Consider the following 72,089-nt stretch of genomic DNA (forward strand, 5'->3'; position numbering starts at 1 on the left):
CTTTCCTGGACTCCTGCTAGCCTAGCTGAGTGACTACTCAGTCAGCAAACATTTATTAAGTACTTGCTGTGTGTTCAGCACCATGCTAAGCATTAAAAATACAAAGAAGGATAATGTTAGTGTCTGTTGTTATAGTGCTCACAGTCTAATGGTAGAGACAACATTAAAAACAACACAGTCTGTACAAAATAAATTGGAGTTAAACAATACAGAGAAAGCACTGGGATTATGTGGGATTACTTATCGAGTATGTCATAAATGGGTTTGGGGCAGTCGGAGTAGCTAACCACTGAGATCCCTCCTAACTCTGAAATCTTGTGTTTCTGAGAAGTGAATTCCACAACTAAACAAGGATAGAGTTATTGAAATAATGATAACGTCATTTGACAAAAAAGTGGGGGTTTGATAAATTAACTTCTAGTAGTGATCTCTGTAAGAATTTGCAGTCTCTCTAAAGAGGATTGGAAAGTACTTGGACTAAACAAGGACATAACAAGTACCACCACCACCACCCCACACATACACACTCTACTCTGCATAGGAAATAATTTACATGCCATCTTTGTTGTTTTCAATTATTGTTCATTATTTCTGTTTTTTTTTTTAAGTGCTTTTTTAGAATGCTAAGTATCCAAAACCTAATGCAATTTCAAAGTCAAATTATAGCATTGGTTGATATAGCACAATGTCATAATATTTTCCATACTTTCCATCCTTTCCCTTATTAATATAACCATCAGCCTATTAGCTTTAACTGCTGCTGAAGATCGAGCAGATGTCTTCAATGAATACTTCCATCCACAATTACCCCTCAGTTTTTCCTGAGAACTTGAACTAATTCTGAGTTTACCAAATGTATATGAAAAGTTTAAATGATTTCTCCCCAAATGCATTACCTTTTTCTTATCTACATTAAATTCCATCTGTCATTATGTTGCCTAGTCTCCTACTTTGATTAGAACCTTCTGGAATTGCTCACAATCTTTTGTTAGCTTTTTTTTTTTTTACTAACCTAAATAATCTCACAGCATTTTATGGAAGAACTTTTTAACAGTTATGACTTTTTACCAGGCTTGCCTTTATATAGATCTGCAATTATTATTGTATATGCATGGTAATTTGTTAAGTGGAATGCTTTAGCAATGAGGAAATATAGTCATTTAAGGGAAGAAATACAAAAAAAAACTAGCAAGAAATAAATGCAAGTCTGGAAAACTTTTTAAGGACATTACACTAAAAAATTGAAGTAAAGAAATCAGCCATTTTATTTTTGCTTTATGGTATTGTGTTAACAATTACATGTTGCAGAATTAATATTATCTATTATAGAATTATGTTACCCAAAGAGGCAGCATGGTGTGATGGGAAAACAAAACAAAACATGGGCATAGAGAGAGCCCTTTGCCTAGAATACTAATTCTGCTTCTTACCAACTCTATGAACTTGGGTAAGTCATGTTACCTTTTTGTACTTTGAGTTCTCCACTTGTACAATCAGGAGTGGACTAGATAGCCAAAAAGCTTCCTCTAAATCCTCTTTCAAAATGCCAACTATTTCATATGTATGTATGTGATGACTAGCATGCACATTATGAAGTACCTGCTATGCAGTACTAAGTACTGTAGTATTAAGTACCTAGCTCCTATATTTTCCACACTATAAAAATAATTAAAAATTGAAGGACAGTGAGAATCATCCTTTGAAATTATTCTGCATAAAGAATATAATCGTGAAGTGATGGACAGGGACAGAATTAAGTTATATGTCACCCTATAAAAATGCTGAATTAAATAAGTAAGCATTTTCCGAACACTTTCTAAAGACCAAGAATGCCCCTGACAGAAGGATTTGGAGAGTCAGTCTTGGTACAGTAATATATATTTTAGCCCCCCTCAAGGAGGATCAAATGACAAATAAATATTCAATATTGTGAAATACTGGATTCAAACTAAGAGCCAGTGAAGATCTTAAAGGTCACTTAATATGTACAGAAATTCTTTACATAGCATCAATAACACCATCCAGGCTCTGTTTTCACACCTCCAGCAAAAGGAAGTTCAGTGTCAAGGGGAAGTTATGGTGCTATTGGACAGTTCTACTAGTTCAAAGTTTCTTCATATTGGGGAATTTTTATATCTACTCGTTGGAATTGACTGTCGTTTGGAGCAATGAAGACTAAATCTAATCCATAGGGGGAGAATCTGCAGCTCTGAGGTCACATGTGGAGCTCTAGGTCCTCAAGTGTGGATTTTTGATTGAATCTAAACTTCACAGAACAGATTCTCTTAATTAAAGGATTTATTTATAAAATTTGGACTCAGTCAAAAGGCCACACCCAAGGACCTAGAAGGCCAACATGTGTTCGAGGCTGCAGATTCCCACCCCTGGGAATCCATCTACCTCATGACACACCTCTGTGTTTTTGAAGACAGCTATCTTGTCTCACATTAAATCTTAGTTTGAAAGCTAAGCCGTATGAGCACTATTTGTGGGAAATAGCAGAATTTAAGATGGAATGTAAGTGTAAATGCTACCGGCTCACATAAATGATGTTTCTATGACTTAGCTTTCAAACTCATCATTATCTTAACCACTCTCCTTTGGACATCTAACAATAATAAATCAGTCATTTCAAGAAGCATTTATTAAATACTTTCTGTGTGCTAGGCACTGTGCTAAATGTTGCAGTCATCAAGAAAGGCAAAAAAAAAACAAAACATGATCCTTACTCTCAAGGAGATCATATTTTAATAGGAACTCAGTATGCATACAACTATGTGGATAGACAATGCCTACATTGTAAATGGAAGGTAAATTTAAAGGGAATGGGTTAGATAAGGGTCACAGCAACCAAGGAAAACCTCATGTAGAAGATAGACTTTGAGTTGAGTTTTGAAGGAAGCCAGGGAAGCTTAGGAGTTGGAGGTAAAGAAGAAAATCATTCTAGCTTTGGCAGACAGCCAATGTAAATGCACTATCAGATGGAGTGTTGTATGTGAGGAACAGCCAATAGGCTGGTGTTGCTGGATTGAAAGTATATGTATGAAGAGTAAGGCATAAGATGACTGAAAAGATGTGGAAGGATAAGCATGTGAAGGCCCTTAAATGTTGAACAGGATTTTATGTTTGATTCTAAAGCTAATAAGGAGTCACTAGAATATGTTGCATATATATGGCGGAGAGAAGGGCACAGAGAGAAGGGCTGAAATGATTAGATCTATACTTTGGAAATATAACTATCAGCTAAAGGGATGACAGAATTGTGTTGGAAGAGACTTAAAGGAAGGAAAAGGATTCTAAGGCAATATTGACTTTAGATCAATTTTGCTCAAGCTTTGTCTCCAGATGTGGACAAAATGCTAGAAGTGGTTGGACTATTACAAAATGCAATGTGATAATTACTTCCCTGGATGTAAGATCTTTAGTTTTGTTAATGTATCTGAAGCTTCCTTTGGCTTCTTTGCTTTAGTTGTTATTGTTCAGTCATTTTTTTTTTCAATTGAGTCCAACTTTTCATGTCCTCCTTTGGCATTCTCTTGGCAAAGATACTGGAGTGGTTTGTCATTTCCTTCTCGAGCTCATTTTACAGAGAGAGAAAATGAAGCACACTGTGACATGCCCAGGGTCAAATAGCTAGTAAGTGTCTGAGGCCAGATTTAAACACAAGCAGATCAGAGTCTAGGCTCTCACTCTGTGTACTGCACTACCCAGCTGTTCTTTCTTTTCTAGCTACATCAAACTGTTTCAGTCTGTGGCCAAATAGAAGTTCCTTTCTTTAATTGAACTACATTCTTGTGTGTGTTGAGTGTCCCTCAATGAATATTTGTTCAATTTCTATTTACAACCTAAACTCAAGATTTAACTTTGGTCCATGTCAACACTGACTACTTTATAAATTGTCCATTCAACAGGATCTCAAAAGTGAGCTTTCTTTTACAGATTCATATCACAAGTCAACTTTCTATTTGATGTTTAAGGTAGGGACTCTATTGTAACATTGGTATACTTTGAAACAAGTTGGTCTATTTTTTGTGTTCTTTTAAATTTACATTTTCTAATTTGAATCCAATTACCTAGAGTAGAAAAGGGATAGGTCATGATCAGGAAGCCCCTGCTGACACATTCAACGGATTATATGTATTTGGGACACTTAGTTTGAATAGAGCACCTCCTACTCATTTGCTTGCCTTCTATTTCCTCCACAATTCTAACAACCTAGCCCCCATAACAAAGTCTTCCCCTGATCTCTGAAATGCAGGACCTCAGGTTGATTTCTATCCTTTATTGTAACTAAAGGACAAGTCTAGTAACGCATTTAGAGCTTGAGGGATGGTGGAATGTATTTCCTTATAGAACTGTTTTCTGACTAGTGTCCCTTTCCCTCACAAATGCATGCATGCAAACACACACACACACACACACTTTTTTATTTCATACTGTGTATATAGCAGTACACAGTACTTACTTATATATTTGTAAATATTTTTGATATGTGCGTTATTGCTAGTAGATAACAGCTAATTACTTTTAAGAACCTGGAGAATAACTAATGCAACCAGACTGTCAAACAAAACTACTCTTTCCTCAAATGTCAGTGTCAAAGTTACTTCAAGTTAGCTTAAAGTGAATAGAGGGAATAAACTGAAGAATTGTGTTGTAAAATATAGACTCCTTTTCCTATGCTCATGAAATATTAGAGAATGAAATCTGAATTCTTGTTCCATCTAGTCTTGATTTTTCTTAGAATTAAAAGAGGCTTGTGAAATAAAACAAGAAATAATAATCAATCCTTACTCTCTCTGCATACATTTAGTGAAAATATTGCCAAGAATAACAAGGTAAGAGAAATTCTCTTATTTTGTCCTATTTGTTTTAGAGGGAATCTAGCATAATAGTTATAACTCTGGTCTTGGAATCAAGATGACCTGGGTTTCAATTGTGCTTCAGGAACTGTCTTTGTGAACATGAGTAAACCACTTAACCTTCCTTATCCTCAGTTTCCTTATCTACAAAATGGAAATATTTAAAGTGCCTACCTTCCAGGGTTGCTATGAATATCAAATGAGATGGTGTGTATACCTCCCACACACACGTATACTCCAAGTACATATGTTAAATATTATTATAGAATCATTGCTTAGATGCTGGAAGGTATGTTAGAGGCTATTGAGTCTAACCCTCTCATTTTACAGATAATGAAACTGAGACTTGGATAAGTTAAGTGATGTGTCTAGGGATGCAGAGCTAATACTGTAAGTATTATATACTATAAGGATAATAAGTATACTATAAGTACTATAAACATGATTTGAATAGAGGTCTTCCTGACTCAAGTTCATTATATCACAGTGCCCCTTAATAGGAAAGAAAAACAAACAAACAAAAAATACCTTATTGTTATCTAATAGTCAGTAAACAGTGAACAAGCATTAACTAGGAACAAACATAAAATTCTTCTGGCTCCTTCCTACCATTTTAGTATTCTTACACCTTACACTTACACTATATACTTACCACTTTATGACCCAGTGATCTGCTTCCTTGCTGTATCTTCCCCAAAAGATTTATGTCCAATTCCTAGCATTTTCACTTATTTCTCCCAGGTCTGGCCTGGAATATTCTCTTTTGTCTGTATATCGCTTTCCCTGATTTCTTCCAAGTCTCACCTAAAAATCTTGTCTTCTGCAAAAAAAAAAAAAATAACCTTTTGCCAGTTTTCCTTGGTCTTAGTGCCTTCTCTATGAAATTATCTCCAGCTTATCCTATATATAATTTGTTTGTATATCAGAAAGTAGTATGTGTCTCTTCCATAGAATTGTGAGCTTTCCAGGGGCAAAGGACTCTTTCTGACTTTCTTTACAATGTCTAACACATGGTAAATGCTCAGTAAATACTTGTTGACTTGTTGAATAAGCATGTGCTAAACACTGGAGATAGAAAGGAATTATGAAAAACAAGGGTGTGTGTGTGTGTGTGTGTGTGTGTGTGTGTGTGTGTGTGTGTGTGGTCATTCATTTATGTGATTTATTGCCTAGTTTAGCTATTCTTTATGATTTTCCTCAATAAAAGAAGCCAAGCTTTGCTTCTGTTTCTAACAGAATAACTATAGAGCAAATATCTATTAAACAATCAGTGGTTACTAACTAGTCTTGTACTTCTTGGTTGACTACAGTGTGAAACTGGATCCAATCTCAGATCTCCTAGAAAAAAAGATTTCAAAGTTTTAGCTGTTGTTGCTGTTTTCTCCTAAGGAAAATATTATATATTCCCCAATGCCCCTTTTAAGACATGCTCAGAGGAGCCTCAGCTCTAACTATAACAACCTGGCACAGACTGAGATGGAACTTGTTTACAGTTTCTGCCTATGTGCTAGCTCATAACATTTTAATTTAATGGGATGTGTAGCTCATGTTTCAATTAAAAGTAAAATTATTACATTCTTTAGTTTGTGTGATTTTTTGATAGAATGGTACATTTATATGGTAATTTTCCTAAGATCAACTTTATTTATCGGCAGGAAGCTATTCCAAGATTGTTGTATATTTTCCTCGCTTCTGAAATGTTATCACATTTAATTGCCTGATCTTATTTGGGTTGCAATCATAGTCATTAATTAGTAGGAAGGTGAGGGACAGCATCATATCTAACTATCTGTTATGGCTGCTTTAATGAGGAAAATACCTGCCATCATTTTAAAGGCATCCTGTGTACTTCACAAATACAGCTTGCTGTAGCATTCTCATTTAGACTGTGAACATCAAAGGAAATTGATGTCAGGTGTGAACAGAAGCTGTTGACTATATCTGTTGAAGAAACTGAGTGGTATGTCTGGATGGGAGAGATGAAGGGCAACTTAAAACATTAACAAAACTACAGGTAATTAGTGTAAACTTTCAAGGGTTCCGTGTGTTTGACGAATAAAATCGTTATTTATAGATGTGCCCTCGTAATACCAACATAGTTTAAAGGGTTCCTATTGTTTTCTTTTCTTAGCCTCTGTGCAGGGAGTGGGTGGATCCAATAATGACAATTCCGTGAGTAGGAGGACAAGTATCATTTAAAACAAAAAGAACCGTGGTTATTTGTGGGTTTTTTTTAATAATTTTAAGCAATATAAAAGATGATGACTCTGAGATCCCTATTTGAGACTCACTACTTTTTTGATTTAAGTGGATAGAGGAAGTTCAGGCAGTTGCTTTAGTCAGAATGTGAATGATATACAGTCATAAATTGGAGGGTTTGGTGAAATAACTGAAAGGCAGGGTAAATTTCAAGTGGTATTCATTTTTCCAAAGAATTAAGGCTAGATATTGTGCCTGAAAAGAGTATAATGTGCCAAAATAATATTTACATTCCAAAGAAGGTATTATAATATATCACATTGGAAAGAAGCTTTCTTTAGGAGTGCCAGAATACAAATGTATGCACGATAGAATGCCACAGCTTCCAAAGGTTAGTATGTGTATGTGGCAGCCCATTCTCCCTGCCTGCCAGTGATGTTGCTAAAACTGCTGTGGCAAACTGGTTTTACCATTCTGGAAAATAGTCTGACAATCGCATATTCAGAATTGGCATGGAAGCCCATCATGCCTTAGCTTCATGTTTCATGGTGCCCTAATTCCTGGAAAATGACAGTCCCTTAACTTCTGAGACTGAATATAGAAGAGAAGCTATATTCTGTTTGGCTTTGGACTTTGATTACTCAGAATCATTTGTTTTTCCTCAAATTTAATTTTCTTCAAATTTCTATGAAAAACTATTTGAATATTATATAAGTAGTAACCATTAAAAAGCTACAGATATGTTGATACAAAATCACATACATGTTGAAGTTATCAACTTTCTTTTTTTTTTCCCCAAGTAACAATGATGTTGTCTCTAATGAATTAGCAAATGTTAAGTACCATTTTTTACAGAGTACATAATGAAAGTGTGGCTAAAATAGCTAAGGGTTGAAAAAAAATATTCTGGAGGGCAAAGCCTTAGACGTAAGACTATAACAAAAAGAAACCTTCAATAAGTTGGAATACTTGTGACAATAAGGTAGAGTCTAGCTTATAAGCTATAAACTACATTTCCATGAGCCTTAACTCAGATTAGAAGATGTGAAGTTTAGTGGTTTATGCTTTTATATTTCTCACAGCACCTGGGAAAGTGCTGGACCAATTACAAAAACAAACAAACAAACAAACAAAAAAAACCTGCCGTTGAGGATGGTGTAGCGGATAGGGGACTGGAATTGGAGTCAGGAAGACCTGGGTTCAAATTCTGCCTCATATGTGTACTGGCTTTATCATCTTAGGCAAATTATTTGACATCTCATGACATCAATTTCTTCATCTGTAAAATTGGGATAATGATAGTACTTTCCAGGGTTATGGGAATAAAAATAAGATAATATTTGTAAAAATACTTTGCATAATTTAAAGTGACATAGATCCTTTATGTGGTGTATAGGATAGAGCACTGTACTCTAATTCAGGAAGAACTGAGTTCAAATCCTGGCACAGATATGTTTCATGAAGGAAAAAATCACTTAACCTCTGCCAGTCTTAGTTTCTTTATCTGTAAAAAGGGTTTAATGATAGCACTTATCTCCCAGAGTTGTCATCAGTCAGAAAGTCCATAAACATTTATTAAATGCTTACTCCATGTCAAGCACTGTGCTAAGTGCTTGGGATTAAAAAAAAAAAGACAAAAGATAATCTCTGTTTTCAGAAATCTCAGTCTAATGCAAGAGTCAACATGACCAAAAGAAAAAAAAAACTATGTACAAACAAGCTCTACACAGGATATATTGGAACTAATCAGTAGAGGTAAGGAATTAGAACTAAGGGAGATTGGGAAAATTTTGCTGAAGCAGGTGAGATTTTAACCAGGATTGGAAGAAAGCCAGGGAATCCAGGAGGCAGAGATGAGAAAGGAGAATATTCCAGGCATAGGGACAGTCAGTAACAAATAGTCTTGTTCAAGGAAAAGCAAGAAATGAAGATTCACTAGATCAAAGGTTATCAGTGACAGATTTCATAAGGTAAAAGAGGGTTGTTGTTAAGGCCAACTAACAACAGATCATCAAATCAAATTATATGACATTCATGTGTCTGATGTCAATACATTGATTCAGCCTGATGGAAAGAAGAAGGCCTGTCCAATTTATCCCAGACTGTGTTGCTTTAGATGCTGCCAAAAAAAATGGAATCATTTAAACTTAATTCAACTATCTCACTACAACTACATTTGAAAAATTTTTGGAAGGAAGGAAGGAAAGAAGGAAAGAAGGAAGGAACAAAGGAAGGAAGGAAGGAAGGAAGAAGTCAACTTCAGTTTTAAATGTTGAATGTATGAAGTCTATTGGATATACAGTTGGAGGTGTCCAATCAGAAGTTAGAGAAGAAAGATTGGAAGTTAGCAGAGATATGAAAGCTAGATAAATAGATTTAAGAATTATCAGCATAGAAAAGATAATAAAAACCATGGGATCGATTAGATCATCAAATGAAGCAGAACAGAGAGTGAAGATTTCAAAGCCCAGAATAGAGCCCTGTAGGACTCCCACATTTAGCAAGCATGGCGTTGATAAAGTTCCAACAAAGGAGACTAAAAAGCACTATCAGATTGATAGGAGAACCAAAAGAAAACAATGTCATGTAAAGTCAAAGAGCAGAGAGTACCAATGGGAAAAAGTCAAAAACTACAGAGAACTCCAGAGATAAAATAAGATAATATTTATAAAACACTTCACAAATCTTAAAGCGCTATATAAATGTTATTAAAATATTAATATTGTTACTATAATGATTGGTTAGTATTGAAGAGAAGATTATTAGATTTGTTGATTAAAAGATTGTTAATAACTCTGGAGAGAATAATTTCCCTTGAATAATGAGGTCAGGAAGCATACTGTAGAGTTAAGAACTTATTGGGAAGAAAAAATGTGGAAGCATCAATTGTAGATGGCCTTCTCATGAAGCTTAGTTGCAAAAAGGAGGAGAAATATGATATGACTGCTAAGGTAGATGGATGGGACAAGTAAGTATTTTTTAAGGATTGTAGGGGCATTGGCATATTTGTAGGCAATAGGGAAGGAGTTGATAAACAAGGAAAGATTGAAAATAGAGAAAAAGAGAAATCTACTAGGGAAAAAGAAGGTAGAATGTGATCACATATATATAAAGCTTTAGCAAGGAAAAGAGCTACCTCATTATGTTATATTAGTATGATGGAGGAGATAGTGGCAGAGTGTATCTAGGTACTGTGAGATGAGAAAGAGAGAAGAGGGAACTCTTGGCAAATGACCTCAGCTTTTTTTTCACTTATGAGGATAAAATGGGATAATATTTGCAAAAATACTTTGAAGACTCCAAAGTACTATATCAATGCTAACTGATAGAAGGAGGAGGAAAAGGAAGAGGTTGGAGGAGGAGCAAAAGGAGAAGGAAAAGGGAAAGAGAAAGGGAAGGGAAGGAGAAGGGAAGGAGAAGAAGGAGAAAAATGGAATTATACTTAATGGCCTCTGAGGTTCTTTCCAGCACTAATTCTATGACCCTAACCTGGCCCTTCCAGTAGAAAACTACAGTGTTGTATTCTCCAATTAAAGCCATAAAACAGAAATAAATGGAGTGGAATCTGAGAAGCAAAATCATATCAGAAATTGCAGATGCCCTCAAGTCAGTCCAAAAACATTTAATAAGCACTCACTATGTAGAAGGCACTGAGCTAAAGACCTGAGATGCAAATAAAAGCCAAAATACAACTATTACCCTCACAGAGGGAAGACAATAGTAACTGGCAGGACTGGAGAAGGCATCATGCAAATCATGCAGAAGGTGGGATTTGGGCCATATCTTGAAGGAAGCCAGGGAAGCTAGGTGTCATATAAGGAAGAACATTCCAAGAATGTGAGACAGTAAAATTCTCTGGGTCAGGAGATGAAATGTGCAAGACAGTGCCATTGAGCCATGTGAAATGTGGAAGGAAGTAAAGTCTAAGATTTGAAAGGTAGAAAGAGAGCAAATTTACAGGACTTTATGTGCTAAACTTGTGTATGTTGGTTTTATATAGATTCTATATTTGATTCTGAGGGTAACATAGGTCCACTACAGTTGGTAGAGTAGCGAGATCACATAGTCTAGCCTGTGCTTTTGGAAAATCACTTTGTTGGCTGAGTGGAAGGTGAATTGAAATAGGAAAAGACTTAAGGCAGAGAGAACAGTCAGTCACCTGTAGTCATAGCCCAGGAATGAGGTGATTACCTGAACCATAGTGGAGGCTTTGTAAGTGAAAAGAAGTGAAGTGAGAAAAACTAGGAGATCATTGTACATAAGAACAACAGTATTGCCATGATGATCAACTATGAAAGACTTAACTACTCTGATCAATATAATAATCCAAGATAATTCCAAAAGACTCAAGATGAAAAAATGTTATCCACCTCTATAGAGAGAACTGATAAGCTCTGTGTGCAAACTGAAGAATAATTTCCTCACTTTCTTGCTTTTTAGAAATATAGTTAATATGGAAATATGTTTTGCATGATTACACATGTATAATTGACATCATATTGTTTTCCTTCTCAGTGAGTGATGGAAGATGTAGGAGGGAGAGAGGGAGAGAATTTAGATTTCAAAATTTTAAAAGAAAAGAATATCAAAACTAAATAATAAATTAAAATATTTTTAAGAAGAGGAACTCTTTTAACTTCCTGTAAGAACTGGGCATGTTAAGAGACTTGAAAATAGAAATAAATTTCATCATTATGGTTGATCAAAATTATTATATCCACTTATGTAAAAATTTGTCAAATTTTTAAATAAAAGAAAAAGAATGTCAACATTTTGTAGGATTGTTTTCATCTAACTTCTTTTAATATAACTATGGTATTTAACCAGGAAGGGTCTTAGGTCCCCCTGCAGCAGAATTTCTCTTTGCTTTGCATAACAGTAAGCACTCCAACATACACAGGGGAGCCTGCTATTATAAGTTCTTAGATCTGCATTCATAAAAGGAAAGTAACTTTCAAGGGGCTAACAATCACTTTAATCAAGCACATGTATCATTCCTTTAACCAAGTATGTATATCATTCAGTTAGTCAGGGAGCTAGCACTTGAATTTCAAAGAAAAGACAGAGAAATCAAAAAATCAACAGACATGGCTTACTCTGCCTGAATTCAACAGACAATTGTACTCCAGTTGTCTGACCATAGTTACCAGAGAGAGAAGCACCACATCTGGGTTGTCAAAGCTGGGCGACTCCTTAGTGGCTTCCAGAGTCCTCATCTGGTACTCAACCCTTCTTACCAAAAGCTAAGCCCCAGACTAAACCCTCAGCTCAGAGCATTTATATCCTTTTTAGAGCCAGGGGCCATCACAACCCTTTGAATCAGTGCCTCAATAGAAAAAACTAAAGGTACTTGGGACCCTCCTACAAAACATCTCCCCTAATCAAGCTTCCCACAGTTGGTAGGCCCATCAATGGGTGGGAAAGATCTTTAATCATATTAAAATAATTCACAATACAAGTACATACACTTTCTAGTTAAAGAAACTCTTGTTTCTGTACTTTACTCCTTATAAAGACCCTTGATTGATAAAAGCAAGATTCAAACAGAGGCACTTGATTATACTAAAACAAAAACAGTATAAGATCCTATTTTGATTGCCATCACACTTTGGTACTGTGACTAGTTTCCTTTCTCCCTTGTGATTGACCATCAGCACTCCTCTTCTCCATGAAACTGCAACCTAGAGCATCATATGGGCAAGAGAGTTGCCAATCAATATTAACTGGTCCTAGATCCAACAAAGGGTTCTCCGTAATTTTTTTCTGACTAGTTTTCCAACTCCCTTATTGTCTCTGAGCTAAGGGATTCTGAAGCTGCCTACCGTGTGTGTGTGTGTGTGTGTGTGTGTGTGTGTGTGTTTGTGTGTGTGCTCATGGCAAGCCTCTTCCCCACTGCCATCCACTTGTCCTTCCAACCTCTTAAGTTTTCTTACACCAAAACAATATCTCTCCCTGATCTTTTATTGTCCTTGCTGCTCCAGAATCTGGTTTGAGGCATTATTGTTGAGTGGCTACCCCTAATCTGCCATCTTTGTTCTGTCCTCTGATGATACCTGTTCTGAGGAGGAAATATTCTTTAATTTTTCCACAGTCTCTGAATATAAATCCTTTGATATATCAAATTGCTATATCAAAGACTGAAAAATCAAATTTTTAAATATATTAAGAATAAATATAATAAAATATAACAAACAATTAAATGTTATAGATAATTAGAGACTTTTCATTAGGTTCACTGGAAGTTATCTAAATGTGATTCCAGGAACCACTTGAGCATATTCAGATATGAATATATTTGAGACCTAGAAGAGACAATAAAAAATGGGATACTCCAATGTGTTTCCTTAAGATAAGTCAATTTCCACTATATTCCCAAGATGCAATGGCTAATTTTTATCTTTAAAGATATACTTCAGGGTTTTTTTTATTACTGTTTGGTAACTTCCCTTAATATTTTACACTAATATTTCATCACCTTTATGGAATACCATGTTCTTTATTGTTAGATCTGTCTTTTTAGAATCTAGTTTTAAAAAACAGTTTACATGAATTTATATGAGATATATTGAGAATTATAAATAAAGATTTAAAAATACAGAAATGATGAAAGAAACTGAATTTTTGGCTAGAAAAAGGAAAGGTTGATGAATGAGTCATTAGCAAAAAGAATTTTTGGATGAATACTTACAAAAATATAAATTCCCCAGATTAACAGAAAAGGAAATAGAATTCTTATATAACCCTATCTTAGAAAAAGAAACTGAACAAGCCATCATTGAGCTCCCTAAGAAAAAAATCCCCACTGTAAGATGAATTCACAAGTGAATTTAAGTAACATTTGAAGAACATTTAATTCCAATACCATAAAACTATTTGGAAAAATAAGCATAGAAAGAGTACAACCAAATTCCTATTACAACACAAAAAAATAGTGTTGATACCTAAAAGAGGAAGAAGAAAAACAGAAGGACAAAAGCTAAATATCAATTTCTTTAATGAATATTGATTCAACATTTTTCATAAAATACTACCAAGGCGATTACAGCTATGTGTCACAAAGATCACACACTATGACCAAATAGGATTTATACGAGGAATGCAAGGCTGGTTCAATATTAAGAAAACTATCAGTATAATTGAACATATCAATAATAATGCCAACAGAAATCATATGATTATTTCAACAGGTATAGTATAAGCTTTTGGCAAAATACAACACCCATTCCTATTAAAAAAAATTAGAGAACTTAGGAGTAAATGGAGGTTCCTTAAAATGATAAGTAGTATGTATGTGAAATCATCAGCAAGTATTACCTTCAATGGGGATAAGCTAGATGTCTTCCCAATAAGATAAGTAGTAAATGTATTAAAATGATAAGTAGTATGTATGTGAAATCATCAGCAAGTATTGCCTTCAATGGGGATAAGCTAGATGTCTTCCCAATAAGATAAGGGGTGAAGCAAAGATGTTCATTTTTACCACTGTTATTCAATATTGTATAGAAATGCAATACTAAAGCAATATGAGAAGAAAAAGAAATTGAAGGAATTAGAATAGGAAACAAAACTATTACTCTATACAGATGATATAATGGTATACTTAGAGAATTAGAGAATTCAGTTAAAAAAACAGTTGAAATAATTAACAACCTTAGCAAAATTATATGATCTAAAATAAACCCCCATAAATCATCAGTATTTCTCTATATTATCAACAAAGTATAGCAACAGTAGATAGAAAGAGAAATCCCTTTTAAAATAACTATAGACAATATGAAATACTTGGGATTCTACCTGCCAAGACCAACTCATGAACTATACTAACAATTATAAATCCTTTCACACAAATAATGTCAGATTTAAGAGTTGGAAAAATATTGATTGTTCATGGGTAGACTGAGCTAGTATAATAAAATGACAGTTCTACCTAAATTAATTTACCTATCCAGTCCCATACTGATCATACTACCAAAAAATTATTTTATATAGCTAGAAGAAATAATAATAAAATTCATCTGGAAGAACAGTCAAGAACACCAAGGAATCAATGGAGGTAAAATGTAAAGGAAGGTAGATTAACCATACCAGATCTCAAACCGTATTACAGAACAATAATGATCAAAAAAATCTGGTACTGGTCAATCAGTAGAATAGATTAAGTATGTAAGACACAATAGTAAATGAATGTAGTAATCTGGAGTTTGGTAAACACAAAAACCTCAGTTTCTGGGATGAGTCCATTGTTTGCCAAAAACTGCTTGGAAAACTGCGAGGACAGAGGAGAAATATGGCAGAAACTAGATATAGACCAACATCTTACATCATACACCAAGATAAGGTCAAAATTGGTGCATTATTTAGACATTAAATGTGATACTATATGCAAATGAGGGAAACTTGGAATAGCTTAACTGCCAGATCTATGAAGGGAAAAATTTATGACCAAATGAGATAGAGAGCATTATGAAAAGTACAATGGATAGGGGAGGAAGGGAGAAAAAGAATTTGGAACTCAAAACTTTAAAAAATGAATTTTTAAAATTATTTTACATATAATTGGGTAAAATAAAATACTGATTCAATCAAAAAATATTTTGACAAGACTGGTGATTTCATTGATATAGACATTCTGGATGAAGACAAGAAAGCAAGGAAATGAAGGAAGAAAGGAAGAAAATGCAAAGCAGATTAGAAACTACTTTGCAAGCTTGCTGTATCAGAGAGTTGCCTAAGGCATCAAGTAGGTAACTCAAGGAAACACAGTATTTGTCAGATGGAGAATTTGAACCCAGGTCTTCTTAATTCTCTATTCATTAGGACATGTTATCTTTAAAAGCCTGAAAAATAGAAATGTAATTTTTTTTTAAATTAAAAGCAGCCATTTATGGTGCCCATACTTTTATTTATCATTCAATGAGCATTTGATCAACACACATGCGCGCGCACACACACACACACACAAACACATAGTTACTTGCTAACTAGGAACTTTTTTCTACTACATTTTTTTGGTCAGCCCACTGGGGAAGATAACACTGGATTGACCAGTGGCCACCATTCTACCTGCTCTTCTCTAGGCCAAATAATTTCTCTTCTTTTCATTTGTTTCCAAATTTTTCATCTTGTTCATAATTTTCCATTTCAATCTTATATTTCCTCTTCTGATAAACTATGATTAACATACGTGAGCATTAATCATTTTAACAAACAAAGATGCTTTATGATGAAATTCTACAGTAACAGTGTCTGGTATGTGTTAGTACAATGTAAAACAGTAGGCAATATAAAGATCTACACTGAAACAAAACAAAAAAAAAGCACTTCAGTGATCCCAGAAACACAGAAATATTTAATTTAAATGAAAATAGAAATTGTGAATTATATTGACTTTGACACAAATTTGATTTATTAAACAGTGATCGTATCCTACAAGATTTTCAATGACACAAAATTCATTTTAAATGTGCAAAATCATAACTAAATGACTGTATTCTAAGGAAAGCATACATACAGATGTGCACACATATATTCACATATGTGTACGTATATATCGCACCGTTTTATCAGTGCTCATTTTCTTTCTGAAGTTAAACAATAGGAGACCTCCTAATGACTTTCCATGTGTTCATCACAGCTACCTGCCTGAATCTGCAGTAATTAAGCAATCTGAAAAACCGACTGACCCAGAGAAAAAGCTATTCCATACTAGTGGTGTCCTTGAAATGTCTTCATCATGGTAAAACCTTTTTCCTTCATCTCAGTGAAAGCTATTGTCAGCACTATCCTGTATCAACCCTTCTCTAAAGCAGTTATCATAAATTGAAAACGGTGATCTTAAATCCCCACCCCCTTTCCCACCTACAAAAGGAAGGTGGGAATACCCCATGGCAAATACCCAGGCGTGCTTACACAAGAAGGGAAAGAAAAATGGAGGGGGGCAGGGAAGGCTATGAAGATGAGACTCTGTAAGAGAGGGGAAAGGCGGAAGAGTGTTTGGTTTTTTTTTTTGTTTTTTTTTTTGTAGGGGTGTCTTTTTTAAGGTCAAAAATGCAATTAGCATTTGAAAAGATGTGATGATGCACTACCTTAGGGACCAAGCTGACCAAATTTGTGTCATTTAATGTCAACAGCCATCAGAGAAGGGATAAAATTAAGAGAGCCTTGTGTGATTGATAACTCAGTGGGTCTCTGACTAACATGCCAGGGTAATGGTCCCCCAGGTTCAGCAATGAGGAACAATGCTGAGATCACTTTTGAGAGGGGACATTTGGAAGATGAACTTATGGGATTTAATTAGTCCCTAAATTTCGTGACATCCCTTTTGAAAAATAAAAATACATGTTTTAATTACTAGCTATAGAAGGTGGCGTGGGAGGGCGGCGCTGCTGATTTCTTTGTCAGCAGCCGGACACCTTTCATGGACAGTCAAGTGTAACTGAATAATAACAAAAACAGATTGCTGAAACCAGAGCTTAGAGAATAAGAGTATTTCACAGAAAGACCTGGATAGAGAAAACATTTTCTCTTTAAATACAGAAAGCTTTGTATGAACTGACATTATCTGACAGATTTTTTTCATATTTTTAATTTTATGGATGCCTTTTGTTTTTATAGTCCCTTCATTCCTAGATTTCTCTCTCCCCTCTCCACCTAGAGAGCCATCCCTTGTGACAAAGATTAAAAGACAAAAAGAAAAAAAGACAGTTCAGTGAAATTAAATAATATCAACTGAGTCTGAGAGTAGACACACTGCCCCATGCCCATACTCCTCAAACTCTGTCAAAAGAGAAGAGGAATGTCTTCTCATTTCTTGTGAAGGAAAAGATTGTAATTACATAGCATTCAGTTTCATGTTTCTCTCATTTTTACAGTTGCTGTTGGTTGTGGTGGTGGTGGTGATGGTGGTCGTCATTCTATCTATGTTATTGGGATCAGTGTATATACTGGATTTCTGGTTCTGCTTACCTGACTTTGTAGCAATTTACATTTTTTCAAAGTTCTGTGAAGCCTTCATATTCCTGATTCTTACAGGAAAGTAATTTCCATCAGATTAAGGTATCCTAATTGATGATAATTATTTCTTGTCCTTAGCTCTGTATTATTGTAAAAAGTGCTTCTATTTAAAATGTTTCTGTCTTTGACCACTTTTAAGTATTTACCTAGTAATGACATCTTCAATCAATTGATATGGATATATAATTATTTTTACAGGGTAATTTGAAATTGCTTTCCATGATATTGGGATCAAATCAGAGCTCCACCAACAGTGTGAATGACATCTGATATAGATCTCCGGAACATAGGGAAGAAAGCCAGATTTATTATCATGAACTAGGGTTATATGACTAAGAAATATTAACTAGTCAAAAAAATTTAATATGTAGTATACATAATTTTATTGATATATTGGCCCATATCATCAAAAAAATTGAAACCAGATTTAGAAACATGTTAAGGTGTAAGATGTTGCTTATCTTTTGATATCCTAGAAATCTCATGGGCAATGATATTTAGCTTTTAGTAAAAAAGAAAGCTTTCAAGGTAAAAGTCAGTTAAGCTGGACTTTAATTCAAAATAAAAATGTGATTATTTATTTTTAAAATTTATGAAGCAACCTTTTTTCCTTTATTTCAGTTTCTAGTCATGTAATATATGAAAAAGCTATGTCTCTCTCAAGAAGCAGTAAGATTTAATTTGTTCATATTTTAGGTGATAACCAGAAGTTGGTCAAAGGAGTAACTAGATTAAATGTTAACACATTCTTTCAAAATTCATATTGTCTATCTCCTCACTTCTAGCATTTTTAAAGGAAGTTTATATTACTCCTTGTAACTGTACTAAGTTAAACACAGATTGTACCCAGTGCTGTGTGATTTGTATGCTGGAAGCAGGAAAAAATAATTTTCTCATTCTACTTCATGTGTGTGTCTATGCACACACACTAACCTATAGGTACATATATATGTATATGTGTGTATGTGTGTATATGTATACACACAGATGTCAATATACCAAATATGTGGTTAAGGTAAGTTATTAATCTTGTATATGGCTGCACCTACTTCAAAAGAAATCCATCTGATCAGTTCTTTTCTTTTTTAGAAGAAAACACGTGGTTCTAGGTATATATAGCTTCAGATCTGATATACCTAGGCCCCTTACTACTGAGGATCAGTGAAATCAAGTCATTCATTCAAGGTTATGCAGCTATTAAGTGGTGACTTCCTAATTCAGGTCTTCTGGATATTGTTGATTCAATCTAGAACTCTTTCTACAACACAACACTGTCTCTCTCAAATAAATTGAATGTCTTCGTATACTCATTTGGCAAAAATTTGGTACTAAGGAGACCAGGATTGAAATTTCATAAGAGATATTTGTTTTCTCCTAAGGAATAGTTTGACCCTAAAATTTAAGCCCATCATTTCTCAGTGACTGGTATTAGTCTTACTGTAATCAATAAGATGCATTGTGCACAAACCAATCTGCACTATTTGAAAACAAATACAAAGTACAATCCTACTGACATTGATCTGGTAGCAGGAACTCAAAAAAGGACAGAAAATCCTTCAATTGTTCATGCATCAATCATAATATTAAATCAACATGACCTTAGATTTCTAAAATGATGCCAAAAAACCAAGCCTCATATTGACTTTATGCAGTAGTGATGATTTGAACCATATATATCTTTGCTCCTGCACCACTTTATACAGTAACATTATTATATTTAAATATGAAGATATCACTACTACTCCACCATCAATAGGATCAGTATTAGTACAGATTTTATTTCAATTCCAAAGTGTCTTATATTTAGGCATGCACTAAGTACTATTGCAGCTTGAAAGGAACTCTTGACAGAAAATTTAAGATGTAGTTCTTGCCTTTTTTGAACTTAAAACAAATTACCCATTTTATACCATATTTTCATGTCTCAACATTTTGTAATAGTCTCTCTAAAGCTTCTGTTATGGTTATTTGTTATAATGTACTACTACAGGCAGTACAGAAACTGATATTGCAGAGAAAGGGAACATATTGCCTAAGGGAACAAAGGAGAATAGTATACTTTTGTTATTGAATCCAAAACCTAGAGATAAAATTCAAATCCAAAATTTTGATCCCTTTCAGATATTCATCATTCTCTCTTATGATAGTCTGTGAAATACAAAGTATAGACATGCTTTCATGTAAAATAGATGAAATTCACTCATGTGCCATATCTGCATCTCAATACTTCATTTTAACTTTTTCAGCATTATTCTATGACAAGGAATATATAGCCAGTCAATAAAGAAACCAAAAGTATGTAAGTCCTCCAAATTATCTCCCTGTGACAAAATACATAAAATTGTATAGACTAAAACAAGGCTAATAGGGAGTTGAAACCGGAGATGAATTGGAAGATGATAAAGGATCAGCTTGCTGACTGTGATGATTTTCAGTTATTAAAATAGGACACAAGGTCTCCCAGGGCACTGAAAGATATTATTGGCATCTCATTCAAGTTAAGTTTTGAAAAATCTTAGCATGCAGGAAAGATTCCTGTAGAACTGGGAATGGGCAAATGTTGATCCAGTTTTCAAAACAGGAAAGGGAGTGGAGTCTACAAACTATCAAGTTGTGAATTTCACTTCAATTTCTAGGAAAAATCTAGAATATACTAGAATGTATTACTGAAGGGATGTTTGTACACATGTAGTCAAAAAAAAAAAAGCATCAATCACAGAGAGCAAGCATTGAAGTCATTTGTTTTTGTTATTTTTGTTTGTTTGTTTTTGATAGGGTTGTTGGACCAGGAGATCAAGAGAATGCTATAGGTAGAGGAAATCTAGAGGTTAGTGAAGTATCTGGCAAAGGCTGCTTTTCTTGTGGAAAGGATGGGGAGTTATAGTTTGGATGATAGTACAAATAAGGGAACTAAAAACAAAGAGCCGTAATGAATGATAACAATTAGCAACTAGTGAGGATATGTCCCAACTTGTGGTAACGGACACAGTATTAAACAGTGTGCCATCTCTATTTTATGTGCCACAATTTGTTTGGTCATTAACCACTGGGCAGGCATGAACTTAATTTTCACTTCTTTGATAATAGAAGAAGTTCTGCTATCAACATTTTGGTGTATATGGGACTTATTTCATCTTTGACTTTTTAAAAAAATATATATGCCTGGAAGTGGGATCTCTTATGAACCATGAACACTTGGATCACTTTCTTAGCATAATTCCAAATTCCTTTCCAGAATAGTAGGCCCAATATCCAACTTCCTCAAAGATGTGCCTGCTTTTCCACAACTTATTCAATATTGACTATTCACATCTCTTGTCATTGTTTTATGTTCTTAATAGTTTATCACTTTTAATTTGACAGTTGTTTTTAATATATTCATACCACTTACTCATTGACTATCGAGTCTTGGCCTTTTGTAAATATGCTGGCTCCCCAAATGTTATACTAGAATTTCATTAGAGATAGGTGTTGAAAAGGTTTTTCTTCCCAATTGATACCTTTTTTTAGTGTAGTTGCATTGATTTTTTAATGCTATTTTCTTTCTGAATACCAGAAAAGAAAAATTTCCTTATTTAGAGCAGAGGATTACATATAAAACTGTGAATATAATTTTCATACTTTTTTAAAAGAAACTTACATTTTTTTCAATGGCTCTCTTTTCTTTCCCATCTGTATTGCAATTCACCTGTCTCCACTTCAATCCTCCAACAAATTAAACATCAAAAGAAATTTTAAAAAATCCTTGTAACAAAAAAAAAATGTAGTAAAACAAAATTAAGAACTTATTTCACTTTATGCACTTTAAATACATGATTTTGCTGCCAGGATTTGGGTAATATACCTCATCATTTATCCTCTGGAGACACAGGCAGTCATACTATTCATCAGCATGCTTTAATCTTCCCAAGTTCTTTGCCTTTACAATGCTGTTTTCCAGGTAAAAAATAATATTCTCCTGGTCGTGCTAATTTCACTCTACATTTGTTCATATGTCATGTGTTTCTTTGGAATTATCTCATCATTTATTTTAGCCTGACTTAATTCCACTAGATTTCTGTACTACAATCTGTTCCACTATTATCCAATGAATGAAAACCCTGTTAAATTTTAACTCTTTTTTTTCTCCTTTTCATAACTCCTTCAGGATCAGGAAATATATGTTGTATGTATCTATTCTCTCTCTGCTATTAGCATCCCTCTTCATACTTGTTCCTATGATGAACTGGATGATTATAGATGTCAAACTATTTAGGTATGTATTGTGTGCCTATTTAACCTTCCATTGTTAGTAAAAGTCAGGTAAAAGTCAGTTTCTTCTGATCCCACTTTCCTTACCCCTCTTCCATTTTTACATACTCTTCTTTTCATAAATACTCCTATGATAAATATCAACTTCCGTACCTCATTGTCTCTCCTGTCTACGTTGGAATTCTCTATTATTTTTCTTTCCCTTTGCCCTCTAGCAACACTCAGAAGAGAAATAATCTGCTCTTGAATTGTCTGTTGGAAGTTTTGATGGAATTAAGTTTCTTTAGGGACAGTTATTTTTCTTAGCCTTATTAGAATGTTCTCACTAAAACACCATACAGTCACTTTTAAAAGGTCAATAGGTTTGATTTTCTAGGTTTCTAGGGACTCATGTTTGTAATGCAAAGTTCCTACTCAGCTGTGATCTTTTCATCAGAAATGGTTGAAAGTCTTCTATTCCATTTAAGATCCCTTCCCTCTTTAGAATTATACTTAGCTTTTCAGGGCTAGTTATTCTTGATTGTGAGCCAAAAATTTTTCTCTTTTGGAATAATATGTCTCATAAACTCTCTTTATTTTAAACAGAAGTTGCTAGATCTGGGATAATCGTATCTGTTGTTCTTTCTTCCTTGAACTACTTTCTCAGTGATTGCAGTATTTTTTTATTTGATGTGGGGGCTTGTATTGATAATGCATTTTTGCTTATTGTTAATGAAATTTTGATTCTTAATGGGAAGATCTTTCCCATTCATTAATAGGCTGATGTGACCTGTTTAAGTTACATGGAAGCCTAAGTCGCATGAGTTAAGTCATATGGAACAGGAAGGGTAAAGCAGGAAGAGGCAGTGCTAGAAGAGAGCTGAGACAAACTTAGAGAACAGTTAGAACTGAAGGATGCAGGCAAGCAGGCAGCTGGCTGTGAGTGAGAGAAGGGCATTGTGTTTAAGAGAACCTGTTTGTGATTTGTTTAAGAGAGTTAGTTTGTGGGAAGCCTAACAGAGGGAAGGCTTGGGACTGGAGTTATCCGATTTATTGCTATTGTGTATAGATTTCTTTGTTATTATGATGGGTTTGGCTTTCTGGTGTTGGGACTTGGCTTTCTGGTGCCTGAATAAATATTTTGGTTCTGTCTTCCATGTGGAGAATCTGTTGTATTTCACAATTCAGAATTGCTCCAATATATTCATAACTGCTGTGGACACTGTGAATATCACATTGGCACTACAGGGCTATGAATTTTGGTCTTGCATTCCTGGGAACTTTGCTTTTGGAAGACAGTGGATTTTTTTTTTCTTTTTCTTTCCTTTTGTGCTTTGGGTCTAATATATCTGAGCAATTTTCATTGATTTTTAGAAATGTATTAGCTGTTTTTTTTTTTAGTTTTGGTTTTTAGGTAGGATGATGATTCTAAAACAAGTTCTTTTTGATTTGTTGTTTTTGATGTGAAATCTTGCATTTTCTTCTTTTTATAACTTTTTTATTTCATTGATATTTTTTACTGTTTCATGGAGGCATTTGGACATAGTAGATGCTTAATAAATATTTATTGATTGATTATCCTAATTTACAGAAAGTCCATTATTAGGTAAGTTTACTACTTTTTCTTCTAAGGTATTTGTTTTCTTTTCAATTATTTTTTTCAGTTTTATTTTTTTTAATTTCTTCTATCTTTTTCTTTTACATATTTATGGTGAGGGATTGCTTATAATTTGCAGTCCCTGTTTGCAGTTGTAATGAAGGTACTAGCTCCTTCTTTGGGGCAATCTTTAGATTTATAATGATTTTATGTTGGTCAGTATTACCTTTGATCTACTCATCTCTCTGTTGTTTGTTCCTAAATTGGGATTCTGTACCAGAATAAAGCTCTTACACCTGCCATTTTTCATATGAGTTTATGAGTCCTGCCCAGTCTTGCTCTGGAAAACCTGGAACCCTATCTCTGTTCACTATTTAGGCTTCTCTGCATCTTAGATGTTCAGAGTGTTAGATCTTCAAGTCTTCTTATGATGGCTCCATATAGAATACCTGGGATGTTTGATTTCCTGAGGATGGGCTAAATCAGTCTGATTACCATAGTTCAGCTCTAGTTACTACCATTCCATAAAGATTCCAACTTCCTCACACATGGAAAGTTCTTTATGATCACTATGGAAATTGCTCTTTCTAATGGAGTTCTTTATTTTTGCTCATAGACACAGTTTTGTAAACTACGTCTGTTTCTAGCTATTCAATGATGATATGGGGAGACCATTGGAGTTTTGTTTTGTTTTGGTTTGGTTTTTTTGTCTACTGTCATACTGACTTTGCTGGTAGGTCCTTTTCCTACTGTTTGTAGAATTCTGGCAGATTTTCCCCCATGTCTATGGTAAAAGAAGTTGCTTGTTTCCATTTTTCATGAAAAATCTTGACCATCATTCCATCTGGTATGAATTTCAGGTTCATGCTACAGTGGGTATATCAAACATCTGAAGTCTGCCACCATTCAAGTGGCCATCTTGACCACATGTAATGTAATTACGTTGTTCTTGTTTCTATAAAAAGCTTTTCATTTTCATATAACCAAAGTAATTTATTGTATGATACTTTTATATTTTGAGATATACTGTAACCCTTTTTTTTTGCTTAAGAATTCTCCCCTAGCCATAACTTTGAAAGGTGATAGTTCTCTAAGATCAGGTTCTCTTTTTTTTTCAGAGCTATAAATTTTACTTTTTAGGTTGAATATCCATATTTAGCTCATCATGGTATATGGTATAAGAAATGCTTCTAAGCCTCATTTCTGCCAACTTCTTTCTAGGTTTCCCGCAAAAGGTCCTGGCAAATAAGGAGTTTTTCCGCACCTAATTTATGTTCTTGGGTTTATTGAACATTTTTTAAATGGAAATTGGGCTGATAACATTTTATATGCTAAATGTACATTTTATAGAATGGACCTATTTAAAGAATAAATAAGATAAATGAGAGGAAAGAAGTAGGGTAGATTTTTTTAGTTCTTAAACTGACTATATTACCAGCTAAATCTGATAAATCAAAATAAAGTGACTGAGATTAAAATTTCATGAAAATAGTCAAAATATTTTTTAGGTGAAAAGGCATGTGATTTTATCACTGTATAGGATGTTCTTCACCATTTTAGATTAATGACTTCTCTATGTCATAATGGGGAACTTTGTAATATAATATTGAACTCTATATCACAATATTGCCTCAGTACAATGAGAGTTTATCTCTTCCTCCTGATTATATAGTTTGTCTTTGCCAGAAGCAGAACTATATCCCAAATCTCCCTGACTCCAAAACTAGTGGTCTTCTCATGATCTCTGCTGCCTCTAGAAATTGTACCATAAGTGGTGATCTAAAGAAAAGTACTAAAACATATAAAATATCTTCTACACTGAAAACCTACAATTGAAATGTCAATAGATATTTCTGAAATGGAATGAACTCTCTTTTTATCAAAATGGGTAAGGAAGTTGGGCTAAATGTTAATGATGCCCAAAATAGCAACATTTTAAAGATTTAAAAAAGCTATTAAATCCTCTGACCTTGGTGACACTCTCTCCTTGCAGTCATCATGTTACAATCACATGATCACCAATGTATAAGGAACATATGCATTCCTTGTAAAAAATTACTTGCTAAGTATATTTAAGACAGCTAACTAAATATTCATAAACTCTCATTCATTAAGCAGTGAAGTGAGGTGCAGAGCATGGCTTTAGTAAGTGAATCCGAAAAGGCAGTATCATTGATCAATATTAGTTTGTCATTCATTTTGGAGACTGTTGTCAATAATATACCTTTAACAACCTCTCTAGATTTTTTCACAGCTTTGTAACACTACCCAGTGCCAGACACGCTGGCCCAAAACCTGCTGTACATGGGCAATGGGCCATCTTTTCTAATTTTTCATAAGTCCCAACTGGGCTCTTGCTAATTGTCATGGCTGGTTTATTGGCTGAATTTCTTCTTATCAAATTGCCAAGGGTGTTATTTATGTTTGAATCTATTAGAACACATTCTCTACAAATATCCTATGAGTAAAATACCTTTTCACTGAGACATCGACCCTCGCTTTTAACAAGAACTCTACAAATCCATACTCTATGGGATGAGTCCCTTAGTCATGGCTACCTTATAGGAACATTTTTTTATGAGCTAATGCATCTCTGGGCAAAAAAAAAAAAAAAAAATGTGTCTTGTCATAGAAGTCTTAGATATCCTTAGAAAAGTATGACTGAAATTCCAAAGCGAATTGGCAGAATAAGAAAGTATAATGCCATTTTTAAAGGCAATGGTATAGATAGTTATAGAAACAGTAAATAGGTTGCCAAGTAAAATCTGTTTGTTGGGAACAGAGAGAGCAAAATTCCCAGCATTTTATCTAACAATATGGTAGAATATTACAATGTGAAAATTGCAATTATACTTTATCGAGAACATCAGCTGCAATAAATAAACGCACATACAGGCTTCATCAAAGCCATTCTAGAAGAGCATGAAGCAATATCAATGTTCCATAACCTTTGAACACTCACTTCTGCATTGTATCCATATGGAGATTTTTACATATTTTGTAAAGATGACTTTGATGAAATATATTTCATCTTCTTCTTCCAACAAATGCATTTATTGGTTGAGAATGTTGCTGCTATTGTAGATCTTGAAACAATTTACAAATGCATACTTCAACCTGCCTGCATGGAATTCAAATATTTGGATACTGAGAAACTAAAATAATAGACAATAATTCCATTAAGATTACTGATAAGAAAAGGGCTTCCCAGAGATAGTTTTAAACCCATTGCCTACATTCCTATGGAGCTCAATTTTACCACTTAAAGCTGCTATTTCTTTTCCAAAGACTAGATATGGTATAAACTAGTAACATCATTGCCTCCTCCTTCCCAGTTTTGTAGATGCCAAACTCACAAATAACTCAAGTATATTAACTCCTTGCTTCTATCAGCAAGCAAAGGAGATAACACTCTTTTAGATCTTTTTCAGGACCTAACAGAGGTGGCAGAAACTATTCTCTGTGTGTTGTATTTTTTTCATTAATTAATTAATTAATTAATTTTTACTTTTCAACATTCACTTCCACAAGATTTTGATTTCAAAATTTTCTCCCCATCTCACCCCTCTGCCCACTAAAAGACATCATGACTTCTGATAACCCCTACCCCTAATCTGCCCTCCCTTCTATCACACTCCTCCATTCTCTTATCCCCTTCCCCTCTATTTTGTTGTAGGGCAAGGTAGGTTTCTATATCCCATTGCCTGTATGTCTTATTTCTCAATTGCATGTAAAAACAATTTTTAACATTAGTTTTTAAAACTTTGAGTTCCAACTTCTCTCCCTTCCTCCCTCCCCACTCATCTCTACTGAGAAGGCAAGCAATTCAATATAGGTTATACATAAGTGGTCATGCAAAACACTTCCATAAAAATCATGTTGTGAAAGACTAACTGTATTTCCCTCCATCCTATCCTGCCACCTATTTATTCTATTCTCTCTTTGACTCTGTCCCTCCACAAACGTATTTACCTCTAGGCGCCTTTCCCTTGTATCATTGCACCCACCCCCTGCTTATCCCCTTCCCTACCCCTACTTTCCTGTAGTGTGAGATAGATTTCATGCCAAATTGAGTGTGCATGTTATTCCCTCCTTAAGCCACATCCAATGAAAATAAGGTTCACTCTTTCCTCTCAACTTCCCCCTCTTCCCCTCCATTGAAAAAGCTTTTTCTTGCTTCTTTCATATGAGAAATATTTTATGGCATTCTATTTCTCCCTTTCTCCATCTCCCAAAATATTCCTCTCTCACTACTTAACTTTAATTTTTTTAGATATCATCCCTTCATATTCAACTTACCTTGTACCCTCTGTCTATATGTATATAATTCTTTCAACTACCCTAATACTGAGAAAAGTCTCAAGAGTTACAAATATTATCTTTCCATGTAGGATTGTAAGCAGTTCAACTTTAGTAAGTCCCTTATGGTTCTCTTTCCTGTTTACCTTTTCATGCTTCTCTTGATTCTTGTGTTTGAAAGTCTAATTTTCTATTCAGCTCTGGTCTTTTCATCAAAAATGTTTGAAAGTCCTCTATTTCATTGAATGACCATTTTTTTCTCCTGAAGTATTATATTCAGTTTTGCTGGGTAAGTGATTCGTGGTTTTAATCCCAGCTCCTTGGACCTCTGGAATATCATATTCCAATGCCTTCATTCCCTTAATGTAGAAGCTGCTAGTTCTTGCATTATCCTGATTGTGTTTTTACAATACTCAAATTGTTTTCTTTCTGGCTACTTGCAATATTTTCTCCTTGACCTGGGAGCTCTGGAATTTGACTACAACATTTCTAGTTCTCTTTTTGGAATCTCTTTCAAGAGGTGATTGGTAGATTCTTTCCATTTCAATTTTCCCCTCTAGTTCTAGAATAACAAGGCAGTTTTACTTGAAAATTTCTTGAAAGATGATATTTATGCTCTTTTTGTGATCATGGCTTTCAGGTAGATCAGGAAGTTTTAAATTTTCTCTCCTGGATCTATTTTCCAGGTCACTTGATTTTCTAATGACATATTTCACATTGTCTGCTATTTTTTCATTCCTTTGGTTTTCTTGTATAATTTCTTGATTTTCCATAAAGTCATTTGCTTTTATCTGCTCCATTCCAATTTTTAAGGAATTATTTTCTTTAGTGATCTTTTGAACCTGCTTTTCCATTTGGCCAATTCTGCTTTTTAAGGTATTTTCCTCCTTGGCTTTTTGTATCTCTTTTGCTATTTAGGTTAGTCTATTTTTTAAGGTGTTATTTTCTTCAGCAACTTTTTTGAGTCGTCTTTAGCAAGTAGTTGAATCAGTTTTCATGATTTTGTTGCATCACTCTCATTTATATTCCCAATTTTCCCTCTACTTCTCTTACGTGATTTTCAAAATTCCTTTTTAGCTCTTCCATGACCCAAGACCAATTCACATTTTTATTGGAGGTTTTGGATATAGAAGCTTTGATTTTGTTGTGTTGTTCTGTTTCTATATTTTGGTCTTCCTTGTCACCAAAGCAAGATTCTTTATTCTGATTCTTTTTCCTGTTTTTTCTCATTTCCCCAGTCAATTACTTGACTTTTGAGCTCTTTGTCCAGGTAGTTCTTTGCTTTCAGTGGGGTTGGGAGGGTATACTGTTAGCCACTCAATCCCCTCACAATCTGTTGCCCTAAAACTCCAGAAAAAGCCACTGTAGCTGCCCCTGCTGCTGCTGCAGCTATCACAGGCTCCTCTGCCCACTCTCCTGGGACTGGGACTGGACCACTGTACTCACAAACGTCCCACAGGATTTTTTTCACTGATCTTGCAATTTGTCTTCTGCATTTTAGGGTCATGAAATCTGGAAAGTGGCACAGATGCCAGTAACTCAGTCCCCCCAGGCCTGCTCAGGTTCTGTCTATGCCTGCATGGTCCACACTGGACTGTGTTCTGCTCCCAGTATGGTGCAATAGATGCTGCCTTTAGAACTTCCAGGCTGTTTTGGACTGGAGATTTGCTTCACTTCATCATTCTGTGAGTTCTGCAGCTCGAGAATTTGTGTAGCATAAGTTTTTATAGGTATTTGGCTGGATTTGAGGGGAAAGCTATAGCAAGTCCCTTCTTTTACTCTGCCCTTTTGGCTCCACCCTCTGCAGAAACTGTTCTTAAAGGCTGGAATGTCATTTGAATTCAGTTCAATTCAATGCAGCACAAATGCATTAAGTATTTATTATACATATAATAATTTCCTAAGTCCTACGTGGGCTGCAAAGAGATAAAATGGAAAAAAAAATTTTCTACCTTTAAGAGATTTTCATTCTACTTGTGTGGGGAGCTCAATCATGTACATAGATAAGTAAATATAATGTAATTTGAGGAGGGAAAAAGAATTAATGTAGGGAGATCTGGGCAACAATATTGAGAAGTCAAGATAAACTTGACTGGAGATGGAACTTAAGGAGAAATTGAAAATAAGCTAAGGATTATAAGATGCATCAGCAGGGAGGATAGGACATACCAAGGCAAGGGATCAGGAAATTGAATTCCAAATTCAGGAAACACAAAGATCAGACATTCAAAATTGAAAGTTAACATGGAAGAATATGTTGGTTGGGATAGAGAAAACTGCGGAAGATATCAAATTTCTTATTAATTCTCAGGGATTTAATAAGTGTTTCTAAGCATGGTGAAAGATGCTATCCTTATTCAAACTATTGTTCCTGAGGAGATTAAAAGAAAGAAGTCAAATGACCTGGTGGCTGGTTGTTGTTATTGTTGATGTTGTTGTTGTTGTTGAGTCATTTCAACTGTGGATACCCATAGCCTAAGCTACATTCCCCCTTTTTTATTGACTTTTTCACTCAAGTATGATGCTCAAGGTTCCCAAAGCATAGTTCTTGAAGCATGGAAGAAACAAAATAAAATGGTAGAAGCATGTTCCATCCAAGTATAAAGACATAAAGAACTTGCTACAGCTACTCATGCCATCATGCTTCATGCTTTGAATGAGGCCATACAGCAGAATAAAAATAAAACTAAGGACGCCTAAGAGTGTGCCTTGTTGCTTCCCTCCTGAGTTGACCACAATGTCTCACTAGAGTATAGACCTTGGAGGTGAGATGTTCTGCTCAATTTGCCTACCTGGTGGCTATAGTTCAGTAGTCTTTGGTCATCCCAAAGCAATAATATTTACACTACCTACCACATGGGAAGTTTATAAGGAAGGCTCTTTAGAACAGTACAGTGCTATACAAATGTGAATGTTTGTTCCCATGATTGATTTGATGCCGCTTAGAACTCAGCAAATCCTACTTTCCTCAAAATAGCTCATCATTTAACTCTCTTTGCCTCTTGCAGTTCAACATTGCTCTTATGCTGAGTTTTTGTTTTGTTTCACACTTTATCTTACAGTTAGGATTGGCATGTTTATTAGCATTTCACCACACATTCAGTATCTTCCATCAAATACTGATTGGTTTCCCTATCATTCTAAATATGTATATATCCATACATACCTGCATACATATGTATGGATTATATATATACATATATATGCATGTATATGTATGTATATCTATATATGTATGTATGTGTGTATATATGTACACACACACACACACACTATATATATATATATATAGGCATTTAATTCCTGTATAGTCAATGGAGTGCTGAACTTGGAATCAAGAAGACATAGGTGCAAATCCTCTTTCACTTACTTGCTTAGTTGTGTCATCTTGGGCAAGTCATTTAATCACCCTAGTCCTCAGTTTCCTCATCTATAATCTACAAAAGGAAGTTAAGCTTTATGACTTCTGAATTCCCTTCCAACTCTAAATCTATGATGCTATGATCAGATTGCATTATTAATATATTTCTGAACTTATCTGTAGCCAGGTAACTAGTTATTTTCCATTTTTTTCTAAAGTTCCCAGACTGTTAAAAAAGACAGAGAATGTATTTAGAAATTTATCATAGAGTGATTAATATGAAAGATGTAGAAATAAAGGGAAATAATCTTAAGTGAAACAAATAGCATATTAAAGGAAGACTGCCTATCCCCAGTCCCTTCAATAGTGTGAAAGAAAAACCTTGAGAGACAGAAGGTAAAATTTAAATAAATAAATAAAATTATTTACAAAGTAGGAACTCATCCTAGATAAAAATAAGTTAAAAATCTCTTTGCATTTAGGTACTCATAATTTGTCCACTGGGTGTATTTACCCAGTCAGGGTTTTTTTCTCTCTTTTTAATCCACTAACGCATTTCCTAGAAGAGGAAAGAGAAAAAAGCCCCTGTAGGTCAAGTTTCACTGAGAGAATGCCAAATGTCTTTGTGTCCAGTTATTTATGGTTTCAGATAATTGTACAGAAAATATCAAATTTGCATAGTGTGATTATTGCTGATTATGTATCTAACAGTCAAAATGTTTCAGTGGTTCCTAGGATGACAGATTGACAAGTACTTAAAACTCATTCATTTTATGAAATTTGCATGTAATTAGGCAATAATGAAGGGGATGTTTGTGGACAGCGGATTATACTACAATATGCTGGAAGCGATTCAAATGCTTGACAAAGTGTTAACATTATCTTCAGTTTCAACCAAGTCTTGAATATTTGGCTCAAAAATTGCTGGAAGAATGAATTGGGTTGGGAAGAGTTGGAAAATATATCAATAGAGTAAAATACATTTTGGGGGGTCTTTTTCCATTTATTTATGCATCATGCTTAAGTATAGTTTAGGGTATTTATCTCATCCAAAATAAGTTGTCTGTGATAGTCTACTAGTTAGGGGAGAGGGAGTAAGGAAAGGAATGTGATTGCCAAAGCATAACTCTTCATCCTGATGAAATCCTACACCCTATGCCTTTTTAATGCTTTTTGGAACCATTGTGGAATTTGCATTTTTGAAGTTCATTTATCTGAGTTTCATGCAGAGCTGTCTGTGAAAAGAATTGATTTGGATTATGCAAAATACTTCCCTTCCAAATCAGGATATCTGATGTAAATAACAGTTTATCTTAGTAACTTAAAGAATATAATGTTTACAAGTAATTTATTAAGAATTCCAAGATGAATAAAAGTATTCTTTTGACTTGGTAAACCATTGTTGACTTTAATCTAGTAACAGTGAAATTTGATCTATTCATTGAAATGCTTAATGTTTGGAGTTCTACTTGTAAAGGCTTTGTAATAACATTTATGTACCATTGGCAACCTGCTAAAAACTAAATTGAGTGCTCATTTTGGAATCAGAAAGATCAGTCTTCCAATCTTGCCCCTGACTAATACTGCCTGTGACCATTGAAAACCATTTATACTTCCAGTGTTCAAGTGACTCCATAAGTATACAAGTTAAAGTAGTAGTAGCAGTAGTAGTAGTAGTGGTAGTAGTAGTAATAGTAGTAGCAGTAGTAGTAGTAGCAGTAGTAGTAGTAGCAGTAGCTGTAGTAGTAGTAGTAGCAGTAATAGTGGTGGTGGTGGTAGTAGTGGTAATAGTGGTAGTATTAGTTGTTTCTTGTTGTTGTGATGGGGCACTAATGGTAGACCCCTAAAAGGTCCTGCAATTTCCTGTGTGGAAATTGGCACCAAGCCCTTCCCAGTTAATCCTTTCAGCTGCCCTTTCATTGTGGTCCTCCTCTGTACCTGTCCCCACCCTAGATTTCTGCTTCAGGATTGCATCTAGACCCCTTCTGGGTTACCTCCAGATCTGTTACCTCCCAGTCATCCCAGACTACTTGACCACTCCTAGATCACATCCAGATCTTCCCACAGTCTTACAGTATAAAATTTCTACTTTGCCTTCTTTGAAGTGCTCAGATTCCTTAAGAGTCTGGTCAATGGCTTAAATTCCTTGAGAGTCTGGCTGCTTGTCAAAACAAGTGTCACAAATGGGTGGCTTCTCGAAATCTCACTCACCCCAACCAGTTTTTTTTAATAAACCTTGTCTCCAACTGAAAGAAGACTTGGGTCAAATTCATTCAAGGCAGGACCCTTGTTGTTTGCCCTTGAATTCCAGGGATTGTAGCACCCTTAGATCTCAACAGTTGTAGGTGTAGTCATTGTTGTTCCTTCCTCATTCTTATGATCAATAACATCACAAGGGTGGTGTCTTGACTTGGGGGTGAAATGTATGTGGATGGGACAGAGCTGCCCAAAGTCCTCAGTCTCATTTTCTCCTCTAGAATAGAAATCCAGAAGCAAGACAGAAGTCAAGACAAATGGTCTTAGCCCAGAATGCAATGAGCAACCTTGGCCTTTCTAAATTAAAGTCTTTTCCAGGTCTCAGTTTGTCTAGAGTCACACCCATTCAATGACTCAGGCTGGGTTAAGACAAAAGGTGGTTCAATTTACCATCAGGAAGATATTAATCCAGGAGGGAAAGGCCCTCAGAGTTTCTGGCTAGAACATAAAACAATTGCTTTTTACACTCATTCTATGCCAGGGGTGGGGAACCTGTGGCCTTGAGGTCACCTGTGGCCCTCTAGGTCCTCAAGTAAAGCCCTTTGAATCCAAACTGCTCAGAAAGGATTTCTTCTGTAAAACTTGGACTCAGTCAAAAGGCCAAGGACCTAGAAGGCCACATGTGGCCTTGAAGAATGAGCCACAGAGGCTTGGATTCAGGGGCTATTATTGGTCACTCAATGAAACCCAGACTTATTTGGGCTTTAAGGTGGAGTCAATTAGCTCCATTTATAACACAATGGGCTTTTTAAAAGCCTGTCTTCCAGAGCTGTATTTCAAGAAAAATGAAAACCACACAGGACATGAAATAAATTGCTTCAATTTCTTGAAAATAAATAAATTAAAAACAAAGGAGAAGAAAAACAAGAAGGAGAGAAAGAGGAAACAAAATAGGAAGGAAGGAAGGAAAGGAAAGGAAAGGAAAGGAAAGGAAAGGAAAGGAAAGGAAAGGAAAGGAAAGGAAAGGAAAGGAAAGGAAAGGAAAGGAAAGGAAAGGAAAGGAAAGGAAGAAGGAAAGGAAAGGAAAGGAAAGGAAAGGAAAGGAAAGGAAAGGAAAGGAAAGGAAAGGAAAAGGAAAGAAAGGAAAAGAAAGGAAAGGAAAGGAAAGGAAAGGAAAGGAAAGGAAAGGAGAAAGGAAAGAAAGGAAAGGAAAGGAAAGGAAAGGAAAAAAGGAGGGAGGAAAGGAGGGAGGGAGGAATGAAGAGAGGGAGGAAGGAAGGAAAGGAGGAAAAAGCTGAGAGAAAGAAAAACAGCAGTCCCCAACTTCTGCATGACTGGGGAGGGAATCATGACAAGGAGCTATATGAAATGGGAATGTACCAGAGACTGTAACCCAGAAGGATCAGGACCAATCCTGATCTGGAAGGGAGGAACATCAAAAATTAACACTATAAAGCTTGCTCTGGCTTCTGTATCAGTGTACTTCTCTCACAGTAGAGAATGTGTCTGCTTCTTGCAAGGACCGTAATAAAAGATTCTCCTTTCATTCTGGATTTTAGTTTTCTTATGAGGCTGGGTGTTAGCCTTACTCTAGATGGGGAGGGGCCCTATTTATAACAAGTTCATATCTTACCCTACATGTTTAATAGCTATCTGATCTGAGGCAAGTCACTGGACTTCTCCATCACTCATTTTTTTTTCTCTTCTGTAAAATGAGGAAGCTAAACTGAGTTGCCTGAGTTGTCCATTCTAGATCTAGATTTATGGTACCAAGTATTCTTTAGGTTTATTTACTGAGGTCTGTAGGTAACAGTTTCCTTTATTGAAGTCCTTCAGAATTAATTTATATGTTGATGTAACTCACATGGTCTTATCAAACTCTTCATTAAAATTCTCTACCTCTTCTTTCTTTGACAGATTTTTTATTTTGTATGAGTCACAATTTACTTTATGAAATTCTTTTTAAAAATCATATATCATATGCACTTTAAAATAAGATGTCCAAGTACCCCAAGAAATAATGTTCTTGCTGCCTCTGAATACATTATAAAGTCAATTGATTTTAGTTAGGAAACTGTACTATATTTTTTTAACAACCTCACAATCTTCATTCATCTAACAAAATATCAGCTTTTATCCTTAATATTCTTATAATGATAATATATAATTTCATTTTTTTTGCCCAGACTATTACTAAAGCTTTCTCCTTTGTCTCACTTATTTAAGTCTCTCTCACTCCAGTCTGTCCTCTACACAGCTGTCAAAGATATTTTCCCAAATCATAGATCTCCTCAACCTGTAAGCCCCATTGTCTCCCTGTTAGTTCTAAGCTCAAGTATAACCTCCTTCATTTCCCATTTAAAGGTCCTTTCTACCTTCCTGTCCTCTTATACATGACTCCATTCTACAGAGTCTATGATCTAGTAACTGGCTTGCTTACAAATCTCTCATCTCATATACTTTGCATTACATATGCCCAGCGCCTAGAATGCTCTCCCTTCTTCATTTCTGCCTCTTAAAATCTCTGCCTTCAAGACCCAGCTCAAATGATACCTTCTGAAGGTGACCTTCCCAGTCTCACACATACTAGTAACCCCCCTTATAGGGTTACCATTTATAAATTCTATCTGTTTGTTATAAATCTCTTTCTCTCTCAGTAGACTTGGAGCTCTTTGAGAAAAGGGACAATTTGTTTTTGCTTTTGGCCTTCTTTTGTAGGTCCCAGAGCTTGGTAGAGTGCTTAGCATATAAGTGCTTAAATAACATGCCAAATGACAGGTCACTGGCAACACATATCCCTCCTTGAGGGTAGGAATTGTCTTTTTTTTAATTGTCAGGGCCTGGCACAGGGTCTTGAATATAGTAAGGACTCGAACAATGTTTGTTGCTTGCTTGATTAATTGATGGAACTGTGGAATTCCACAGTCTCTGAGGGATGAAAGTTGTAAGTTCCTGCAAGCTCTGTGCAGAGATATACAGTGGGAACACATAGCCTGCAGCATATTGCCAACAACAAACTGTACATTAGAAAAAGAATAATGGATATATCATTAAAAGATGATCCAAAAGGAAATGTACTGGCCATCTTGCAAAGGTAACCTCATAATGCTTAGACTCAGGAAAAAAAAAAGGGTAAACTTTTAATGTAAGTTTTATTTGAAGAGTGGACAAGACAATGAGAATTACAAGGACAGGTGACAAGTAAAATAGAATCTTTTGATGGTTTTGTTTTAGTGTAATCAAGAAGTATAATATCTCTAATTGAATGTGATTAAAGAGGATCTTTTCCACCCATTGTCCAGCCTGGGAAGATCTGTAGGATTGTCCAAGCTTTTTGTTAATGAGGCACAGGTTTTCAAGAGATGTGATGTTTTCTAATTGTAAAAAGTGTATAAAGGCTCTGAAGTGCAGTTTTATTTTGGGGCTTACTGACTGGAAGTGTTTGTTTGGGCAGATGAGGACTCTGGGAAGTCACTTTAAGGAGATCCCTGGCTTTGAAAACCCAGATGTCAGTACTTCCTTCTCTGGTAACTGTGTTCTGATAATTGGGGTCCAATTGTCTGTTGAATTCAGGCAGAGGAAGCCATGTCTGTTGATCTTTAATTTCTCTGTACTTTATTTGAAGTTCAGGCTGCTGACTCGAAGTAGGGAATGATACATCTGCTTGATAAAAGTGATTGTTAATTCCTCAAAAGTTACCTTTCCTTTTATGAATGAAGATCTAAGAACCTATGGTAGCAGGTCCCCCTATGTATGTTGGGGTGCTTTCTATTACAACAGTTTATAATCCACATGGGTGAAAAGAACAGCCAATTCAATGAGCCCATATTTCTATTGAAGTAATATAATTAGCAAAATACAGAAAAAGGATAAACACCCTTTTGCTTTGTTTAACCCATGTCAATAACATTCCTATAGCTGTAGAAGACTGATGGGTGGCACAGCAGATAGAGTACTGGGCTAGGATTCAGGAAGACCTGAGTTCACATCCAGCCTCAGACACTGTGTAGGTCTTAGTAAATCACTTAATCTGCCTGCCTCAGTTTCCTCAATTTCAAAATAGGGAGAATAATAGCACTTCCCTCCCAGGGTTGTTATGAGGACCAAATAAGATATAGCATAGTACCCACTACACAGTAAGTATTTAATAAATTGATGTTTTCTCCCTTCCTTCCTCCAACACTTTCTTCAAAGCTTCTTGCTTTCTTCTTTCCTCTAGATGTTGGAGATAATGTGAAATCATTAGTTGATAATGACTGATGAGAATGAATATGGAATTTTACAGAAAAGAATAATTAGAGGTTTTATTTCTGTTTCCTCTTCCCTAGGGAAAGAGTTGAATAGAGATCTGGGAAAAAATTATTAAACAATTGTTGTTCCTGCTGACAACATGAGGAATTGCTTGATCATTTCTAAATAAATATGAATATGGAATTTTCTAAATAAATATAAGAAAAAGAGTTAAAAGCTACTAATAGTCCATATTTGCAATGGCAAAATCCAAAGGATAATATATTTTGAGAATGGAAGATCTATATCAGATAGGCAGCATGTGGATAGAGGGCTGGTCTCAAAGGCAGAAAGTGTGGTTTTCAACTGTTTCTCTGATACATATTGACTATGTAATCCTGGGTATGCCATATAAACTATCTAAGTAACTCTGTGCAAATATATGTTAAAGAGAAAGTACCAACCTGTATTGGTAGGTGGTGTTTCTTCATCCATGAATTCCCCAGGTAAATGAAATCAGAGAACCAGTTCCTATGTATATCCCTATTAAGTAAACAGAGTAGAATTATACACTAAAATAAGGGACAACCAATAAATAAATACATAATATGCATTCTTTATCATGTTCCACCTCCATAAACACTTTCTAGTATATAATACATTGTTTAAGGAGATGATGGCCACTCCAAGTCTGAGGCAGAAGTCTGTACTAGGTTCTTATATTTTTCATGTGTATGTGTTCATACTTCATGGTAAATTTTCCAAGATAAATATCGATGCATGCCCCAGACCAGAGAGCAGAAATTAGCCCAAGTTGTTACAAAGAGTTTCATTTATGCAATAGTAGTAGTAGCAGCACTACTTGGGAAGGGACTTCAGAAGGATTTGCTTGTTATTTACTAGGGATGTGTTTCAGGTTTGGATCCAAACATAAATAGATCCACATTTATTTGTTTATTATTTTAGTGAATTTGGTGCTTCTGAAACTCACCACATTTGACAGCCCTGGAGACTGGAATCCTTTATCCATTCACCAACAGACACTGCTTGTGTAGGAACACTGCAAAACTCCCCAAGCCTTACCATCCTCCTACTGCCCTGCCATCAAACTGTACCCAGAACTGAAGGAGCCATGTTTCAATGCAAAGGGTTGGGATAGTCCCTCCCTGGAGTTATTAACTTCTTGCCCCTGGGGTGAGAGGGAAGGCTTGGGGCCAGCTTGAATAGTCTCCTCAGGGATGCAATGCACCTGCTTATTAGCAACTGGCCTAAGATCATCATGAACATCCTGCAACCTGTCGCCTTCTTGATTTACCACCCAGTGCTGAGCGGTTCAGGGCCCATTAACCAGCTGAGCAGGATTCACAGTGGGGAATCCAGAGAGGAAGTGCTATAGAGGCATTCCAAAGACTAGGGAACCTAGCAGGCTTGGTGAGTAGAGAGGTTTTGGAGTACTTCGCAACGTAATACAGTCAAATGACTTTTGGGAGTCAGTGAAGGCATGCAGCTCCATCTCCCAGATGTGCTACCACATGCTAGGGTAGGTGCAATTTTAGGCTAACTTTGGAGTATTGGAGCTGGGGGAAGGATTGTGGAAATCATCTATCCCAGCCTTTCCTAAGCCGTGCCCTGTAGGACCCTGGAATCCCATGCACGGGAACTGGAATTTCAGGTGAAATGTTGCAATGTTAGCAATATTTTCCCTCTAAAATATTAAATGTGAATTAATGTACTGTAGCCTCTGTACCAATTTTATTATTGCTCTCTTACCAATGAGAGATTCAGACCCAACCTATAAGATAATAATAAGCATTTATATAGAGCTTAAGGCTCACCAAGAACTTTACAAATACTTTCATTTTAACTTCACAAAACCTCTGGCAGATAGTTGCTATTCTTATCCCCATTTTACAGAAGAGGAAACTGATACAGATTAAATGGCTTGTCCAGAGACACAGTTAGACAATCAATGCTGGATCTGAACTGAGGTTCTACTGCCTACCACGTGACACCTCGCTCTCTCTTTGGCATAGGTGTCATAACAAAGGTTTGTAGTCAAGCTCCATATGTAGCAGAAATATTTACTTGGTAGTTATTTTACTGAAATGGATTTATTTTCCTTAACTCTGCTCCATATTTTCCTATCCCCTTTGATCACAGGGGTATTCCATAACCTAGAGTTGTTGGACCAACATCTATGAATGTATGTTCAAGGCCCAGAGATACAGCAAGCTGATTTAGGAAACGTCTGTCTAGATTGTGTTTAATCACTCTTACAAGATCTCCTGAGGAGTTAGAATCAAGTTCTACCCGAAATTTAAGATTTTTGAAATGAGGCACTTCAGATAGAGAGGCAGTGTAGTTTAATGAATAGGTATCCAGCCTTCAGTCAAGACTGTTTGGCTTCTAGTCCTTAAAATAAACTCAATTCCTGATCTCAGGTAAGAAAGTTATTACTCAATCCTTCCCTAAATTTCTGTGTGTATTTGGGTCTGTTGGGGGTTGGTTTATCTGTAGAGAGATAAACATATAGATATATCTACACATCAACATATACATACAAAAAAGGAAGAGAGAGAGACAGAGAAACAGAGAGAAAAGGAGAGGAAGGTGGGGAGGTGGAGGAGAGAAGGAGGAATAGAAAATATTCTATTTTCTAAATATCTGAAAAGATAGAAAGAGGATCTCTTGCATCATTTAACCATAGTCAAGCAAAACAAGTTCTCCAATTGACCACATTCAAAAACGTTACTCTTATTCTGCATTCTTATTCTTATCCATCATCTTTCTGAATGAAGGTGGCAGAACAGTTGCCAATGTCCACCAAAAGAGTGATTTTTTTCCAGACCGGGAATTCCTTACAGTAATAAAATTACAAATCTAGAACTCCTATGTGTTGTCATATATAGGACCCTATACCTAGCTGATCCATGTCATAGATACATGACAACCTAATAGAAGTGTTGAACAAAAGCCTTGGCATTTTGACTTGAGAAGATAGAATATCTTGTAGTTATTCTGGGTACAGATACGCTAAAAAGAATCATAAAATCATGGCACTTTAGAAGTCAGAGGAGATTTAATAGACAGAGGAGAAAGGAAATGAGGATACAAAAAGGAAGAGAAAGAAGAGAAGGAAAAAGGAGGATTTGTGCCCTGCAAAAAGGAGGATTTGTGGGGCACAATTTGAGAGGATTAATATTTAAGTCCCATATTTATGCCATAGTTAGACTCCGTGTTAGGTTTGGGTATTCTGATTGCTATTGTTTTTGTTTGTTTGTTTGTTTTTAATTTGCTGAGTGAATGTTCCCTTCCCCTTCTTTTTGTTTTCTTGTTAATTGATCCCTTTACCAATTACAACACTCAAAGATCTCAAAGCATCAATTTGGGAGAGGCAATAAATAGCACTCTTTCCTCACCAATTCAGATTCTGGAAAGTACAAAGCAAGATCAAAAAGTAGCAACATTATTTATATGCTAAATGGGGGGTAGATTACCAAGTGATTACCAAGAATCAACACCTCTCTGGCCACTACTTTCTTAATAAACCTGTGCCCCAGGTGTTAACACTTACACCAATGACAACAAGAGCCAGCAGAAACTGTAGAGATCCTACAGAACTCAAAGAACCCACCCACAGTTTAATGCACCCAGTGTGTTTTTCTGTAGCTTTGTAATTGATTATGGTTGTGAAACCAAGGACCTGTGCCCCAGAATTCCAAACCATTAAATTTAGCTTCAGATAAGTTAGTTTTATGTGTGGATTATTTTGATTATTTTTTCTTGTCTCGTCAACTATTTAGGAAACATTTCCTCAGATTTAGTGGGAGTGAAGTAAAGGCAGGAATACAGTTGAATGCTCCTAAATTTCCTTTTAAACAAGAAGAAAATAATTCCTCAAATTGAATTTGGGAGCCATGGAGCCAAAAAAAAAAGATAAGGCTGAGGAAGTAGAGCCAAGACGATGGAGAAAAGGCAACGATTCATCTGAGCTCTCCCTCAAACCCTTCCAAAAACCTTTAAATAATGCCATTAAAAATTTTGTAGAGTGACAGAACTCACAAAATGTCAGGGTGAAACAATTTTCCATCCAAATACAACTTAGAAGGTCAGCAAAAAAGGTCTGTTACACCTAGGTAGGAGTATAGCACAGTCCAGTGCATGCTGCACCAGAATAGACCCAGCTCTATCGATCCAGGAGCAAGCCTTGGGAGCCACTGAATCAGAACCAGCAGCTGCTTCCAAGGCTCTCAGCCCAAAAATGTTTAGAGGGGTCAAACAACTGATCAGAAAGAGATTTCTAAGTCTCTTTGCTAACACTAAGGTGGGAATCTGTTGCTTTGCCCATATTCAGATTTGGGTTGCAGTCCTGGGTAGCAGTCCCAGGGTGAGGAAGAATACTGGTGCATCCCAGCTTGCAACTCAGTGGGGCAGGAACATTTGTCAGAGTTCCAGGGCAGAGAGGAGTGCTCATGCTCACTCACAGACCAGAGCACAGGCTTGTAGAAAGTAGCACAAACAGATGATGATTCTTCCTATAGCAAAATGGCCTCTCATAGTGTCAGAAGATTTAATTGTGTTTATTTGCAAAGGGTTAAAGAGATCCTCACAGCTTAAAAACAATCTCTGACCAAAGTATTCTCCCAATAAAAAGAAAGAATCATAAAGAAAACACTGTTTTTAGAACCATATGTTTGTATTTTACAGCTGTTATTTACAATGTTTTTGTATTATATTTTTTAGATGCTCAATACTGCCTTATTGCTTATGGAGAATAAAAAGGTTTTATGTTACTGTAAAGAGGAAAGGAAAATCTTAAGGGCCTTAATAAGGTTGAACTGATTATATTACTACATGGGAAGATGATATTTATACCTCATGTGACCTCTCTCATTATAGTAGAGTAGTTAGAATGACTATATATAGGCAGAGAGCACAGGTGTGAGTTGAATATGAAATGATGAAATCTAAAAAATAAAATTAAGGGGTAAGAGGAATGTACTGTGAGAAAGAGAAAGGGAGAGGTAAAAAGTGGTTAAATTATCTCACTTAAAAGAGAGAAGAAAAAGCTTTTATTGGGGAAGGGAAGATGAAGGATGGAAGGGGGAGTGAGTAAACCTCAGAATTGACTCCAAGAGTGAGTAACATACACATTTATTCAGGTATGAAAAAATATCTTAGCCTACAGTAAAGTCAGAGGTTAAGGGGATGAGAGATGTAGGGGGGAAAGTTGATAGAAGGGAAGATATTTGGGGGTAGTCAAAGGAAAATATTTTAAGGAGGTACAGGGTGAAAAGTGACCAGAAAATAGAATAAACTGGATAGGAGAATAGGATGGAAGAAAATACAGTTGGCAACAGGAACTATAGGAAAAAATCTGGAGGACATTTCTATGATAAAGGTTCGATTTCTCAAACATACAGAAAATGGAGTCAAATTTATAAAAATAAGAACCATTGCCCTCTTGATAATTGATCAAAAGATGTGATCATTTTTCAGATGAGGTAATCGAAGATGTCTATATCCATATAAAAAACCACTCTAACGCATGATTGATTAGAGAAATGCAAATGAAAGCAATTCTGAGTTACCACATCACATCACACCTATCAGGTTCTCTGACATGACAAAACTGGAAAATGTCAAAAGTTGGAGATGTGGGAAAATCAGAAAACTAATGCATTGTTAGTGGAGTTGCGAACTGATTCAACCATTCTATAGAGCTATTTGGAACTATGCCCAAAGGGTTATAAAGCCATGCATGCCTTTTGACATAGTGAGGTCACTACCAGGTCTGCATCACAAAACAGACAAAAAACTGAGAAGGACAAAGACCTATATGTACAAAAATATTTATAGCAGCTCTTTTTGGGACATAAAGAATTAGAAGTTGAGGGAGATTGGGGAATGACTGAACAAGCTGTGGTGTGTCATTATGATGGAACACTATTGTACTTTAAAGAATGATGAGCAGGATGCTCTCAAAAAAACCTGGAAAGACTTGCATGAAATGATGCAAAGTGAAATGTGCTTTATACAAAGTAGCAGCAATATTGTAAGATGACTGGATGTGAATGATTTAGATAATCTCAGCAATACAATGATCTAAGACAACTCTGAAGGATTTATGATGATGAAAAATTTCCCAGAGAAAAAACTGATGGTGTCTGAATATAGACTGAAGCATACTTTTTTTAACTTTCTTAATTTTTCTTGAGGGTTTTTAAATCTATGTTTTCTTTCACAACATGATTACTATTGAAATATGTTTTGCCTGAATACACATGTATAACCCATATCAAATTGCTAGTCTTCTCAAAACGGGGATGAAGAGCAGGGAAGGGAGAAAATTTAGAATCCAAAGTTTTAAAAATGAATGTTAATAATTATTGTTAAGTGTAATTTGGAAAAATAAAAAAAACATGTGTTCTTTAAAATATCAGGGTGAAACAATTTTTCCATGTCAAAACAGTTTAGGATCCAGTGCAGGTCTTGATGTGATGCCAGCAGCAGAACTTGGAGGTAGATGCAACAGCAGTTTTAGGAGATTCACCTCACTGATGGTAGGGAGGTTGGAAAACTGATCAGAAAGACAATAGAGGGGACCCTGTGCTGGCACTGATTTTCAAGACTGTGTTGCCTTATCTTGACACAATTCATGTTAAAAGTTCAAGCATGAAGAGGAGCAGCCCTGGAGGAACAGGAGTCCTGGTCATAGCTCCAGCAGTTAGAAGAGTGTTTGTGGTCACTCATAAAGGAGTAGGGGACAGAAAGGCAGAAAGGAGCACTAGAATTTTTGCCTGCAGGAGAACAGGGGACCTAGGCTCAGTTCCAGGGTCAAGAGGAGGTGCAGCACTTGTGCATGCAGGAGAACTAGGTCCTTTCCTGAGTAAAGACCAAGAGAGCAGGGCCACATCTCTCTTTAGAGTGTACCAACTTGGAAATCCTAAAATATGCAGACCCTCACCAAACCTAGCTCTGAAAACAGCAACATAAAAAACCTGAAGTTGAAACAGTGCTTCTTCCACCCCCAGGACATAAAGTTAAGATAAAGTTAAAATTCAAAACATAAGAAAATTTTGTAAAATGAATGTTAAAAAATTTTACATGCAGCTGAGAAAAAATAAAATAAGAGAACACAAACAAAGGAAAGAAAGGATTTGATCCTAAAGATGAGAAACAGGTCTCTTTCTTCTTATACTTGAGTCTCCCATTTAAATTTGTTACCTTAAAACATGGTTTTCCAGGACAGCAGACTTTTTTTTTTTAAACTTCCCCCATGATTCTACAGCTAGTTAGAGAGTGGCGCTAATGATGTCAATTTCACAAGTTCTATCCTTTTATATAGACTATTAAATTTTTCTCTATTAGTTCAGTTATAGACTGGACTAAGCCTAACCAGTTTTTGAGTAAATTCACACTATTCTTTAACCAAGAAATTACAAAAATGTGGGGAAGTAAGCAAATTTTTACAATTATTAGTGGAAAACAAACAACTGGCTAAGGGTGGGTCAGTAGCATCTATTTGGTTTAAGAAAAATGGTACATTTATTTGTTCATTTGTGTTTATTAAATACTTTCTATGCACTAGAAAGAGTATGTGATGAGGAGTCAGATCTAGACTCAAATCTGCATTCTACCATATATAGCTTGTTTGTGTCCCCCTGTACTCTTTTCCTGCCTTTCTTTCTTCACATCTAAAATATAAAATGGAAAAAACTGATTTGCCCTGTGCAGTGTAGTATAACTCTCTGTTCATCAAAAAATAAAATTAAAAAAAAAAAACCTTTATCTGATTATTTACTGTCTTAAGGAGTGGGGAGAAGAAGAAGGGAGGGAGGGGTAAAATTTGCAACTCAAAACTTTACGAGGGGGTGGAGCCAAGATGGCCGAGTAGAAAGACGCACATACACATAGCTCCGAACCCACAACCCACAGAACAGCTACAGGGGAGTAACTCACAGCGAATTCTGCACCCAGAGGCCACGGAATATTGGAGCAAGGGAGATTTCTGTTCCGGAGGGACCTGCAAACCTCTCGCGGGGGGTCCTTCGTGCTGCGGACTGGACGCCGGAACTGGGAGCTGAGGGCAGCCCTGCCGCGGCCGCGGTACTGAGAGGAAAAGATCCGAGCGGGCTTCGGGGACGGGATCTCCAGCGGCCACGTGGGTCCCTCCACCCACAGAGGGACCTGCAAACCTCTCGCAAAAGGTACGTCGTGCTGCAGACGCAGAGCCCAGCCCAGCCCAGACCTGCTGCGGCCACGGCACCAAGAGAAACAGACCCGAGCAGGCTTCAGGCACGAGATCTCCAGAGGCCGCACAAGTCCCTCTGCCCACAGGTGACGGGGGTCGGTGAGAGAGTCTCTTTGGTGGGTCGAGAGGGGAGTGGGGTGCCCCCATGATTCGCGCTCCCCCCCGGGAGGTAGAAGCTGAGAGGCGGCTGCAGACCTGGGCTCCCCAAGTGGGCGGGAGCCTGAATCCATTGCGGAAGGTCTGTGCATAAACCCCCTGAGGGAACTGAGCCTGAGAGGTGGCCCTGCCCCGACCTGACCACCTGAACATAATCTCATACTGAATAGCAGCCCTGCCCCCGCCAAAAGCCCTAAGGCTGGAAGCAGCATTTGAATCTCAGTCCCCAAACACTGGCTGGGAGGATCAGGAGGCGAGGTGGGTGTGAGGAGAATATTCAGAGGTCAAGTCACTGGCTGGGAAAATGCCCAGAAAAGGGAAAAGAAAAAAGACTATTGAAGGCTACTTTCTTGGAGAACAGGCATTTCCTCCCTTCCTTTCTGATGAGGAAGAACAATGCTTACCATCAGGCAAAGACACAGAAATCAAGGATTCTGTGTCCCAGCCCACCCAATGGGCTCAGGCCATGGAAGAGCTCAAAAAGAATTTTGAAAATCAAGTTAGAGAGGTGGAGGAAAAACTGGGAAGAGAAATGAGAGGGATGAAAGAGAAGCATGAAAAGCAGATCAGCTCCCTGCTAAAGGAGACCCAAAAAAATGTTGAAGAAATTAACACCTTGAAAACTAGCCTAACTCAATTGGCAAAAGAGGCTCAAAAAGCCAATGAGGAGAAGAATGCTTTCAAAAGCAGAATTAGCCAAATGGAAAAGGAGATTCAAAAGCTCACTGAAGAAATTAGTTCTTTTAAAACTAGAATGGCACAGATGAAGGCAAAGGACTTTGCAAGAAAGCATGATATCACAGAACAAAGAGAGAAGAATGGAAAAATGGAAGATAATGTGAAATATCTCATTGGAAAAACAACTGACCTGGAAAATAGATTCAGGAGAGACAATTTAAAAATTTTGGGACTACCTGAAAGCCATGATCAAAAGAAGAGCCTAGACATCATCTTTCATGAAATTATCAAGGAAAACTGCCCTGAGATTCTAGAACCAGAGGGCAAAATAAATATTCAAGGAATCCACAGAACACCGCCTGAAAGAGATCCAAAAAGAGAAACTCCTAGGAACATTGTGGCCAAATTCCAGAGTTCCCAGGTCAAGGAGAAAATATTGCAAGCAGCTAGAGAGAAACAATTCAAGTATTGTGGAAATACAATCAGGATAACACAAGACCTAGCAGCTTCTACATGAAGGGATCGAAGGGCATGGAATAGGATATTTCAGAAGTCAAAGGAACTAGGACTAAAACCAAGAATCACCTACCCAGCAAAACTGAGTATAATACTTCAGGGGAAAAAATGGTCTTTCAATGAAATAGAGGGTTTTCAAGCATTCTTGATGAAAAGACCAGAGCTGAAAAGAAAATTTGGCTTTCAAACACAAGAATGAAGAGAAGCATGAAAAGGTGAACAGCAAAGAGAAGTCATAAGGGACTTACTAAAGTTGAACTGTTTACATTCCTACATGGAAAGACAATATTTGTAACTCTTGAAACATTTCAGTATCTGGGTACTGGGTGGGAGTACACACACACACACATGCACACACGCACATATACATAGAGGCAGAGTGCACAGAGGGAATTGAAGAGGATGGGATCATATCTTAAAAAAAATGAAATCAAGCAGTGAGAGAGAAATATATTGGGAGGAGAAAGGGAGAAATTGAATGGGGCAAATTATCTCTCATAAAAGAAGCAAGCAAAAGACTCATTAGTGGAGGGATAAAGAGGGGAGGTGAGAGAAAAACATGAAGTCTACTATGATCACATTCCACTAAAGGAAAGAATAAAATGCACACTCATTTTGGTAGGAAAACCTAATTCACAATACAGGAAAGTGGGGGACAAGGGGACAAGCAGGGTGGGGGAGAGGATGGAAAGGAGGGCATGGGGAGGAGAATGCAATTCGAGGTTGACACTCATGGGGAGGGATAGGATCAAAAGAGAATAGAAGTAATGGGAGACAGGATAGGATGGAGGAAAATATAGTTAGTCCTATACAACACAACTATTATGGAAGTCATTTGCAAAGCTGCACAGATTTGGCCTATATTGAATTGCTTGCCTTCCAAAGGGAAGGGGTGGAGAGGGAGGGAGGTAATGAAGTTGGAACTCAAAGTGTTAGTATCAACTGTAATGTTCTTACCACTAGGAAATAAGAAATACAGGTAAAGGGGTATAGAAAGCTATCTGGCCCTACAGGACAAAAGAGAAGATGGAGATAAGGGCAGAGAGGGATGATAGAAGAGAGAGTAGATTGGTCACAGGGGCAATTAGAATGCTTGGTGTTTGGGGGGGAGGGGAAAAAAGGGGAGAAAATTTGTAACCCAAAATTTTGTGAAAATGAATGTTAAAAGTTAAATAAAAAAAAAAAATAAATTAAAAAAAAAACTTAACGAACCAACATTGCTTTAAGATGTAATTGGGGGAAATGTGTCTGTGTGTGTGTGTGTGTAATTAAAAAAGATCTCTTGAAAGTATAACCACAACAAAATCAATAACAGCAGACATTTTTGAAGGCAGACAAACTGAGACATAGGGTAATAATGATAATTAACAATAATAATAGTATCATTTCTTTAGTGCCTACCATACTCTACTGACACTGTACTAAGGGATTTATAAACATGCTACATTATTTGTAAATAGAATAAAATATTCTACCTTCCTGTCATAGACAACAGAAGATTAACTTGTTAATTTTAATAATTAGTACACTTCACCAGCTGTTGGACTTCCTCAGAACAAACTTTTACTGACAAAGTTTGAAAGTGTAGAATAGAGTACATTTTTTTCAAAAAGTACTAGAGGAAAGAAGTTTTGAATTATTAAAGAGGATGTGATTTCTAATGCTCAGATTAAGTCATTCTTATTCCTAGACTCATAGAACGTTAGAACAAAAAAGTGTCCTGATTTCCAAACCAATGTTCTTTTTAACTAAAGTGATTACAGCCCTAACATCCTAAACTAGGAATAGTCATGAAAAATAAGATAAAGTCAATGTTTGTTTAAAATTTGTAAGTATAAGTCACTTGGAAAAGCTCCAGGAAAGACAATTTCTCATTTGATCACTGTCCTGTATAACCTCCTTCGACATGTAACCAATAGGTATTTCATAAGTGCCTTTAGATGGTGACAACTTATGGTGGAACATTTTGATGTACATTTTTATTCAACATATAACCAAGGATATGGTTGCTTTTATTTCCATGCAGAAGGGAGTAAAATGTTTCTCTGAGACACAGACCTCAGTTAGAAAAGAATTAGAGCCAGTTCCCTGTGATACAATAGCCTTTCATGCCAACACAAAACAAATATCAGCATAGCTTCTTGTCATCTTTTCTAGATTTTAAATCTTCAGATGTCAGTGATTTTTATGTTTAGCACAACATAGTTACAGATATTTAACAAATATTTGTGCGAACCCTCATTGTAAACCCTAACCCTAACCCTAAACCCTAAAAAGAGGAAGAAAAGGAGAAGGAAAAGGAAAAGGATATTAAATGTCCTCATGAAATTGTAATGTTTACCAAAGTAAATAATTTGGAAGAGTTCAGCATCTCTGCAGATTCCTTCCTAGGACTCAAAAGGTCTTTTTTTTTTGTTCTGCCCTCTCTTCACAGTAAATTACCAGGCAGATTATCACCAAGTTATCTCCTGACTAAATACGAAATCTCATAGACCACTCCTGGTTACATCCTGATGATGGAAAGTCAGTCATAATAATTGTGAATTCCCCTCCTGACTCACTTAGGGACATTTCCCTAATGACAGATGGCCTCTCCACAGGGGCTTCTTTGTATGAAAACAAGAACCCTGTTTACTCCCAAGTAATAATGTTTTTTCCTTATCATTGAAGGATCTGATTTTTAAAATTTTGAACAAGTAATGTAGTGGAGGTTTTAGGATAATGAATATTCTAAGATTTTCTAATTTTGCCATTTTGTACAGCACTTATTTTCTTGAGTAAGTTTTCTCTGAAAAGACTTACAGAGGGATGGGGCTCGTCACTTTGCTTCATTGTTGTGTTTTTGTTTTGTTTTGTTTTTATAAAAGTCCTCTGCAGAAGTTTTAACAGTAAATGTCATTAAAGAGCAATACAATGAGGCTGAGGAGAGTGGGGCAGAGTAGGCAATACGATCAACGTCTGTGTTCTCATTGAAGGAGGTGGGGGAAGAGAAGGTGACTTGGGCTAAAGAAAAAAATGTTTCAAAAATCAAAATAATAAAATAAATAATAAAATGTTTCCTTAGATTAATATCTACATTCAGAGAACCGTTACATTACATTAGTGACCAGAACTGGGATTAATGCTATCCCTGAGTTTTCAAAAAGCATTTATCGGGAACAGAGAGTTTCTTGGCAAGGCCGACATTGTTAAAATAAATCTTTTTATATTACATAATGAGATAGCTCAAGGCAGCGAGGTAGGGGTAATGGTCCTGAAGTTAGGAAATCTGTGTTCAAATCTGGATTCAGATACTTACTAGCTTTGTGATCCTGGACAAGTCACTTAACCGCCATTTGCCTCAGTTTGCTCATCTGTAAAAATAGTGATAATAATAGCATCTACATCCCAGTGTTGTTGTGAGATTCAAATGAGGTATTATTTGTAAAATACTTAGCACAGTGCCTGGCACATAGCTGGAATTTAATAAATGCCTATTCTCTTCTCTTTTCCTTATCATCTAATCCTGTTATGAGTTTTTGCTTTCAGAAACTGAAACAATCAGATAAGAACCATGAAAACTATTAATTTGTGTTATGAATCAGAGAGTGATCGTTGGATCACAAAAATAAATCAGAAGTCAATATTGAACTAGGATTTATGTTTATTTCGTCATGAGAGAATAGTTTCACACATACAAAAATCATATTCTAAGCTTAACATCTAAAATCTGGCAGAATATCCAAAAAAGATAAAGGCATGGATTCACCCAATATGTTCATAAAAATTAGGATTTATATGGAAATTCTGTTAACAACAATTTTTTAAAAATAATATTTATGTAATACATTAAGGTTTATAATGTACTTTCTTCCTAATTGCTGTATGAAGTTTATTATAGTTGGAAGTTTATTAAAGCTTATTAAAGTCATCATAGATAAGCTTCCCAAAATGAATGAACTAGTTTTGCTTCAGAGATTCAAGGACCATATATTTAGAACTTCAATATACATTAAAAGTTATCTAGTCCAGCCCCCTCCTCATTTTATAGATAATGGAGCTAAAATCCAAAGATTTAAGTGACTAGCTGAAAATCACACAGCTGGTAAGTAGGAGGAGAGTCAGTATTTCAATGCAGTGCTTCTGACATCACATCCAACATTCTTTCTGCTACTCTATGATGCCTTTTATTTGAACTTTATTCAGTCAATAAACATTCATTAAGTGCCTGCTAAATACCAAGTATTGGGCTAAGCTCTGGGGATTCAAAGAAAGAAAGAAGACATTTTCTGCTCTCGAGGAACTCACCATTTAATGGGAGAAAGTGCATATTTTTGAACTATGTTCAAAAAAAAAGTCTATTGAGAACAAATTAGAGATAATTGTAGAGGTAAGAACTTACTATTAAGGATGCTCTAGAAAGGGTTGTTGAAGAAGATAAAATTTTGGTTAGGCTTTAAAGGAAGCCAAAAGGAAGAAAATTCCAGTCATGAGGGACAGTCAGTAACAATGACAGATTTCAGCATTTGGAAGCTGCTTCAGTTAATTTCTGGATATTAAACATTACCTCTGTGAATAGACATTTACTCTATATGTTATTCATAGGATAAATAATTTAGAACTGAAGGAATCTTTGGAGGTAATTTAGTTCAACTCCATTTTATTTATTTTAAGGGAGAAGGAGAAAGAGAAACATATTAAACTAAGTATGTTAATCTTCCAAATAAAGTATAAATATAGATGTATGTGTGTGTCTATCTATCTATGTACATATATGTGTGTGTATACACATAGATATATACGCATATCTTCATATTCTAAATATATCCTGTCCTTTTTTTGTGATAGTTAAGATCTTGTATCTTTAGCTGCACATTCCCCAAAAAGAGCATGTGCTCCAGAAGTTAAGGATAGCCCTCAAAAAATGTCATCAATTCCTCTTCATTATCTAGATCAGTACTTCTTAAACTATGGGTCATGACCGCATATGGGGTCATGTAATTGAATGTGGGAATTGCAAAAAAATTGGCAATAGTAAGAGGATTCTGAAAGCACAATGAACAAAAATTAATTCAAAAGCAAATACATACTGAATCTGTGGTGTTTCTGGCAGTACTTGTTTGTGTTACATTGTTGCAGCTTCACTAAAGCCTTTGTTCTGAACACACAACATGTGCACTTTATACTGTGCATGCCATCACTCCATGCATTGCCAACAAACACTGCCAGAAACACCTCAGCTCAGATTCAAGACTATTGTATGCTATAAATTGCAGTGTTTTTACTGTACATACAAAATCATTAAATTAATTTTGACTTGGAATTAGGACAGAATTTTCAACGATTTCTGAAATGGCCTTAAACATAATTCTGCCATTTTGTACTCCTTATTCATGTGAAGCAGCATTCTGAGCATTGATGATTACAAAATCAAAATATCAATCAACTCAAAAAACATTGAAAATGCTCTGTGTCCTGTAGTATCAAGTATTCTGCCAGGATGTAATTCTCCATATAAAAATAAACAAGCATATCTGTCTCATTAGTGTGCAAATTTGCTTTTGTCTTTTAATGGTTGGTAAAATTGTATGTATACCAAAGAACTGTTTTAAAATATTTTTTTCTGACTTTAGTAAATGTTTGATTTGTATATCTGTTTTATATATCTGTATACCAAGGGTCACAAAAATTTCTCAGGTGAAAAGGGGGTTGCAAATGGGAAAAGTATAAGAAGCCCTGACCCAGAGATTAGGGGATGGATATACCGCTCAAGAGTTTGGTGCTTAATATCACTTGAAAAAAATAAAAGAAATATAATATAAATGTGTATAAGGGATATATTGACTATAAGTCAAAGAAAATCACTTAGTCCAATGTAAGGACTCACAAATAACAATATTTGGAATGTGGGTACCATTTTTGCAATTTTATAAACTAAAGAGCTATGTGAACAGCAGAGTGAATTTGATAAAAGGCCTAAAGCATCCTAGAGACTCTCTATTATCTATTTATTATTTTAAATTTCATTTAGTAATGTGTGGGAAAGTTAAAAAAAACTGGCCTCATTGAAGACTGGTTCCCAAAATTTTAAAGGAAATTGAGGGATAGATTATTCATTCAGTTTTTAAATCATACAACATAAACGAAAATTAAGTGATAAATACAAAAGAATGAGAGAAACAAAATTTTAAAATAATCAATATATTGCATAAAATAAAAATCCAAAGTACAAAGTACAGAATTACTGTAGTAGAAAATGAATTGCCCACAGTGCAGATGAGTTCAAAATATATTGAAAAAAAAAACGAGAATGAAGTAGTCATTCTTGGAAAACTCACAAACCCAAGTGGCAGACCTGGGGGATAGATCACAACGCAGTAACTTCAGGATTAGTGACATCCCAGTGAATTTAGGAAAACTAAATAATCTGGAAATTACACTTCATTAAACGAAAGAAAATTTACCACAAAATTCAAGGAGTAATCATTGTTAGAATAGCATTAAGAAAGGAGTGTAAAATTGACTATAGTCAGAATTAAACTTGAAAACTACATATTTAAGGACAAAAATTACTTAAATCTCTGAGAAGTTAAAACATCATTTATAAAGCAAAGATTTTTTTTTTATCACAATAGAATTTTTAAGGGAGGATGCCACAAATGGAATACATTTACAACATTAAGAGGTGTGTGTCATGAGTCTTTATGGTATAGCAAGAAAAGCTAAGTATAGTTTGTAAAATAAGAGCTAGTTATTTTGAAAAAGAAGATTTTCAGAAGTTCAAAGAGTTAACAATATCTCAAGAAAGTCTTCAAGCAAGATTTCCAACACAAAGGAAAAGGCTTTAAAACAAGCAAGGTAAAAGAGCTATTAACAAAATAAGATACTTCAGAGCACTTCATTATCCAAACTGTTAAAGTGTTCCCTAGAATGTTTCACAAATTGAAGGTGAACAAAAAATGGATTAGTGTAAATGTAACATAAATACAATTATGCCATATCTAAGCTCTTATTTTTGATAAAGTAGAAGCCTAAGTTGAAGTAACCTATGCGATTATTAGTATAAGAAAAAACCACCTTGAGAATGGTTCTGATAAGTTTATATTAGCAGCACAAATTGTAAAAACTGTTATATTAATTCATTTTTGATAAAATGACTAAAGTAATGGTATATCCTTTATATATCTTTATATATGTGTATATATATATATATACATACATACATACATACATATAACACTAAAAGTGTAAATTATTTTGCATAAAATAGAAAAGATTTGCAAAATTGATTAAAGTAAAAAAATTCAATGTGGAGAAATCATTTAATTAACAGTTTTAATACATTCAAAGATTTAAAATTCACAATATTCCTACAAAGTAATAAAAAAGTAAAAGTAGCAATTAAACTGTTAAAATTGAATTTAAAATGAAATTTATTAAAAGAGTAAAAGCATCATATTATACTATGCAAAATAATCTATAAAAATTAGAAGATATCAAATTTAAATATAGTTCCACTATTAATCCTACAGCAAAATCAATAAAGGAAAAGCTCACAGCATAACAAGAGAAAATATGTTTTTAAATATTAGTAACATATTCTAACAGTCTATTATCAGTACATGATAATCTAGTAAAAGTATAAATAAGAAATAAATCACAGAAATAAATACAATATTTAAAAATTAGACCGAATAAGTTTATAGAGAAAAGACGGAATTTACACAAAACATTGCCGTAATCTGTGAACAAAAATAAAACATAAACAAATATAGATGAAACTCGTTTTAGGAATAATGACCTCTACATCTAACTAAGCTGGTATTAGGAAGGCTGTGTGGTACAATATACTTGTCAACAGCCATTCCAAACGTCCATCTCAGTCTCCCACTTGACATTTATGATGATATGTAGTGTATGTGGGGTGGTTACCACTCTCTTTAACTGCTACTGACACATTTTCTTGTTGGTTCATCCCAGGTTCCAAGGCAATCAGAAAGTATATTCTGGTATTTCTTTAAAACAAATAGAAATATACCATCTCTTATTCCTTGACCAATTATAACATCTCTTTTTCCATAATTTTTTTTCAGTTTTAAAATGCTCAGTATCAGTTTATTTAAGTAGACAAATAAATATCTATGTAACTATCTATATAATTTATTAATAATGTAACAAAAACATCAAATACATACTGTAGTATTTCAACAGGATATTGCAAGTAGGAAGATCACAACTATAGTTACTTCTAACTATTAACATCAACTGGTCACTTCTCAACTCTGAAAATATAACACACACACACACACACACACAAACACACACCCATACACACAACCTACCCTCCACATAATTGTTAGATTCCTAAAACACAAGTGTGACTATCTCAGCTCAAGAAATTATAACAGCTCCTCAGTGGTTCTAGTATAAATATTAACTCCTCAGTTTGGCTTTAGCATTCCATGGCTCTCCTTCCTACACCATACATTACAGCCAAATTGACTGAATTAATATTTCTTGTACACAATATTCCATCTCTCATTCCCATGTCTCTTACCTGGCTGTCCTCTGCAACCTTGGATTGGAATTCACTGGCCATTTCAAATATTATTTCAAGTGCCTTTTCTTATTAGACCTTTCCTGATAGTTCCCTCTTAGCTGTTATCAGTTCCTTATCCTACTTATGAAGTTATTTTGTGTTTACTGTGCACATATTTCACATGTACTCATCTGTATCCATGGTGTTCCCATTCAGTAGAATACAAGCCCCCTGAGCACAGGAATTGTTTTTTCTTTCTGTCTTTGCATCCCCAACCCTTAGCACAATGTCAGACATTGTAAATACATAATAAATGCTTATTAAATTCAATTCAATAAGCAAAAACCAAAGAAATTTGCAAAATATCCTATATGCCTTTGTGAAGGATATGTCTTCTGCTTCTGTAATAATTGTTTCAGAATAGAAGACAGAGCATGCTCATAATTACAGAATTTTACACTATTATAAACATACATCAATTTAGTTATTGACATACTAAATATGAGTTCCTTGTCCAATGAACAGAAGGTGAAAGCAAGGACTTGAATAATATATATTTTTGCATTCTTGCCATAAATGAAACCAAAAGGTAAAATGAAATCAGTACCCAAAACTCATAGATATGGTATGGGAAGTATTCAATGCCATCTTGTTCAACCAGCTCACTTAACAGATAAAGAGACTAAGGCTTAGGGGGGTTGAAGTTAAGTTGCCCCAGGTCACACAGATAGTAAGTATCAAAGCTGGTATTTGAACCAAATCCTCAAAATATTTAGGGACATATAAGTCAGAACATCAGTAGTGTTTACACCAACACTTTATCTATAGAATGAAAACCATAATAAAAATCATATGAACAGAAAGAAAAAATATATCATATATCCAGAACTACATCAAGTAATACTGATGAAGGGGAACTATTAGCACTGGATATCATATTAAGTGATGAGTGGTAATCATTAAAAGCTGCCTGGTCTTGAGAAAAGAATAGAAAAATAGATTAATGGAAAAGAAGAGAAAATACAGAAATAGTACTCCAAAATTAGAAAAGATTCGTGTTTGGCATACTGTAGCAGAAACGCAATACCCATGGCAACCACTATGGATATGCATGTATATTTCCAGGGTAAATTTGCAAAATATAAACTCTTTTCCTCAAAGATGAAACCAAGATATTTATTCAGATACAAGAAAGTCAATTCTACCACGATAACAATGAAGTTTGTACACATTACCAATACAGGGAGCACCACCATTCCCAAGCCTTCCCTCAGTTAGGACTCCCTACAAACAAGCTCCCTTAGGCAAATTTACTCCCTCTCTCACTCATGCTAGCTGCTTTGCATCAGTTCTGCCTTGCACTCTCTCAACTCCATCCTTCCTCTTCTACCTATTTGGGAAGCTCCTCCCACCAGCAGCTTCATGTGACTCAAGCTATGGGCTGAGCCAAAGGTCAAAGCAGGTCACATGGGCCTATTAAGGGCCTATCAAATTCTCTTACCATTACACATAACACATTTTTTAAAAAGTAGTAAGAAATAAAATTTCTATTCAATGATTTGCTTGCTTCTGTTTTAGGTTTTATGAATCTGTTCTTTATGTATATAAGTGCTGTAAGAATAGATACAAGTGTACTGAATGGGGCTATAATAATTGCCAATTTAATTAGGACTGGGCTAAGAGCAATCAATGAACCTAAATTTATTAAGCAGTGTGATTTGGTGCTGAAATTATAGATTCAGAGAATTAAAATATACCTGCATTCAAGTAGTTTACATTCTAATAGGGGAAATAATAAGGACATATATAAGTACATACAAAATACACGTAAAGTCAATAAATATGAATAAATATAAGATGGTTAGGAAAGCAGGGAAGAAGAAGTTTGTGGGATTAGGAAAAGATTCTTGTAGGAAGTGGTGGTGTAGTGATTTCTTGTAGGAAGGAGAGGATTTTATGAAGAGGGAGTGATTCAATTCAATCTTGCCAATTCAATAAACATTTACAAATCATCTGCTATGTACCAGGCAGTGTACTAAGTACTGGGGACCCAAAGAAAGGTAAAAGATAATTTCTCCTTTTAAGTAATTTCCAATATACTATTTTTTCAGGACAGTTCTTTTTCCAATGAGATCTTTCATATTCTTTTCTATTCTTTCATTCCTTTGATTTTGCTTCTTTTCTGTCTTTTATTACTTTATACATTTGTAGGGCACTATATTAGTTGATGATAATCTGAAGGCAAAATAAAATGTCTGCCTCAAGGATCTCATATTTTGCTATATGGTCATTTTCATGTTTTGCTTTTTCTAATTATATGTAAAAATTTTGAACAGTTTTTTAATATTGAGTTCCAAAATCTCTCCCTCATTTTAATCCTTCTGACTTCCATTAAGAAGGCAAGCAATTTGATATAGGTTATACATGTGCAGTCAGGAAAAGCCTATTTCCATATTAGGCATGTTTTGAATAAAAGAGAAAAAATAAGAAAATTTAAATTTGGTCTTTACAGTTTTGCATCCTTGACTTGCATTCAGACTTCTTCAGTTCTTTCTCTGTAGGTGGATTGTATTTTTCATCATTAATTCTTTGGCATTATCTTAGATTATTGTATTTCTGAGAACAACTAAGACATTCACAGTTGATCATTCCACAGTATTTCTGTTAATGTGCACAGTGTCCACCTGGTTCTGCTCAATTCACTTTGCATCAATTTATAAAAGTTTTTAAAATTTTTCCAGGTTTTTCTGAAAGTATCTTGCTTATCATTTCTTTTAACACAGTAGTATTCTATCAATATCAGATACCACAAGTGATTGAACTATTCCCAAACTGATGGACATCCCCTCAATTTCTAATTCTTTAGCACCACAAAAAGAGCTGATGTGAATAGTTGTGTACGTGTGTTCCTTTTTTACATCTCTTTGGGATGCACATTTAATATTGCTCTTGCTGGATCAAAGAGTATGTGCAGATTTATATCTCTTTGGATATAGTTTCAAACTGTTCTTCAGAATGGTTGAATTAGGCTCACAACTAATTAGTGTCCCTTTATTTTTTCCATATGCCCTCCAAAATTTGGCACTTTCTTTTCCATCATATTAGTCAACCTGAGAAGTATGAAGTGGCATCTCAGAGTTGTTTTAATCCACATTTTCTAATCAATAGAGCATTTTTTCACATGATGGCTTTGTTTTCTCCATTTGAAAACTACTTATTGATACTCTCACCAATTATCGATTGGAAAATGACTTGTATTCTTGTAAGTTTGATTCAGTTCTCCATATATTTGAGATAAGAAACCTTTATCAGAGAATTTTGCTTTAAATTTTCCCCCACTTTCAGGTAGTCCAATAATTCTTAAATTATCTCTCCTTTTCCTATTTTTCCTGTCAGTTGTTTTTCCAATGAGATATTTCATATTCTTTTGATTTTTTTTCTTTTCTGTCTTTTATTATGTTATACTTAAATACAAAACAAGAAGAGAAAAAAATTCACTATGTGTGTAGCAGGACATGAGGATTCAAAATATAAAACAAAAATTTAGATTTCAAAAATTACTATATAATAAACACTATACATTGTGTTCAGAGCTGTTCATCTTTTCTTTACTTCTTTGTAGGTTTAATTTTCTTCTCTGCTGTACACTTTTTACTTTGTTCTCCCCATCCTTTCCTTCCCACCTCCACCAAGAAGGCTACTATTCAGAATGGATAGATAGGGATATAGCTATATGTGTTCATATATATATATATACACACACATACATACATATATGTTCATACATATCTATACATGCAGATAGACATGCATACATGCACATACATATACACAGATATCACTAATCATACACATATATATGTGTACATTCATATACATCTATGTAAGACCATACTGTACTTGTTTGTCCTCTGTTTCTCTGAAGGTGAATAACATCTTCCTTTACAAGCCCAAGTCCTTTCACATTTTTGTAATCTCATTATTTCCTTTACCACAGCAACATTACAACCATATAGTGTAGCTATTTTAAATAGTCTAAAACAGCATTGATTAACATGGCTATAGTGTATTTTCCTATTTTTCTCTTTTGATTAAATTCTATTTTAGCTTTAATTTTGTCTGAGATCATTATTACTAACCCTGCTTTTTTTCTCTAATAAATTGTAATCCTAATCTCTATTTATGTTTGCATGTATCCATTTCCTATCCCTCCTGATTCCTCTACTTTATCTCTACCCTGCTCACTTGCCCTCCTATTACTTAACCTACCCCCTCTCCAAAGATCCCTCCCTTATCCTCTCTTTAACCCCTTCCTGATAATAGTAGGGTTCCAGAACTACCAGTCCTTCTCCTCCAATTCCTCTGTTTCAGTGCTTCCTCTCACACATAATTTGCAGTATTATTTTTTAGAATCATATTGAACTCACCTCTAGCCCAATCTTTCTTTCAAATTGCCTAATTACTAATTACATTCATAAACATGCAGTTTATAGTTCCTGGTAAAAAAAAGTAAAGTCTGTCCTTATTGAGTCTCTTGTAATTAGTCTTTAACTTTACCTTATATTTCTCTTGGATTTCGTATGTCAAATTTTCTTTTAAGTTCAAGAATTTTTGCAGTAAAACTCAATTTATGAGGCTGGTCTTTGACTAAACATTGCTCTTCTTGATTTTTGCTTTCTCCTTTGAACTCACCATCTCCCACTAATTCAATTACCAAATCTATGTAGGTGACCCTAAGATCTACTTGTCCAGTCCTAACCTCTTTCCTAACCTCCAGTCTTCTGTTTCTAGTTATCTATTTGACATCCTAAACTGAATGTCCCTATAGACATCTTAAATTCAGCATGTCCAAAACTAAATTCATTATCTTTCCTCAAAAACTTTCCCCTCTTCCTAATTTCCATATTACTGTCAATGGTCCCACTCTCCCAATCAGTGATAGGGATTTTCAATTTGTTCTTTTTCTAACTTTTTTCAGTTGCATGCCCAATTCATTGATCTCCTCTTTCTCTATTTTATTCATGTAAGTATTCAGAGATATAAAACTTCCTCTAAGAATTGTCTTTGGTGCATCCCATAAAGATTGGTAGGTTGTCTCATTATTGTTATTCTCTTGAAGGAAGTTATTGATTGTTTCTGTGATTTGCTGTTTGACCCACTCATTGTTTAGGATTAGACTGTTTATTTTCCAGTTAATTTTTGGTCTATCTGTCCATGGTTTCTTATTACATATAATTTTTATTGCATCATGATCTGAAAAGGATGCATTGACTAGCTGCCTTTCTGCCCTGGATTGGGAGGTTCTTAAACCCTAGTATATATTCAATTTTTGTGTGTGTGCCATGTGCCACTGAAAAAATATATATATATATATTCCTTTCTATTCTCGTTCAGTTTTCTGCAGAAGTCTATCATATCTACCTTTTCCAGAATTCTATTCACCTTCTTTCCTGTCCATTTTGAGGTTTGATGTATCAAGTTCAGGGAGGGAGAGGTTGAGGTCTCCCACTAGTATAGTTTTGCTGTCTATTTCTTCTTGTAATGCCCTTAACTTCACCTCTAAGAATCTGGATGCTGTACCACTTGGCACATGATATTTCTTCATTATCCATAGTGCCTTTTAGCAGAATGTAGTTTCCTTCCTTGTCTCTTTTGATTAGATGTATTTCTGCTTTTGCTTTGTCTGAGATTAGGATTGCTAGCCTTGCTTTTTTTACATCAGCTGAAGAACAATATATTCTGCTCCAGTCTTTTACCTTTATGCTGTGTGTATCCTCCTGTTTCAAATGCATTTGTTGCAAACAACATATTGCAAGATTATGGTTTTTAATCCATTATGCTATTTGCCTGTTTTATGAAAGTGTTCATCCCATTCACATTCACAGTTATGATTGCTGTCTGTGTCTTTCTCACCATCCTATCCCTCTCACATCCCATTTATGGCTTTATTTCTCCCTTTTCCATCCCCTCCTCAAAGGTTTTCCTTTTGACTACCACTTCCCTTGCTCTTCCCTCCCTTCTATCAGCTCCCCTCACTTTTCTTTCCCTTTTTCCTTAATACTTCGTCCCTCCCTTCTAACCACCTGCTCCCTTTTCTTTCCCCTTGCCCCTTCTATTACTTCTAGTGCAAGTTAGCTTTCTATACTTAACTGATAATGTTATTCCTTCCTTGAACCAATCTGCTGAGAGTAAAGTTCAAAAATGCTCATTTCCCTTCTTTCTTTCCCTCTACTATAATATGTTTTTATGCCTCTTCATGATGTCATTTACCCTTTTCTGCCTTATTCTTTCCTTGTCTCCCTCCACATACCTTAATTAGGCTTTTATCATCACATCAGTTATTTCATACCCACACCCTCTATCTATGTATATCCCTTTTAAATGTTGTAATAAATATACAAATCTCAATATTAACAAGTATTATCCTCCCACATGGGGACATAAATAGTTTGCCCATATTAAATAACAAGGTTTTTTATTTCTTTTTTCCTTGTTTACCTTTTTATGCCACTCTTGAGTCTTATGTTTGAATATTAAATTTTCTATTGAGCTTTGGCCCTTTCATCGGGACGTTCTGGAGATCACTTATTTCATTGAATGTCCATCTCTTTGCCTGAAAGATTATGCTCAATTTTGCTGGGTACTTGATCCTTTGTTGTAGTCCAAGTTCCTTTGCCTTATGGAATCCCTCCAATCTTTTAATGTAGAAATTGTCCTGTAGTGATCCTGACTGGAGTTCCTTGATATTTGAACTGCTTCTTTCTGGCTACTTGCACTATTTTCTCCTTGACCTGACAATTCTGGAATTTGGCAACAATATTCTTTGATGTTTTAAGTTTGGGCTCTCTTTCAGGAGGTGATTGGTGAATTTGTTCCATGACTATTTTGCTCTCTAGATCTCAGACCTCAGGGCAGTTGTCCTGAATAATTTCTTGGGAGATTCTGTCCAGGTTCTTTTATTCATCGTAGCTTTCCAGTAGACCATTAATTCTTAGATTTTCTCTACTGGATCTGTTTTCCAGGTCAGTTGTTTTTCCAATGAGATATTTCACATATTCTTCTGTTTTTTCATTCTTTAGATTTTGTTTGAATGATTCTTGATGCCTTATAGAATCATTGGTTTCTACTTGCCTAATTCTAATTTTTAACAAATTGTTTTCTTCAGCTAGCTTTTGTACCTCCTTTTTTAAAGAATTATTTTCCCCAGTTAGATTTTGTATCTCCTTATCCATTTGGCTAATTTAACTTTTTGTGGAGCTGAATGTATTTTTAAAATCATTGATTAATTTTTCTTCTACCGTTTTAATTTGGCTTTCAAAATCCTTCTTGACCTTTTCCAAAATTCTCTTTGGGCTTGAAACCAGTTCATATTCCCTTTTGAGATTTCAGATGTGAGTACAGTGTCAATGCTGTCCTCTTCTAAATTCATATCTTGTTCTTCCTTGTCCCTGTAATAAGATTCTATGGTCTTTGGTTTTCTAATTTGCTTTTTGCTCATGGTGATTGCCTTTTCCCCTGACTTTTAAAGAGGATCTCTGCTTCTGGGGCACAAAGGGCTCTATCCCATATTTCTTGTGCTGGGAGCTAATGTCCTGCTTACTGGCTTTGTGTTCTGTGACCTCTTGCTCTTTCAACTAGAAGCTATGTCATACTTCAGCTTATCTGGTGCTTAACTGGCTGGTGCATACCAAGACCAGGTGAAGTCTAAGTTTTCCCAGGTTGCACTGAAGCTCAAGTCATAAGGTATGGTGGAGGGCAAGTCTGGCCACTGGAGGTATCCTCCTCCCTTAGGACTGCACTAACCCCATCTGCACTGGTGTCTGCTCAATTCTCCTGGCTGCACTAAGGCACACCTGGGGTCCTGGTGTTTGTACTTCCCAATTCTACCCTCCTTGGGCTCAGAATTTCCTTCTGGTCCCCCTAGGTGGGGCTTGCTGGGACATTTCCAGTATTGCACTGGTTCTCTTCAGTCAGAGCAAGAGAGACCCTTCCTGGTGGTCTCCCCAACTTCCCAAACTAAAAGACTGTTTACCCCTTCTGCTGGCTCCACTATTCCAGGATTTTCCTGGGTCAATATTCTCTGAGTTTTTCAAGGTTAAAAATGGAGGGTGAGAGCAGTAACAGTTTATTGTGCCATCTTGGCTCCCAGAAGTTCAAGGAGGTGACTTTCAAACATTTAGTGTGTGGACAGATAGCCCCAGGAATAGCTGCTGCAGATGTTGTGGGCCCTGCACTTCTCTCTTACCCAGTTTTGCTGGACTCCTGTTCTGTGATGAGCAGTTTGGGAATCTGAACTTCCCTGAGATATTCAGATCACCTGTGTTCATTCATGCTCTGCTATGACTTTGTCTGTGCTGATGCCTCTGCATGCCCTGTGCTCCCCTAGACTGGTGTAGCAAATCCTTCCCATTGATTTTTCTGGTTCCCCTGGGCTGCATATCTGCCACTCTCTGTCTCCCAGTGGATTCTGCAACTCTAAAATTCATACAGATTCACTTCTTAGAGGTATCTGAGGGAATCTGTGGGTGACCACTGGTGGGTCCCTGCTTTCAGTCTGCCATCTTGACTCCACCTGGAATTGTCATTGTTTATTATATTGGCTCAGTTTGCTTGTGAGTAATTAATATTTTTCAATTGTTTAGATCTGACTTTATTTGTGTGAGAAGTGTTTTACAGTTGTGTTCATGTACACCTAAGTTTCTCTTGGCTGGTAGACTCCCAAGTGTTTTGTATTGTCTGTAGCTATTTTGAGAGAAATTTCTCTTTCTATATCTTTCTATTGAGTTTTTTTGGTAATACATAGAAATGCTGATGATTTGTGTGGGTTTATTTTGTATTCTGCCACTTTGCTCAAGTTGTTAATAATTCAAATAATTGATTCTCTAGGGTTTTCTAAGTTTCATGTCATTTGCAAAGAGAGATAGATAGTCATTGCCTATTCTACTTCCTTTAATTTCTTTTTCTTCTCTTACTACTATAGCTAGTTTTTTTCTATATTTATAATATAACATTTCATAATAGAAGTGATACTGGGCTTCTTTGTTTTACCCCTGATTGCATTGGGACAGCTTCTAGCTTATCTCCATTTCAGATAATACTTTCCAATGGTTTTAGGTAGATAATTCTTGTCATTTTAAGGAATGTTTCCTTTATTCCTATGCTCTCCAGTGTTTTTAATCAGAATTGGTGCTGTATTTGATCAAAGACTTCTTCTGTATCAATTGAGATATGATTTCTATTGGTTTTGTTGTTGATATGGTCAGTTATGCTAATAGTTTTCCTAATATTGAACCAGCCCTGCATTACTACTGTAAATCCCACATATTCATAATGTATAATCCTTGTGATATATTGCTATAATCTCTTTGCAAGTTTTTTTTAATTTAAATTTTTGCATCAATATTCATTAGGTAAATTGTTGTCTAATTTTGCTTTTCTGATTTGGCTCTTCCTGGTTTGGATATCAGCACCATATTTTTGTTGTATAAGAATTCGGGTAAGACTCCTTCTTCATCTATTTTTTCCAAACAGTTTATATAGTAATGGGATCAACTGTTCTTTCAGTGTTTGGTAGAATTCACTTTTTAATCAAATTGGTCCTGGGATTTTTTTTTCTTAAGAAGTACATTGATGGCTTGTTCAATTTATTTTGCTATGATTGGGTTAATTAAGTATTTTATTTCTTTTTCTGTTAATTTGAACATATAATATTCCAATCCTTCGGTTTTGTTTTTTTGTTTGTTTTTTTTTTTAATGTAGAAACTCCCAAATCCTGTGTAATCCTGACTGTAGCTCCACAATATTTAAATTGTTTCTTTTAGTCTCCTTGAAACATTTGTTCCTTGATCTGTGAGCTCTGGAATTTGACTATGATATTCCTGGGAGTTTCCATTTTGGAATCTATTTCAGGTGGTAATCAGTGGATTCTTTCAATTTCTATTTTGCCTCTGATTCTAATATATCAGGGCACTTATCTTTGATAATTTATTAAAAGATGTTGTCCAGGCTTTAATTTTTAATAATGCATTTTATGATGATTCAGGTAGTCTAATAGTTCTTACATTGTCTCTCCTACATCTATTTTATAGTTTAATTGTTTTTCCAATAAAAAATTTCATATGTTCTATTTAATGTTACTTTTAAATTTTCATTTTATTGTATTTTGATGTCTTGTGGAGTCATTAGCTTCCACTTGTTCAAATCTAATTTTTAAGGAATTGTTTTCTTCAGTGACTTTTTGTACTTCCCTTTTCCATTTCACCAGTTCTAATTTTTAAGGAGTTATTTTTCTTGGTAAGCTTTTGTATAGCTTTCCCCATGCTATTAACCTTTTTTTTTCATGATTCTCTTGTAGTACTTTCATTTCTTTTCCCAATTTTTCTTCTACTTCTTAAATTTACCTTTGAATATCCTTATTAACTTTTCCAGGAAATCTTTTTGGTCCTGAGATCAAATTACATTTTTCTTTGAGGCTTCACATATATCCATTTTGACACTGTCATTCTCTTCTAAGCTTATGCTATGATTCCCACATCACCATAAAAACTTTCTACAGTCAAGCTTTTTCACCATGGTGTTGGTTTTTTTTGCTCATTTATTTCTGCATTTTTTGCAACTTGGTGTTTTTATGTGTGAATTGCACTCTTGTCATGCACTGTTGCAAGGTTTTTGGCTGGGGCTCTGTGTCTTATTTCTGGCTTTCATTGGGCTTCAGGGCTTAGCTATTTGCTTTCTCTGGAGGGTAAGCTTCCTGAAGGCTTCTACTGGACAGGAGTGGGGAACTTGTGGTCTTGAGGCCACATGTAGGTCCTCAAGTGTGACTTTTTTACTGAATCCAAACTTCACATAACAAATCTTCTTAGTAAAAAAGATATGTTCTATAAAATTTAAAAACAGTTAAAAGACCACACCCAAGGGACTAAAAGGCCACATGTGGCCTAGAGGTTGCATGTTATCCACCTCTGTCTAACTGGGGGATATTGGCCTCCCCTGAATGTGAAGTTTGGCTGCTGGCCTACTCCAGGGGTGGAGGCCTTGCTGCTGTATTGCTATAGTAACAGTCTTTTTAGTGGCTGGCCCTGGAGGAGGGATCTTGTTGCTAGTCTGCTCCAGGGATGGGACTCTGCTGAATTATTATGAAAACAGGGTCTCTGCTATTAGGCCCCATAGCTAGGGTCTTGCTCTTGGCCAGCCCCTGATCATGACTTCAAAACAGGGCAGCAGTGGGGTCAAGGTCTCACTGGTAGTTCATGCTGGGGGCATGGCCACTGGGTGGCACTTTGCTGTGCTGCAAAGACTGTTCTCTTGTCTAGGGATCTAATGGTTTGCAGGAGGGGGTCCCTTGCTGTTGAATTGCTCCAGTCCTGAAGCCTTGTTACAAACCTTGGACCTTGCTCCCCTCCTACCCCAGTGAGACAGATCTTTCCTGCTGGGCTGATCAAATGCTTCCCTGCTCCTAGACCAGTTCTGAGATGGTTTTCTAGTTGTTTTGGGGAGGTAATTTGGGAGGGATTCAGAGAGTTCCTTCCTTGCTCCACCATCTTTGTAGTAGAAGTGCAGAATTCCATCATTTGAAAAGTGATGTTGTATATATACACATACACACATATTTGTACTACAAAAAATTCTTAGTGAAAGTTTTCTTCCTTTACTCATAGATTCATTAAAGTAATTCATTTTTTCCATGTGATTAAATGTTATTGTTATTCATCCTTTGTTCTCAAAGAGGACCATAATATCAGGGAGGTGATACCATGTCATGCAGGTGAATTGGATTTAAGTAAGAAAGGGCTGTGCAAAGTTACCTGTCTCACTCTCCTCCAGAGCCATCTAGGTTCTGTGGTAATATATAGATCAGGACAACTGGAAATGGCCCTGGATAAAGTGGGATACCTTGACCTTTTTAAGCTAAGGTCGTTAATAAGTCTCATTTGACTGAAGCTGTACTCAGTGATTAATGTTAGGTAAGAAATGAGGCAGAGAATGGCATCTTTTACCTAGTCAAAAAAAAATCAGTCTGGAAGGGGAATGGTTTCTGGTCAAAACAGAAATAATTGCTATTTACATGCACTCTGAGGCAACCAAGTCCTAAAAATGACCAAGTTGTATAGTCTGGGATCAATTATTGGCCAATCAATGAGATCCAGAATGATTTGGATTTATGGCATGGTCCTTAAGAAAAAATGTTTTCAGAGATCAAAATTCACATTCCCTTTGGGTAGAACATGGGCAAATAAGGATATGATGTCCTATTTGGAAAGAAAGAAATAAATAAGAGATAAGTAAATCTGAGCTTTATAAACTGTAATGGAGTTGGGAGAGGAAGTAGCACTTGAGCTAAGCCTTGAAAGGAGGAAGAGATTCCAAAAACTTTGATAAAGAGCAAAGGTATTTGTGAAAGAGGGAATGAATGACACAGATGAGGAAGTCCAAGTAGAATACATGAGGAGAAACAATGTGAAATCACCTGGGAAAGATCAGTTGGAATTAGATTATACGGGTTTTAAAGTGTTAAACAATGGAATTTGTATTTTATTCTGGAGACAATAGGGAAACACTGAAGCTTCTGGAGCAGAAAAGTCACCTGTGCTTTACAAATATCAGTCTGGCAATTGTATGGAGGACACAATGAAGTTAAATATCAAATTCTTGAAGAGTGTCTATGTTTTTAATTTCACTTTACTAGAGCCAATGCTAAGATTGAAAAACAATGTAAATTTTGTTGAAGTTACAAAAATTATAATTTTCCAGTCAATTTTGTAATGATTTTTTTGTTGCTTTCATTCTTATCTAGTCCTCTGAAAAATGTATGGATTAAAATTTTGGGAGGCTAACAAGGTGGAAAAAAACTATTCCTAAATTCATATTCCAGGGATCTAAACTTTGTACAGTTGATTGTAACGTGCCATTGAAATGGAAAGAGATAAATATACCAATTTGATGTAATGTTGATTCACCTGGCCCAAAAAATTCTCAACCATTTATCTGTAGCTGGACAAAAAACTCAAGCCAATTCAATGGAGAAGCAAGAAAAAGATGTTTTGAATCAATATGCTGTTATTTTTAAAAGTTCTGTCTATTAAAATTTATGCTACTTAATAGAATAATATCCAAATTCAGTAGAAGCTACAAACATGTTATTTTTCCCAAGAAGAAGCTACTTTTCAGATATTAATCAAACCTATTTGGAGCCTTTCATTATGAACCAATTGCCTTGCTTACCTGTGCCAAATTTTTTCTAGTCATTTGTCATTTACATAACACTGAACAACTGGTCTTGGGAATGCCCTAAACTACAAAAAAGCTTCTATAATAAGTTTTGACACAGGGAACTTCATGGAGAAGTCCTTATATTCATCAGCTTCAGATTCATTGCACTTTCTGTTTGCCTAGCCATTCATTTCCTAGTGGAACAGTGATATTTTATTTGGCTGGTAATAGCTTCTAGTACAGGGGAGCAGTTGTATTCATGAAACTGGCTATTGGAAAGAATTTCCTTGCTTATTTTTCCTCTGTGTGTGTGTATGGGTGTTTGCACTGCACATTTGTGTGTTTTTATTTAAGATCTTGGGTGCAAAAACCACCTTACTTGTTTGTTGGTGAGAAATAGAAAAACCTGTCTGGGCACACTATTGTATTTATCATGCCTATGTATTCTTATGGGCATTTTTCAAAAGTTTTTTTTTCCATTTTAATATTATATAAAAAAATCTAATTCCTCAAACCTTTAATAATTTTGCTCATTTCTCAGGCTATACCATCCCTTATCCACCCTTACCCCATGCCGCCCCCCACCCAAAAAAAAAAACTACTGATTTTTTCCTTAAGGACAAAAGAAAAACTCACCGTGTTAATAACAATGCCACCACGTGAAGGTTTCATTTATTGAAAAATATCAGTGTTGAAGACTCAACCCAGCCTGAGGAAAGTATCTTTGCACATTTAGTATCATTTATAGGTCATCTTACTAGTCATAATAATATAAAATGCAAGTTGAAGTTTTATTGATAATGTGCCTTTAACTGATGAATCTCCGATGCAAACATTAACTTCTGGCCTTTAAAATCTCTTTCTCTCTTTGCCTTTCTCACTCTTGCCTTTTAAACTCTATTTAATTATCTCTGTAGAAGAGAAAATGATTGTAATAAAAGGGAGCAATTCCCTCTTTTGATATTCGATTCATTTTTCCCCCTCTCATTCAAGAGAAAGGCAATAATACACAAAGTAATCTGGTATATAAAATGATTCCACATAATTTTGCTCTCTTTTAAGTGCTTGTGGAGATTAGCATGGTTTGATTTATTTTAACAAGAGATGGTAAAGTTTTTAAGAACAATAGTCTGCCAAAAATGTTTTAAGAGCCTCTTGCTGTGCTGCAAGGATCAATGTGTCAGGTATTTCATGTGGTTGAGCTATGATCTATTAATGCAACTAAATGAAGCAACAAAAAGATGTTCTAAGAGAAGACTCACCTATCACTGGAAGACACTGCAGATTTGCAGCAATTCAATTCAACAAAAATTTGTTAAGCACCTACTATGTGCAAGGAAAAAGTCAAGAAAGAGAGGACTGGCCACAGAGATAGTAAGACCTGACTTCACATCCTACCTCTGACACCGACTAGCTGTGTGACCACGGACAAGTCATTTAAATTGTCAACTCACAATCTACATTGGTGAAAAGAGTTTTCCCCACCAGAGGTTGCTAAATCAATGAAATTGTAGGTCCACACTGAACAAAAAATGGGTAGGGACCTGTCCTTGATGTAAGGAACGCAAGCATAAAAAAAAAGTTTCGACCTTGATGAAATCTACAGTCCAGTAGTGAGGAAGTTGTTGTGTTTGTCCTTTGTTTTTGAAGAGCACCATGACATCAAGGAAATGATGTCATGATTTGCAGTTGACTTTGATTTGAGTGAAAGAGGGCTGTGCAAGGTCACCAGCCTCACTTCTCCTCCAGAGTTATCTGCATCCAGTGACCAGATATTTATCAGGATGACTGGACATTGCCTAGGATGCAATGGAAGTCCCTTGCCCTTTTAGGCTAAGGCCTTTTCAGGTACTCACTTAAAGCGAGGTGATGAGCGTTGAGTAAATAGGCTATGCCTCTGTAAGAAGTGAGTCATGGGATTGCCCCTTTAATTAGAAGAAAAAAAAGTCAGTCTAGGAGGGGAGGACCCTTTGCTGTTCCAAAGAGAAACAATTACCATTGACATTCTCTCTTGCATTGTGTTCATCCTTCATTCTTGAAGAAGACCATGACACCAGAGAAATGATGACATGACTTTCACTTGACTTTGTTTCAAGTGAGGAAGGACTGTCCAAAGCCACCAGCCTCACTTTCTCCTCCTGAGCTATCTGGATCTAGTAACCATATATTCATCAAGATGACTGTAGATGGCCCAGGATTCAATGGGATACCTTGGCTCCTTCAGTCTAAGGCCTGTTCAGGTACTCACTTAAGGTAAGATAATGCCCATTCAGTGAATAGTCATGTTTAATAAGTAGTCAGGGGATGACTCTTTAATGAGCAAAAGAAAAGATAACTAAATCAAGCTGGGAGGGGAAGAGTAACAATTATTACTGATAATCACTCAAGCCAGGAGGGTCCAAAAACAGCCCTTAAAGACATTCTCTCTAAATTCGTTCCAAGTCAAGAGCTCCCAAAATACTGCCATTAAGTAGCAAATATATAAAAAAACTATCTAGTAGACATGAACAATAAAGAAAGAAAATAGGAAATTATTCAGTTTCCCAAAATGCCATGAGAACAAGCCAGGGTTGTTTGAAAAGAACTCACTTATCTGTGATTACTCACTCCCAAGGTTCACATGATGATTGGAAGAGTACAGATTTTGGGGGAGTGTGAAACCATATAGTACTACTCCCTTTTCTTTTCTGGCATATCACTCTATCCTAGTTCTCTTCCTATCTATCTGGCTGCTTTTTCTCTGTCTTTTTTATAGGTCCTCTTCGAGATCA

The sequence above is a fragment of the Notamacropus eugenii genome, chromosome 6, assembly GCF_028372415.1.
Source record: "Notamacropus eugenii isolate mMacEug1 chromosome 6, mMacEug1.pri_v2, whole genome shotgun sequence".
Taxonomy (NCBI): domain Eukaryota; kingdom Metazoa; phylum Chordata; class Mammalia; order Diprotodontia; family Macropodidae; genus Notamacropus; species Notamacropus eugenii.